The sequence below is a fragment of the Aulonocara stuartgranti genome, assembly GCF_965226115.1.
Source record: "Aulonocara stuartgranti genome assembly, chromosome: 14".
Taxonomy (NCBI): domain Eukaryota; kingdom Metazoa; phylum Chordata; class Actinopteri; order Cichliformes; family Cichlidae; genus Aulonocara; species Aulonocara stuartgranti.
In genome coordinates this window covers 2,300,853-2,372,941 of record NC_138950.1, presented here as the reverse complement: position 1 = coordinate 2,372,941, position 72,089 = coordinate 2,300,853, and the positions used below count along the sequence as shown (strand labels likewise).

The following is a 72,089-nucleotide window of genomic DNA, read 5'->3' as shown; positions in this document are numbered from 1 at the left end:
GTGGCCGGGCATCCAAGAGGGTTAACTGAATAAGTCAGCAGGAAGTTACCTGATAAGCCATGTTCTGGTTGAAGTCTAGTGCTGATCTTGAATCAAAGGCTTTCTTGCGATGTTTTAAAGTAGTCTTGAGCAACAGTTCTCCTTTTTCTTTTGACATTGGCTGCTTTTTCACTCCAGTCGTTGTATCTGACTGCTTTCAGAGGAGTCATTTGTTTGTTGAGCCACTTAATACTGACCTATGAATCATTCAGGCATGAAAAAGAGACTCACACATAACACATCATTTAACAAATTGCCTACATTTAGGCGCTTTGTTACTAATGGCCTGTCACATTTCCTTTATCGAGGATAAGACCGTTTGACAGACATAAAATAGCATTTCTGCACCATTCTTAAAGACTTGTTATCTGAAAACATATCTCAGCGCGGTGTGCAGGAGCTGAGGAAACTGGACGAGTGGAGGACCAAAGTGTAGGGCCTAAAAAACTATCCACAGCAGATAAACAGGATCTGAAAGTCACGTCGTTAAGAACCAGGAAAACATCCAGCAAAGACCTGACACAGGACCTGAGAGATGCATCTGATCCATCTACTGTTCACTCATCAGAAATGGTCTCGGGTATGCTCAGGTGGCAGTTTTCACAAGGTGATCACTATCAGTCATGAATCGGTGTCCCTGGAGCCTGAACCTCAACATTACTGGAGCGGTGTGGGATCATCCGGACAGGGACCAGAACAAGAAGAGACTTCAAGCTATGCTGAAGAATAGAGATGCTCACACCAAGCTTAGTGACATTGTACTGTTATTTTACCATAATAGTGGAAAATATGAAGGGATGAGGAAAATCCTCCATGTGAGTATCTGCTTATTGGCCTCCATAAATGCATCAGCTTGTGCTGTTGTAAGTAGAAGCAGAGAGCTGTTTATCTGTAACATCTCTAAATCCTGCAGACTGTAGGGAAAAGCTGAGGGGATGCCGTGAATCCTGGAATTCGGGTTTGTTCGCTCTATCATCTTTACAAAAAAACCCAAAGTTCAGTCCAGGTGGAGCTGAGATGAAAGGAGTAAGGAGCCACCAGCTGCTTGCTGGAGGCATCAAATAACCTCTACTTAAGCCTTAACCTGGATAAAGGAGTGAGTTTGAGATTAGTGTCACTTGATTCAACATCAAGTTTGCAGCTCAGCACAACGTTTGGCCTATTTTTACCAACTGACCCGAGCACAAGCACACCAATGGTGAACACACAAAGTTCAAAGTTTTACATACGTGTGTGTGTACTCATCACAAGAACATCGAATTTCGGCGTATCTCCCCAGATGTCAGTCAAATGTGGTATTATTTTGACCTTCTGAAACAAAGGCGAGGTTTGATCTTGATGTCTACTAAACATTTTTAAATCTCCTTTGGGTTTGTGTGAGGAAGAGCATCCAGCATAAAACTGCAAAATCAAATAAGTGAAACTACCAGCTGTGGCTGCAAAAGATTTCCAGTCCTATAGACGTGTGTGTGACAAACAACCATGAGCCGTGACGCCTGTCAACACCTCCCTGATGGGTTCATGGTCTCAGTCACGAGTTTCAGGTCTTACTGAATGAAACATGAAGCATTTTTTTAAAATACATTTTGGCCATTGTGTTAGAAAGGTGGATCATTGTGAATTCACTCACCAGTGGGTGATGTCAAAGTGGATTGGTCCATCTTTTATATGTTTATGAGTTGATGCCAACTTCTGAACAAACCATAGTTAAAAATTATTAGACAACTTTGTGAAAAATAAGTACTGACCAGGTAAGGTTTTACTTTAATAACTAGAACACGTTAAGGTGCAATTAAAGCCCAGCAGGAGCTTCCATGTGTGTAGAAGCAGCTGGTCGTGGTGGTTGGAGAGGATACCATCAGGAGGCTGCAGCTAAAAATCTTCTGCTGCTCACCAAATGCTTCGGCTCGTGGTGCTCAAACATTCCTGATACTCACAGAAAGGTATTTTACTATAACAGAAACCAGTCGAAAACAATCTAAAAATTCCACTATATCTGTTATCTCAGCCCCTTCTGTCAAAAATGTGATGAAAATTTCCAGAAGAAAAGTGTTTTCCCCACAAAGTCTACATTTCACAGAGCCCCATTCACGCTGGATTCTTTGACATCCTCATTTCTTGCTTCCACTGGCTGAAAAATGTTTTGTGATCTTTCTGTTTCCTCTCCGAAGCCAAGATGGTGAGCATCCAGCTTTTTGACCTGTCACATACTCTTAGAGCCCTTTATGAGGTAGTAGTCGATGGTGTGAAGACACGCATGCCCTCAGAATAGTTAGCATGTGAGTATGTACATGATTTTAGACACAGCTGTAGTTTGCTGTATCAGTGTGCTAATGAGCTCAATACCTGAAGCTGATGCCGATGTTTATGTCTTCAAAACATTTCACTTTTTAACCAAGTCCTGTGTCAGACTAGCAACCTGTTCAGGGCGAACCCTGCCTCTCAACCTGTGGCACGGGGGGTAGGCCCCCCCCAGGACCCTGAATTGGATAAGCGTAAGTATGGATGGATGCATGCATGGATGCATGTATTAAATGTATCGCAGTGTATGGCACTTTGTTTTCAGTTGGGAGTTTTCTGTAAAAAAATTGATGGTTGAATAGATGGATGGATGCATAATGGATGCATGGATGGATGGATGATGGTTGAATAGATGGGTGGATGGATGCATGATGGATGGATGAAAAGATGGATGATGGTTGAATAGATGGATGGATTTTTAAATAGAATTTGAACATGAAAATAAATCTTATAAAGGGTTAAATACCAGATTTGGTACAAAATTTACCCCCCATGAAGCTCTTGTGCTTAGTGGGCGGTAATTTTGCACATATTTAAGATAAAATGATGAAGTCGCTTAATTGATTTGTTTACATGCAGTATTTCCAGCTCTTCATCCGTTTGTCCTTCTCTGTGTCTCGGTGGCCTGTTTCCGTCTGTCTCTGTGTTGCTGATTCATGGCAGAGCTGCAGGGGCTGACATGACAGTCAGGCTGGTAGCACTCAAACACAAGTCCTACTGGCTGCTCAGCCCGTGTGTGTGTGTGTGTTATCTGTGCTGACTAGTGCTGTCTGCTGTCTTTCACCTCTTTGGGTCACATCCCCAAACAGCCCTGAAACCTCAGCAGCAGCAGGAGGACAAACAGGGTCAGGACGGCTGCAGACAGAAAATAAGAACTGAGTTTATTTAGTTTGCCCTTTTCTTGTTTTGTCTGGAAAATTCTTATGCTGCAAGCATAATAAAATAGCAGAAACTCATATTTGGGTTTTGTGCAGAATATTAAGAAACCTGGCAATCATTTTTATAGTGATGTGTTCTTGTCTTGGGTTTAATTTTGGTAGGAATGTGCTGCATTATCACTTTAATCTCATTACAGTTATGACTGCTTCACAGTTGGAGACTGGGTATATTATCCTGATAGAGAAGCATAATTTCAACAGAAAGGAAGAAAATAACTTCATATTTCATGTTTGTATGAAAGAAAAACAGCCATGAACATCATGTATGTGTGTTTGCTTAACTGCAGCAACATGACAAAGATCCACACCAAGACCTCAAGTCCGGGTTCCAGTTATTGTTTATGAATGTAGGTAATCTGCTGTAACTCAGTCCTTCGCTTGCTCTCCAAACTCAAACATGAAACCAAAGCCCACTCTGCTTTGGTGGACTTGGACTCCACTCAGACTACAAATGGAAATCAGAAGGCTACTACTACCAAAGATCTTGACCTTTGACCCGATGTGAAAGTGGGTCTAATAAGAAAAAAAGGACATTTAAGTCTACAGTTTCACTCCCTACCTTTGGTCATGAGCTGTGAATAAAGAAAGAAGACACGTCCCTTTTGATGGATGACTGAGCTCACCTTTAACCTGACCAACAGCCACCCAGGAAAGGTTCTGGATTGAACCAAGTTAAGCTCCTCCCCCTTTTAATATTATTTCTGCCTGTTTCAAACACTGAAATCTAAAGTCAACTGTAAGGCCAAAGTTAATGTGCGTGACTTTATTTAAATGGTCACATCTTCAGCTGTATAAAAACTGCCATTTCAGCATTTGGCTAACCCTGGACAGGTCAGAACCTGCCTGCTGTTAGCAGGTTAAAGGCACATCTGTACAGGTATTCAAGGCTCGCTCTATCTTAGAAATATAATACCATTCTTCATTAACCTTGTAAGACCCAACCCTAAACTAACACTGAGCACTCAGAATGTGTCATTTTATTCTTTATTAAATTCTTCTCCTGAATCTTGGCAGTCAGGAAACAAACAAACAAAAACAAACAAACAAAACAAAAAAACCCACTCATACTATTGTTGTTTTTGCCTGTTATAGTTAACGGTTGTGGTTAGCACCAATGATGAGTCGGGCTACAGAGGTTTATAAGCTGGAGGGAATGGCTTACACCAAAAGTGGGAAACTCCAGGCCCGGTGTCCTGCAGGTTTTAGATCCTGGGTCAAAATACCTGAATCAAATGATTAGTTCATTACCAGGCCTCTGGAGAACTTCAAGACATGTTGAGGAGGTCATTTGGCCATTTGAATCAGCTGTGTTGGATCAAGGACACGTCTAAAACCTGCAGGACACCGGCCCTCGAGGCCTGGAGCTCCACCACCCCTGGCTTAGACCAAGGAAGAACACGTTAACGTATTTAGCCTGATGCCACTGCGATTACACACAGTGAAGAAAATAGATGCCATATCCACCATGAAGTTACATGATGTTGGTGTTTTGAAAGCGGACGTGATGAGTGCAGGACACGTCTGACTGATGACATTTGTGTTCCCACATCGTAGAACAGTTCAGGGCTGCTGTGCATGTGTGAACCGCTGAGTTTATGAGCCAGGAGTGCTGCGGTTATTTCTGTTACTGGAGACACTTATTTAGCACTGTTACTATTGATTATGAGGTCAGCCTCATACGACTACTCCTTTGCTTCTTCTGTACACCTTGGCTCAGTTCTTGTTGGACTAAATGTCACAGGTTTGTCAGCCATCCTGTGTCAACCTTGTGTTTTACTCTTTTCTGAATAAAAATAACTGATTCCAACTTTGAATCATACAAAGCTACTGTAGCAGAGTCCAAGAATGAAGAAATGAAGCTGAATGAAGCTGTTTCTGCTGCCTTATATGTGAGTTACATTAACACAGTGATGTCGTGCCCTCGCTGGCCTTATGCTCTGGACTGACTGCTGTTTCTGACCTGTATCAGTTATTGAGGGTGGGAGGCTTTTTTTCAGGTGGGGGTCTGCTTTCCCGTCACTATGGCAACAAACCTTTGGGGCAGTCGTGTTCCTCTTTAGCTGTGATGCGAAAACGCTGGAGCACAGCAGATAAACTTTGGATCCAACGCACACCGACACAAACCCTGTCAGAGCAAAGAGGGGGAACAAAGCCTCCCTCTCACATCCCTCCACCCCTTGTCCCTCCATAATCCCATTATGTGTAGCAACGACCTGTCAGTGTCAATCAGTGTTCTCGTCATGCCAACCTCCCGCCATGAACCAGACTGGCCAATGGGAAGCCTCCCTGCTGATTAGCTGGCGTGATCTCATTATGTAGCCCAACCCACTCTGGGGGGAGGGGAGGAGGGCTAGCGGTGGGGGTGGGGGAAAGAACAGAAGGATTTTCAGGTGATGTAACGCACCTGCTGGCGGCCATATTGGATGTTTTTATCGGGCTGCAGCAGAAACGAGGATCCAGATTTGAGTTGTGCTGCTTCCAGGAGTTAGAAAAAAGGTTTTTGTGCTGCGTTGAACTGGCACCAAATTTATACGATCAGACTCTGTTTGGTGTTTGTTGCAGGAATGATGATGAACGCCTAGAAATGACATATAAAATTAAATCCACACAGGATAACAAGAGCATGGGAAACACGAGGGAACACAGAGGGAACTAATCAGACACGAGAGACAGACGGAAGCAAAACCTAACACACTGAACACAGGAGAGACTGTCAAAATAAAACAGGATGTACAATAACCATGGAGACAAAGACTAAGACACGTGGGAGCAGGCATACAAACATAACACAAGCAGAAAACAACTCAGAGACCCGGAACCAGATAAATACTCAGTCAAATAATAATAATTAAACCAGCATAGAAAAGAACAAATCCATAAACACAGAGCCAGGACGTTACCAGGACACACCCTGTTACCCTGTGACTGTCATGTCTGAGCAGTGCTTCTTGCCCATCTCGTCTGGTTTATGTTTGAGAATTCAAAAAACAGAATCTGACTGAAAGCAATGCTTCTGTGTCTTTTCCTGATAAAATATGTCGTCTAAATAAAATCGAATCACTGGTTCGTGTTCCTGTCGGGTCTCACAGGATTCATGTCTGTGTGCATGAAAAGAATGTTTTCTACTTCAAAAAGGTGAAAAAGTCCACATTTGAAGGTTGGAGGGTTTGGTGGTGGAGCAAATCGTTTCACCGCTCACATCAAACACAGACTTTCACACATCATTCAAAGTGCCTGACTCGAGATGTGTTATAAAGAGCTCAAATTTGAGTTCAAATAATAGCTGTCGCTTCTTTTAAAGCTCTGATTTCTTTTGTTTCTTTCTGCTCTTTCATGATTTCATGATTTACTGTGAGACCAGGCCTGACGCCTTGTGCAGAATGGAGAAACTAACTGAACGTGCTGGTTCTTCTTGAGATCGACTAAATCTTTCACAGCTGTGTAGGACCGGATGGTTTTCGCTGAAACACCACTGTCTATGGACGTAAACATCTGTCACAACTTCACCCACTGGATAAATAGATCCAAGATAAAGTTGCTCAACCAGGATTTGCTAATCCGGTTTATTCAGTTTATCAAAGTAGCCAGATTCAACCACCTGTGATGATGACTTGCTCATGTACTAGCTGAGCAGGGGAAACGTATCAGTATCAGAAATCATGATCAGCATCTCTATTGGAGGAATGATGAGAGATGCAAATGATTTTCCTGACAGGATTCACCAAAAATGAGAGAAACAAAAGGTGACTGAGGTTTGGGAAAGTAATAACGTGGCCTTTCCTTCTCCCTCTGATATTAGAAACTCTTTATAACATACTTTTCTACTGCACAGTGAATGTAAACATGAAAGAGAGAAACAAAAGTCTGTTACAGGAAGTCCAAGATAACAGAGGCGAACACAGAATAAAGGTCAGTCAGAAAACTCAGCGTGAAGGACAAGATAAGACGAGGAGGAGAAAGAGATTAAGAAAAGCAGAAAGAGGTGAAGAGGGACAAATGTTCACTCATCGACTGATCTTTCCTTTTATTGCTCTTTTTTATTCCTTAATATTCAGAGCGAGCAGCAGCAAACACCAGGTCGGAAATGTAAAATAATCTTCAAACAGGTATATTTGATTTTTCTGCTATTGCTCTGTGACCTATTAAAAGGTCACAGAGCAATTAATGTTTTCTGTTTTTAAATCAAATAGGAAAAACAAGATTTCTGCACATGCAGAGAAAATATTAATCAGCTGAGGGTTTCGAGCGGTCTGCAGGGGTTTGGCTCGCAGCGATTACGTTTAAACTTTGACGTTTAAGAGAAAGAAAAATAAAATATGTGCACTTTTATAGGGGAGTAAATTCTGTCTGGAGGATTTGAGCCAAATCATCCAAAACTTGATTGTTTTTTACATGGATTACTGTTTCAGCCAAACAAAAAGCACATCCATAATTCTTGAGAATTAAAATTTGGAAAATTTGGAAATGTAGGGCAGCATATGTGATACGCACAAAGTGGTCGGTGTTCACCTCACCTGTGACACACCTGATGGCTCCAGCAGGAAAGTTGTTGTTGTGCAGCGTAACCAGTCTGCTGGCTTGCCAACAATCAGCTGTACAGTCAGGCTAAAGGCTAATCTGGTGGCAGTAAACATGGTTTGAAACTGGCCAATGGGTGGACAACAGGGCAGATTTAAAAGTCAAACCAGGACAGTACGCTAAGCCCGGCAGCAGCTGTACAACACTGTAAGTGAAACAAAAACACGAACAGGCAGTGGTCAGCAGAAAAAAGACACTGGGAGTATTTACTGAGGTAAAAAGAGACATTTTTCATACAGCGAGGACGACAGGATATAAAACTAAATGGGTTAAAACATGAACTCTGGAGATTATTTCAAACAGATGGTTCAGGATCTTTGTTTTATTCTGTCGCTCACAGGCATCTTACCTTAAACTGAAACTGTACAGTCACTGACCTTATCAGGATAAAGAAAGACAGACAGGAGGTTATTTATAGCTCAGGATATATAGACCACCTCCATATTTAGATAGATGCTGTTTTTCTCACTGCTGTGTAAGAAATGTGTGTTTAGATGCGGCACAAAAATCTGATACAGCTGCTGAATGTGGACCTGTTCTATTGCTCTTTATTGTTGGACTCTATCAGAGTAGCTTTGCATCATTTCCGGTTCAAAATAAGCCTTGAAATTTTGGTCATGTTTAATATGAACACCCAGCCTTGATTGCTCCAGTTTGCCAAATATCCTCGGGCAAAATACTGAACCCCGAGTTCATGTGTGATGCACCCGTTGGGGTATACGTGTTAGACGGCACTAAGATGTAGAAGAAACTGGTGTGTGAATGAGGCATGTTACATAAATCACTTTGAATGAGCAGAAACATGCTTGATACAGACCAGGCCTTTCACAGATTTTAGGTCCCAGAGTCGTCGTTCATGCATCGCTTTAGCTCACAATAAGTAAGCATGTGAACTAAACTGTGCTCACCGTTAGACCACAAGTCACCAACCTGTGTTAAATTCCTCTGCTTCACCTGCTGTGGTCTGATTTGAGCTTCGTTTGTGTTGCACCCACTTCATGAATGGACGTCTGAATCTATCGGAAGCAGTTTCTGTCACGTACTCTGATAGAAGCCGCGACACAGAGCCCGGCTCACTGCTACCGATTTATTCTACACTGTTGCTCCAGCTCCTAGTGAGATCTGTCCCAGAGAGGCAGACCTACTGCTGAGTGTACCACACACACACACACACACACACACACACACACACACACACACACACACACAGTGTCAGCTCTATATTCTGGGACAGTCACATCTTAACCAGACTGCCCTAAAAACACAGTTTTTTCCTAATGTGGCCCTGAGGCTCCGTCGTAGGCTCCAAAGCCTCAGCATGGTGACAGTGAAAACGTTCAGTTCAAGGGGACTTCGCACACACCTGAACAAATGAAGGGAAACGGTGCACCAGTGAGTGAGCCTGTTATGCCTGCTGTGTGGTTGGTTGAACTAACAGATCATCTAAGAAGTACGAGGAGTTCATTAGTCTGACTGCAGGTTATCCGAGTCTCTGCAGTTCAGCTTTCTATGTGAGCTGGCTAACATTCGATGATAACACCGATGTAAATAATGCAGCTTCTAAATACAAAAACAACAACAGTAAAAAACCTACGTGGTGTTTCATTTTTCACAAACCCACCCGGTGATGTCATGGCGGCTTCGTCCAGCTTTTACAGACATATCGAGTCTTCAACAGCTCGCAGCGTGTCACCACTCTGTACTGAGGAAGAGGGCGTAGCTGTTTTCTGTCACTCAGATAGTCGAGCACAGACAACGCCCCATGTGTGAGGATGTTTTCACCTGATCGTGTGTGCGTGTGCGTGTGTGTGCGTGTGTTTAGCATCAATCCCCTGATGCATGTAGCACAGCGCACTTGTGTACATCTGCATGATTCAGTTGTGTGTGTAACTGCTCTGGGTCCACAGTCCCTGGAGTACACTCACCTAGTCAATAGAGAACATAATGTTGTGAGTTTACCCATAATGCCCCAGGGGAGCGGTGGTTGAGTGAACTCATAGCGGTTTGACTGGTGTACTGAGTGGACCCTCGGGACGAGAGACATGGAGAGAGGCAGATAGTGATGTGTTTCCACAGTGAACACACACACACACACACACACACACACACACAGTGAACACACACACACACACACAGCTCACCTCCATACAAAATCACTTAAATGTCAAGTCATTCAAAAATAAAAAGCCGGCAGCCTGCGAGGCATTGCTGCTCAGGTGGAGAACAAACGTCTTAGATCGCCTGAACGGAGCCGCACAGCTCGCCACAGCTCAGCTGTCTCAACCGTCTTTATTCTGACCTCAGAATTTTAACTGCTCACATAAAGAACACAAAACTAAAAATGAACATAACTGATGATTGCTGAAATAAACCTGAGTACTTGCACAGGTGAGCATGCAGCACTCCACTTGTCTCCTCTGGGGGGCTGGGCTCTAACAGGCGGACAGATGATTGGGCCTGAGGGAGCACTGACTCAGGTCAATACTAATCTACTGAGGCTCTAACCTCAGTGACCTTTAACCCTGAGACGCTGACTGAAGACCACCCACCGTGATGTTTAAACCTCTGAATATTTGGCTTTAAATAATAAAGACATGTGTAGTGTTACAAAAATCTGATTACAAATAAATGTTTGATTAATTTAATTCATTCAGCTCATTTTGCAGTTTCAAACTGCTCACAGACCTTTTTTGTAGCTCACCTGTATGGATGATAAAGTTTGAATTATTAGGGCCGTGGCCTCTTTGACTGACAGGTGGAGGTTGCTGCTAGCTGCCTGCTCAGCTTCACCGGTAGATTTTCTCTGATCAGTTGTATTAATTGTACTAATGGACCATCTGATGAAGCTCCAGCACAGACACAGGGAATATTCAGTGTAAACCTGGTTTAATTATTGTTTTTCTAAGACTTTTTGAGAAATTGAAGGTGTTTAAACAGCTACATGAAGCTTACAGCATCAACTTCTTAAATATTCCAGTCAGTCTGCTCTGGTGTCGATCGCTTCAGAGGCTCATTTTAAATAATTAAGTAGCAAAAACACCCCAACGTCTTCCCCTTTTCATGCTCCGGATCCAGCGTGTCACTTTCAATTTCCAAAAAGCATCAGCTTCCTGCCACACACACACACACACACACACACACACACACTTCCCACCATCAGCTTCCTGCCTCAGCTGGTGTGTGTGTTGAGTTGGCAGAGATCCAGATGTTTTCCCACAGCAGCCGGTTGGTCAGTCAGTCACTTCTGTCACTGTCAGGCTCTGATCCAAAGCGGTTAGCTGGAGGAACATCCTGACTTCATCCTGCGCTGCAGTACTAACACACACACACACACACACACCTGTCCTACAGATGGGTGCAGGTAATGCTGTGTTAATTGGTGTGTTTACAGGCTCAGGACTACGATTAACCTCCTTTGGATGCTTTTATCTGCATTAACGCTCGCAGCAGAGCGATGATGGTTAGCACTATTAGCGATCCGTACCCGTGACCTCGCCAACATTAGCAGCGCTTTAAACAGCCTGAGCTGGAGGTCAGGATGACGTCCTCCTACTTGATTTCATAGTTTTTTTGGGGTTTTTTAATTGAATTTCTTTCTCACACATTTTCATACCAAAAGATTTTTTCTGCTCACTTCCAGCTCCACACTGTAACTCTTGATGCAAAGCTACTCTACTCCAGTAGAGTAGCTTTGCATCAATCCTTTTCTTGTACAGGGCTCTGGTGCAGCTCCTCCCGTTGTCAGATACTCTGCTTCTCCTTTGCTGCGGGTTTGTCTTTACAGCTGCTCTGTTGACTTCAGATCAGGCGACTTGATTACTGAAGAATCTCACATTTCCGCTTCTTCATGTAGAAAAATTAAAAGATGATAAAAGTTTATATTTCTCACAGTCATGATAATATTGGCTGTTAGCCACTGCTGTTCCATACACTAAAAACAAACTGCGTCTGTGTGGATGTATTTGTGATGCTGAAATGCAGAGAATGTGTTTGGGACAGAAGTGATAAGAGAGTCTTAAGGATGCTGAAACCTCGAGAAGATGGCTGTCCAGGATGGTAATTTGGACGGTTCATTAGTTTTAGAGATCAGGGAGAGTGTGTGTCCAGCCTGGAGCCACACTGGGTTATCTGCGCGCGCACACACACACACACACACACACACACACACACACACACACACACACACACACACACACACACTAAAAAGAAAGCTGCATTTTTCTGGTTTTGTGTTTTTAAGCACTTAATAGACTAACTCCATTACATCTCCATTAAATCAGGAATGTTTCTCTCTGACATCAATTTTCTTTAAACGTCACTAAAACCTCAGTGTGTTTTAAATCTGATTAGCCACAGCAGCTAGCAGCTGGCGTACGCAGCACAAATTTAATCAAATCAGTGCAGGAATTTGTTTTTTTTTTCCTTTACATTTGCTCCGTTGGTGCTCCGAAGGAATGGCGTTTAAAATTCTTTAATGAGAAACGTTAGCATGGTAAAATGCTAAACTGTGGCCTCAGTGCGAGGAAGCAGCTGCGAACAGAGTTATCTATAGCCTGGAGGCTGAAGGAGGGTTTGTGGATGCAACAACATGGCCTGTGTGCTCTTCCTAAACATGCTCTGAAATATCTCACATTCCTGAACGCAGCTGCAATGCGACTGGAATCCATCGCAGACTTTTCCCTTTTCGTGGTTTGTTTCTGCAGTTCGGCTGAGTTAACTTTAGTGCAGTTTACAATGTTGTGCAAAAGTCTTGGGCCACCCTTCAATTCTTTATATTTTGCTAAGAAACTGTAAAATATGTGCAGGAATTATTGAAATTGGCAAGTATAGAAAGAAATACAGCATGGGTGGCTCAAGACTTTTGCACACTGCTGTTTATTTCTAGTTTAGATGAATGCCTGCACATTTCTAAGTCTTAATAAAGGCATCTCAGTTGTATTTGTTGAAAATTAGGGTGATTTTACACATGAACTCTGGATAAAGTGAGGATATTTCTCAGGTGTAGCACAAAGCAGGAGATATTCTGGTTCCAGTGACCATGAAATGCACTTTGCAGATAAAGAACTATGTAATATGTGCATATTTCACTGACTGCAGTAACTTTCAGGAAGAGTGGTGAAGTTTGCCAATGACTGCCTAATTTATTATTACAAATTAAAAATGTTGCAATCAGTCTGAGCCGGTCTGAACTGACGAGCGCAACTCATCTGCAACGCAACTCTCAAACAGCGGACAGCTGCTTTCCAGCTGTTTGCATTCTGGTTACATTCTTATACATATAATAAAATAAAAACTGTCATAGTCTGTGTATGTAGATGCCAACAGGTTTGTGATTTTGATGATTCCATGAAAATCCAAGAAAACAGGATTCATGAAATTTAACTGAGTTGGAAGTTAGCAGGGAGTTAGCTCGCTAGCTTCCATCTAAACATGATATAGCATGTTTTGACTGAGAGATTACTGACAAATGAAAACGTACAGCTCTGCTATCACTTCCAACATAAAGACAGAAAACTAAACAGCAGTGACGTTTGTAGGGTTACTGAAGTTGGGCTAGCTGGTATATACTGATGTGCTACGTGGTGGCTAGCTACACAGCTATGTTAGCATAGCATAAACACAGTGAAGCTGGAGGATGAACGCTAACTTTTTTCCACTCGATAAAAGTTAACGTGAGGGTTCCTGATGGTTAGAGACAAATGCAATCGCATGGCAGGATGCTGTAAACAGACCAAACTTCAGTCGGGAGAACAACTGAGATAATCCATCCACAATACGAGGTTAGTCATTAACATACTGCTGCATGGGCTGGGCTGTAGCTACATCGTAAGGTTTAAAAACTGAGCTTTAAAATGAACAGAGAGGCCGACAGTGATCACTGACTGTTTTTAGGGGCTTGTTCAGATTAAATAGAACAAGATACAAAGCATTAAAACATGTTAAAAACACAACAGCCTTAATAAACGCAGAGTAGTTTGGACCCAGAAGCAGGATTCATACATCATCACTGAAAGACCGGATCGTCACCAACAGATGACCAACTTGACCCCATTCAGTCGCAATCTGATAGCAGACTGACTCTATCATACTGCTGTTGATACACCAGCTTGGTTCATAAACAAGTTGGTCTGTGGTTAAAATCACAGTAATAAAATAAAATAAAATAAAATAAATAAATAAAAAACCTTGATCACTGATTTTAATTTTTTGTCTTCCTCTTAGTTACCATCCTGTTTTTTTTTTTTGTTTTTTTTTACTTTCAGTGTGAGCCATAATGTGGTCTCTGGTTTGTCATGTCCTCAAGACGGATTACAAAACTCTCATCTTACATATTTGTGTGTTCTGCAGTAAAAATGAGGACAGCCCAGTGAAAGATATCACTTAATTACAGCGGCATCTCAGGGGTTTCCAAGAACTTTGGTAGTCCATAAAACCGGAAGAACCTTTTCCTGAACTCGGATTGGATTTCAGTTGTTTTTGAGTAGGACTGCTTCCGAGAATTAACCCACTGCCATTTAATGCTCTTTGGAAGGGAAACATATAGACTTAAATATAAAAGAACTCCCTTTCCACAGTGACATATTTGGGGGGCAGAATCAGTCACAGTGAGCTTTAGTTTAAGAACTGCAAACCTGCACAACTCCAACATCATCAACACTTTTATGTTTGTGGTGAAAGTTTCACTCACATCATCTTTGGAACTCTTCAGTCTGCAACAAATGTTTTGCAGAATTATTGTGAAGCTTCCAGTTGTGATCTCCATTTTACACAAGCGTGTATGTAACACTATCCTCCCCACTCACCTCACCAGTCCGAGCCATGGTCTGAGTAACCCTCATCACTCGGGCCACTCACACACAGACTCTATACTCAGACCAAGTCCTTCGCACTGCTTCCAAACACTTTGCTCTTCAATGTGTGCCTTTCTCGTTTTGCATGTATCCATCTTCGTTGTAGATTTTGTGTTCCTCCTATTTATATTTGATTCCTGCGCTGTTGGTGTGGAGCACCCGTAATTTTGTTGTACATGTACAGTGGCAATAAAGGGCTATTATATTCTATTCTTTTATCTTCTCTTTCCATCTCTTTGTGTGCCACAACTGCCGGGTTAAAAGTCCACTGTTGAATTCCTCTGCTAATGTGAAATTATTTGCCCTCTAACTGAATTTGTGCCGATTTCTCAGCTGTTGGAAACAATCGTGTCCATTCATTTGCTCGCCGCCCTCGTACGCTTTCCTCCTCCCTGAACCTCTGTCCCGTTTCCACGCGCAGAGGCTGAAAAACAGGCTTTGTCCATCCAAACACACGCTATCTCTATCAGACAATGTGCAGATTTGAAATGGGAATCCAGCTTATTGATGTTTCAAAAAAAAAAAAAAAAAAAAAAAAAAAAAAAAAGGCTGCTGCTACTCGCAAAGAAGCTAAAGAAATGAGATTTGTGCGAGTGTGTAAAACCTCAACAGATCTTCCAGGAATATTTTGTTCTTAGTGTGAAGAAAAAATTCAGTCCCCCGTGCTTTTGGCTTCAATTTGAAACTTAACTACAGTGCAGTGGTTGTTTTGGTCGTCTTGTGGTTTCAGTGAATGAAGTTTAAACTTTTCTTCTCTTTTTCCCTCCTCTTAATGAGCGGATATCATAATCATCATTGTCTCAGCTGCAGGCCTGCCGGTGCTCCGAACAGATGGAGCACTTTCATTAACTGGATCACCAGCAAAGCGCACGCGCACACACACACACACACACACACACACACACACACACACACACGCACACACGCACACACACACACACACACAGAGAAGCTGGAAAGTCACGCAGATAAAAGTATATTATCAGTGGAGTCATTCATAAGAAACCACACACACACACACAGACGAAAATCCATCTCTGGAGGAAGAAACACTGGTGCAGGCAAAAACAGGCAGAGTGTGACAAAAATGTAGCTGAACACCCGAACATAACAGTGTTCAAATAGTTCCTGGTTTAAAAACATAATTTAAGGATGCCTTAATTGAAGCTATATCAGTAATCAGCCCCTCACAGAGTGATATCAATTAAAGATCAAATAAGGTTCTCTGTGAGTAATACTACTTCTAACCACAAGATGGTAAATGGCCTGTATTTGTATAGTGCTTTACTTGGTCCTAAGGACCCCAAAGCGCTTTACACATCCAGTCATCCACCCAGTGTCACACTGCTGATGGCAGCTACATTGTAGCCACAGCCACCCTGGGGCGCACTGACAGAGGCGAGGCTGCCGGACACTGGGCCCTCTGTCTTGCCCCAGGACACAATGACCGAGACTGTCGGAGCCGGGGCTCGAACCGGCAACCTTCCGATTACAAGACGAACGCCCAACTCTTGAGCCATGATCGCCCCATGATGCTACAGTGAGTCAGCGTAGCGTTCAACCTGCCCTCTCGAACCAATCTTTGCTCACTGTTTGTACAGAATTCACATTACTGTGATATTTGTCTGACCTGCCTGTGATTAAGCATCGAACAGTTTACACCAGAGGCGTGCGCACTTTTTCAGCATGCGAGCTAGTTATAAAAATGAAACTGAAAATGATCTACCTGCTATAAAAATGTAAAACATTTATAAAACATCGAGTATTCTTTGTTTGTACAATACATGTTGATGTACCTTGCATAACTGTATGAATCATTGCACAATACATTTTCGGTTATTACCTTACTCTGATGACTTGGACTGAATGGACTCAGCCAGGGATGCATAGTCCAGATATCTCGATGCACGCTCAATCATCCAGGTAAGTAAATCCCAAAAGATTGATTCTGCTCATCTGGATGTAGCGTTTCAACCTTGTGGGATAGTCCAGATAGCAGCTGCTGTCAGGCCCACTTCCAAATGATCACCATCATGGTGGAACGGTAGAATTTGATACAGTAGAATCTACTGGTGAAATTTCAGTGAGCAGTCCAAAATTGCCGCTCCACACGTCGCTTCTTTGGAATAGCAGTGGTAGACTGGCAGATGAGGGCAAACACACTTTGAATGTGACATTACGGGGGAAAAAAAAAAAAAAAAAAAAATCCTCCCATTCTGTATGGAGATGGGAGGTTTTTGGCTTCTTACTTGGCTGATGTCAATTTTTTATTAAATGCCATGCGATCTACCCACGCTACCTTTGCGATCGCTGGGTAGATCTTGATCGATGTCTTGGGCACCCCTGGTGTACACACATCAGACATCGAGGACTAGGAAATCCGTGGGCAGTCTGGCTTCTCATCACAACAACAGCTAGAGGTCACTGAGGTCTGGACTGGCACAGATTAATGATGTTAAAGACAGCTTTTACTTTGAAGGAGTCTACAGGAAATTAACAAAGTTATGGCCCACTGCGCAGTGCCCCTGACTGGGTTGTGTTTGAGCTTTAGGTTGAGGAATGATTATTGTTTGGTTTAGAAACTGATCCTAGTCAAGCTGAGCACTTCACCATACAGCCACTTTAGTTTATATTAGTAGAGCTCTGTATCTGACAGGAGAGGCGACCGCAACATCCTCTTGCTTGCTTACCTGGTCTCTCAGCACACACAGGTAACTTCCTTTATCTCGTCTGTGCTTTACTACACCTGAGAACATGAAGGAAAAGGAGGGGAGGAGGAGTGGCTGTCACACCTGTGTTCTCGTGCGACATCCAGTGGTGCCGAATGTCATGTACAGAGCTCCATGCACACACCTCGCCCTGCAGCATTGATCCCTTTTAAGTGTATTAGCAGTGTCACTGATCGCTGTGACTCGGCATTCTGCAGACACGTGAGTGCGGCATGAGAGCCAGCATGCAAATCTGGGCAACGCAAAATCTCTCACGCACGCACACACAGCTCTAGATTAGATGATGCCTCGAACATCTCACAGAAATTCAACCTGCAGACACACTGCAGTCAAACTTGACCTTCCAGTGTGGTTTGCACCAAACTGGCTGTTCAGCTGGGATTGTTAAAGCTTCCTGGAGTCTTCTGGTCCTTCTGGACATCCAGGTCCTGCTGAGCTGGTTTGTAGCTGACACCGCAAGGAGGAAAACTGGCTCCTCCAAGTCCCTGATTATTGGCTGGAAAATGATGGACTGTGCACTGTGGGTGTGAAGTTTTTCTTTACAGTCAACCCTTTAAAACCAGCACGTTTCAGGGCGTTTCAGGTCTGCAGCATGGATGTTGTCTGAATCCAAGAAAACAGATTATAAAATAAACTTTTCGTTTCTCCAAACCCAGTTTGCTGGTTGATTCCTTTCTAGTCTCACCTGTGGCAATGAGCTGAAGACAGGGACTGAAAGAATAAGCTCAAAGATACAATCAGAGTCCGTCAAAGGGTGTCTGAGTTCAATAAGATGAAGAGCTTATTCATTCAGGAGCTCAGAGGGGATCCACCGCTCATGATGATTGGGATGTTCTTTGGATGGAGACTGCAGGAAAGCCAGAGGAAAGACCGAGGTCTGTCGCGGAAACACCTCAGTATCGCCTTCAGAAGAACTCAAGAAGGTGGCTGTTAAGAGGGAAGTGTGGGCATCTCTGCTTCTAGTGATTTTCTCACAGCTCAGACGGACAAATAGACGTTTAACTGCCAACTAAAGTGACCAAAAGAGACATTTTCTTCATCACTTTAAAATCCTAAACTCCCACATTACAGTCCTCCCCCCCATTCTGAGAATTAGCAAATACCATTTCAAACACCACCTCAGTGAATATTTAAGATTAATTGTAATTCCACTGAAGCTTCTCAAAGGGGGAAGGAAATTCAGGAAAGCCCGTTTGGCTCTTTAGATTCAGTCAAAGCTAAACTGCAGACAGTAACGTGGACTTTGACCAGAAAATGATCAGGAATTACTGAGGTCATTGATCAAAGATCAGAAAATACCACTTTTTCATTTAATTATTTTATTAATGTTAACACATTTATATATATAAAAAAATGACATTTCATTGGACAAAAAGGCTTTTATCAAATATTCAACAACACATCAAGAATTATTCTTGTATAAAAAAAAAAAAAAGTGAAGTGTATGAGGTGGCAGGCGACCAATACAAACGTCAGTTTTACAGTTATTTTGCCAACACACTTTAAAAACACATGATCTCATAATTATGTAGCTCATGACAGCAACAGAAAATGACTTTTCCCTCAAACATTTAGGAAGCTGTGCTGAACTCAGACTCACACATGGCATCAAACAGCTCTTCATACTGAAAACATGTGTGAGTGCTTCACATACCTCTGCAGAACATGACTGCCGGTCAGTCAAAGCTCGTCTCTGTTTAAAAAGACGCCATGTTGACTTCCACAGGCCCTGTTTACACCTCTCATTAATGTGCATCCACAGCTCCAAGAACATGAGGGGACCAGTTCTTCCAGGATCTCTCCCTACATTTTCTTTATGTTTGCAAAGACCAGATGCCAGAGTCCTGCACGGGTCCTGGTTGGCAACCCGGCCCCCCATAGCTCGGTAGACTAGCAGAACTGTGAGCTGTGTAGGTGGTCCTTCAGTGTCGCCCAGACCACCTTAAAAAATGGTCTGAGTAACCAGGTTTTAGTGCGTGAGAACAGCTCTGAACTTGGAAATCAACAGAGATGCTGGATGTCAGGTACCAACAGGGCCAAAGATGGGCTCTACAGTTTGATTCTCACAGAAGTCTGAAACCTTAGAAATAATAAAACGTACTTTTTCTAAATTGTAATGAAAATATTCCACCACAAGGTGGCAGCACGTTGAGCAGAAGGTTTCATTGTTGCCGTCAAACTGTCATCTTTTCAATCGCATTTTCTTTTAACTATTCTGAAGGATGAACTCTAACGAATCCAGAATAAGTCGGATTAGCTCGACTATTTTTGGGACGTCTTTACCTCAGTGCGCCACCTTCTGGTTTAAAGTCTTATTACACACAAAAAATAGAACCCGGCCCCGTTTAAAGTCTTTAAAGACTGAAGTGGTTTAGAAAAATGTCAACGTCACTCTCGGTCATGAGCTTGGACACAAACGCTGATGTTCACTCAAAGTGAAGCATTTTCCTGTAAAACATGCAACACTGTACAAAGTGAATTAGGAAAGTACCGTCACAGGCAGACGTGGACTATGAAGTACAAAATACTACAAATATTTGATATAAATGACAAAATTATATACAGTCATGTAGTGAGGGGGGAGGTCAGTTTGTAAGCTGCATTTTAACATTAGCACAGTTTGAGGACATCACCGTGGATATATAAACCTCTCCCATATCATTTTTACAGTTTTTACAAAATGTGAGGTCCCTGCAAGTCAGACTTCAGAGTGAGAAGATCTCCAACATTAGGTGCATCCTGTGTATCATTGTATACAGACTTTCTTCCATCTTCTAGCAGAAGACCTGATTGTTTTTGTGGTCTTGTTTCAAGTTATTGCAGTTTGAACTGCTCACAGCGAGCTGCAAACCTCTGTCCTGAAGAGCCACAAGAAAGCGTTTCCACTGGCACTCAGGTAGGCGGGGGTCCGTTGACGTATCTCAGTGTCAGGTGGCAGGTACGGGCCATCGTGTTGCTGCGGTGACATGGCTGCTCCGCGAAGACCCAGGCCAGACAGGCCAGCAGAACCAGTGCTGCAGCCAGGAGGAGGCAGAGGAGGGTGGGGGAGAGCGAGGAAGCAGCCCTGCTGCTGCTGCTGGAGGTCACACAGGGAACACTGCAGGGGAAGGTGGAGGCGTTAGTGTTTGGTTTACCTGCCCGGGGAGTTTAAAGGAGCTCAGTGCAAACCATTAGGTTTTAAGGAGACCTGCTGATGTCAGATAAATTGAGTCAGGGCTGCGGTTTGCCATGTTTGATGTAATCTGATTTTGCCAACAATAACATTAGGAAGCAAGATGTAGATTCATTGGCCACTTTATTAGGTACCAATAACATGGCAGCAATTCTGCACATTTAGCCCTGCGGTTAAGACAGCCTGCTGAAGTTCAAACTCTGCATCAGAATGAGGAAGAAAGATGATTTTACACACTCAGGTTTACAGATAATGGTCAGAAAAAATTCTCCGGGAGAAAGTGTCAGACTGCTTTAAGCTGAAGCAACACCAACTCAAATACTCACTCATTACAACCAAACTATGTAGAAGAGCATCTCTGCATCTCAAACCTTAAAGCAGACGAGCCACAGCAGCAGAAGACCACCGGGTACCACTGCTGTCAGCTAAGAACAGAAAGCTGAGGCTACAGCTCACAGACCCACCAAAACTGGACAATAACAGATGGAAAAAAGTTTCCCGATGTGTCTCAATTTCTGCTGCGACATTTAGATGGTGATGCTGACAGGATGGATGCATGCACCAGTTCAGGCTGCTGGTGGTGTGGGGGAGGTTTTCTTGGCACACTTTGGGCCTCTTGTCTAAACTCCGTAGCCTGCCTGAGCGTTGTTGCCGATCACCTCCATCCCTCAGTGAGAACAGTATCCCATCGTCTGATGGGACTTCACTGTGCTCACAGTCTCCACAGTCACCAGATGTAAAAAGTTAAAGTCATCAGAAACTGCCCTGGGAATACTCCATTTAAATAAAACCTGCAGAAAATATAATTGAGGCACTAAATCAATAATTAAAACATGAAAAGTTGAATAATTAAAGCATTTTAAGAAATTTGCTTTGGGCATCTGAAGTTTGAGTAGAAAGGCAAGTACTCTCAAAGCTGTGCAAATGGAAACTGACTGTTTATGTAACAGTTTTCTTCTCTTCCTGACCTCTCAGAGCTTTACATCCACACAGTCACATCAATCAAGGCAGTTCGAGCGCTTCATCTCCTCTCAGTCACCAGCCTGAGATGCGCGTCTTTGTGGTTCGAGAAGAAACGCGAGCAGCCGGAGAAACCTCCTCACACTGAGGCGACACCACAAACCTCATCTGGTCTCAGCATTTCAGGGACTTAAGTTCACAGACAAAGGCCGTGCTGATGGGACACACGACGCACACAGATTCCATAAAAAGTGACAAAAACATTAGCGTCCATTGTGCGTGGGAAGAAAACTTATTTTTACAGGGGAAAAAAACAAAAAAACAAAACAAAAAAAAAAAAAACCCTAAACAAGCACCGAGTGCGCTGCTACGTAATGGGAAATTCACAGAGAAACTCTCACTGCGGCACACCTGCACCAGGGTAAACCTCCGCCTGCCTCACTCCTGCTCAACAGGTGAAAATAGAGCAACAGGACCGCTGAGTCTTTGATTTTATTTATTTTCTGCTGTGTTTTACTTGCATCTATTTGAAAGACTGAGTGTAAACACAAAAAATATTTTATCTTATGAGCTGGAATGTGCAGAAAAGAAGTTTAAATATTAAACAACTTTCTTTCAGTCAGAGAATGTTGCAGATAATTACATTTTTGCTTGATGCATAAAGTTAAAAGATTAAAACTAGTAAAACTAGTTTAAAAAGAGACTTTTCCATTTGATTACATTTTGTATGATGGATTATGCAGAAAAAGTAGAATTGGGCTGAAAGATCTATCACTTTATCAGCTACTCAGGTTGTAAATCATGTTTTTAAAAAGTAACTAAGTAACTAAGTAATTAATTACTTTTGAAAATAAGTAATCAGTAAAGTAATCATTAATTTTTTGGGGAAGTAATCGGTAATTAGTTACTGATTACTTTTTTCAAGTAACTTGACCAACACTGTATTCAACTGTCTAATCATATCCTAAATCTAGAGGTCAGATATTTATGTGACCAGCTTACCAACTTTGTTTCTATTCCCAGTTAAGTATTGAGTGATATTTAACCCTTTTATGGCTCCAAGCCTTTAAAAACAATACAGTCATCATCCTACTTTTGCATGTTTTCAGGTGTTTCTTTAAAAACACAGGCTTTGGGACACAGTGTCCCACATATTGAATATTTTAATACTTGAAAAATGAATCAGTTAAGCTTGGGCTGAGACTTAAGCATCATATCAGGCATATCTGCTCCACGTGACATCATACAGATCCGACAGTAGAAAAAACACTGATATAGTATTTACAGCAATCTGAACTCATAATTACTTTTGCATTTGCTGACCTGAACAAACTGTTAGAATGTTAGAACAGGACATGAGTTCCTCTGAGGGATTTCTGCGTTTCCTCACCTTTGTTCAGAGATGAGACGCTCTGGTTCCTCACAGCAGTACAGCTCCTCTTCCTCCTAAAAGAACAGAGAGCCTCCAATAATCCACACCAGTGTCAACAGCTTATAACTTTATAGATTTAAAACTATCTACCAACACGTCCAGATGCTTATTTTCTCCTTGAAGTAACAAAAACAAAGAGTTGTTATTGAAAACCCATCAGCTCACCGGTGCTTGTGACTGATAGTGGTTCCTCATCCTATCAGAGCTGGCCTTTAAATTCAGGTGATCTGATGGTGAAAGCCGCCGTGTGTCATCGTGGCAGCCATGGCTGCTGCTGGATGCATCAGCGTGGTTTTCATCCATGCAACCCTGCGACATCTGAACGTGGGGATTTTGGTAAACAATCGTAAATGTTAGAGTTTACTTCATCCTTCCTCAAATCACGGTGAATGTTTAAAGATGGACGACAACTCAGACACGGACGCTGTGTTTCTGAGCTTTGAGATTATATTTGCATTGTTATCCGTCAGATCGGAGAGCAGCAACATCGGGATTGAAGCATTAAGCAAATGTGGAAGTCCCAAAAACATGCAGCTCCTCAAATGTCCACTAGAAGCACCAGCAGTGAATCAGCCCACAGACGCCCAAGTTAACGTGGTTACAAACACCTGTTTGGTCTCTATGGCCAATGTCCTCCTTCATAACAGCTGTACGGGGATAGATTTTGTTTTATGACTCATTTTTCATCACGACGGTGTCCATCTTTTATATACAGTTTATATCCTGTCGCATGAACAAACGCCACACACTTCTGTTTTCATCACAAGTTTGCAGCTGCTGCAAAACATCGACAAACTTTGTGACTTTCTCCTTCGCTGCTCTCGATCTGGACTTGCAGCTAATTTCTCCTCCAATTTGTTTTGCACTCACTCGATAGTTTTTTCTGTAATGAACCTCCATTAGAAAGTCCCAGTGCTATTTCGCACAAACACGCGCTCAATCAAATTTGCATAATTCAAATTCAAGTACATAAAGAAATCTGATACAATAACACTTTGTCATATGAATTGACCCCTAAAAACGAATCCAAACTTTCTTCCCTCTCTTCCTCATCTTTATAGATTTCCTGCACACGGACAGTTATGTGGACTGGCTCTAAGTCAGACGGAGGAAGACGAGGGCAAGGAGAAACTAAAGAAGGAAGAAGAAAAGGAGGAAGTCTGCGTGCTTCTCTGTTTTTATGGTGACAGTTAAAGTGCAGTCAGACGATGCATAAATCAAGACTTTATGGATTCATTCGGCGGCCCGAGGAGCAGCAGACGGGACGGAGGAAGAGGAGGATAAATAGATGCTATTCCCCAGTAATGAGAGCGAGGGAGAGAAAATGAAGGCTGAGGCCAGTGAAGTCTAAATGGAGAGAGAAACATGAGGCCTGGAGAGGAGGGAGAGGACAGTTATTCAGGAGGATGAATCTGGGAGGAAAATAAAGGCTGATGGGATCTGTTGTGTGAGCTGCAACTTTAAACTGGAACATATAGACTGTGCGGCTGCGTCAGTGTAAAGCCTAAACCTGTATTAATGAGCTTCTGGGGACACTTCTGCCTCTTCACCCACACTTCGGGGACCCGACTACCATCTCAGGACAAACCAAGGTAAACAATAAGGACGTGAGTGAGCGCTAAACAAATCTGTGCTCTCCAAAGTCAGGCCGCAACTCGACATCTGTGAGCACGCAGGACAGATTTGTAAGAGCCGAATTGGATTTGTGTGTGTGATTGAGGACAAACTCATTAATGCAGCAGCTGTTTGGAGCCGTGCAAAATAAATTGTGTAACTAAATCTGAGAGATCAACAGAGCTTCTCTTGCTTACAATTATCAAATCTGCTCATGCTCACTTTTGGCAGTCAGCGAGGAGAGCGCAAACGGTTTAAAGCTGCGCGTCTGACATGTCGCTCACAGCTTCGATTTCTACAAACTTGCTTAAAAAGAACTTAAAAACTTTCTAACTCAATCAAAAAAAGATATTACAGATGTCCGTGTGATATCTGCGTAGATATCAACTAAAGTTGAACTAGACCTGAGCTGTACTAGTGTGTAATTCCGCTTTTAACCACAAGGCGGCGTTCGATTTACCCTCCAGCACAAGACCTCTTTTCAGGCCACTGCTAGCTCCAAATTTGTACAGAATTCATGTTAACGCCACACTTTGCTGATTTATTTTGGTAGCTTCAGGAGCTCAATCTGTGAAGTCGTCGTTTTTAAATAGAAAACAGTACAAACATTAAATTAGGCCAAACTTTGTGGTAAACTGCTGCCACCTTGTGGTGACGTTTGAGAAACCGACTGTCCTCAACTTTTTTTTTTTTTTTTAACTGAACCCGTTTTCCTGGAGTTGAGCATTAACATTCAGCACATGAATATCATCTGCGTGTAAAACCTCCTGACCTGAGTCTGCTGACATTCTGCTTCACTCTCCCACAAACAGACGCTCTCAAATGAAGGGCCGACCTCGAGGGCACCGGCTTCGTTTTGGAAGTGTTTAAATGGAAAATCAAACAGTTCTGAATGCACAGCTCCGCTCATGAACTTCTAATGACTTAAGATTTGTGAGAAGCGCAGCAGCACCAACTGTTTAAGCATCTCGGAGAATGTTATTTGTAAAGAATAAACTATAAAGATAACTTCAGTGATCGAGCGCGCTGTTCAGTTGTTTTTCATGGTTATATTTGGACCACAGAGGAAGTATAACCATGGATCTTGAACATTTTTTAAGACAGTACCTTCAGCCTCCCATCAGTCTGCACTTCTTTCGAACAGCACGTGCTCCTCTCTGGCAAAGCGGCGCTCTGGACTCTCAGCCACGCCTGCACGCGGCCTCCATCAAAGTCAACCGGTTCACCGTCCTGTCGGTCGGGAGTCGAGGTCTTCCACTGGTCCCTGCAGCCCAGAGCTTCTGCCTTTTGGTCTGCGACAGGCGAGAAGCCCAGCTGAGTGTGATCAAGCCATTCCTGCAGACAGAGTTCATTATAGAAAAGTTTAAAACCTCACTGAGATGATTTAACTTTTTTATTTTCCAAGTCAAACTCAGAACTCCATTATCCATCCAGGTTTGCAAAACTTCCAGTTATTCTGCTCATTCCCACCTCCGTGTTTTATTATCTGCTGGAGCAGCTTAGCAAGAGTTTGAGTAGAAGAAGCAAACAAACAGGAAGACAGCATGAAATAAAGAAAAGCAGAAGGTTAATTTTGTTCCACAAAAAGGGAAAAGTGCATCCAGGCCGCTCACCACTAACTCTGCTTTGTGCTTGTACATAAAAGCTAAATGAAAGATCCTGTGTGTCCTCATGCAGACAGGGTCTATGCTGGTGTGTGAGAGCCTACAGGTTTATATTAACTGGTAATTATGTGAAAATGTGTTTTTAGATCTTTAAGTACTGTAACGAGTCGTGTAATTATTTTATTCTGACAAGTAATTAAGTAACTTAATTTTGCCAAAAGTAGTTTAGTAACAAGTAATTAAGTTATCAGTTATTTTTGAGTAGTCACCTCATGAACTGTAAGGTTTAGTTTATATCGATATTTTTTATTTTAATCTTATAGCAGCTTGTGTGCATTTATTTCTTTTCTTAATTTTTTTTTAAAACATTGTGGGAAATGATGCAAAGATTATCTGTGCTGTAAACATGATGTTCATTAAGACGACGCCACCTTGTGGTGCAGGTCGTCATTACACTTTGCAGAGGGCTCTCACAAAATGTACCTTTAATGAGTTAACTGTATAAAAAGATGACCAGGAACATTTTCAGTCATGAAATCACAAGAAATGGAAAAAACAAATCTTTTTACAGGGAGCCAGCGGTGGTGACTGTAGTGGACATGATCACAAAACTCTGCAGGCACGTCTTTTGAGTAGCACTCAGAATTCATGCGGCGTGCGAGCACCCAGAGACAAGGTCACACAGTCGCAGATTTAATGAAGTACGACCACACGAGTCCTCGGGGCAGGCGGTGCCGAGCCCGTGGGGATGGCACGCTGACATCACGTCTTCGCCAGCCCAGTAAATAATGAGGCTGGGCTTATAAGAAAGCAGAGTGAGATGACACAAACTTTGATGTCTTTGTTGTGATCCTGCAGCTGTAATCAGATGCTAATTCAGTTTTACATGCGCCTCTCGTTTGTTTCTTTCCTGTTGGGCTTTGGGTTTCACCGACAGTGCGACACAGTGCGTTTGTCTGAAAGAGACAGAAATACACAAAAACGAGGAAGCTACAGGCTGCCAGAGGAGGACATTCAAATTACCTCAGACTCTGACAACGTCTGTCCTCGCCTTTGTTTCCCATCTTATTTTCCCCTTTTCCCCTCCTCTGCCTGTCTCATACAGCAGCTTTTTCAGCACACTGCAGCGTCTCGCCACAATAAAGCTAAAAAAGGAAACCCGACAACATGCAGAGGTGCCACGTTCTGCAGGCATCATCAATAAATCAGCAGAAGAGGAGGTGAACTGCTGTAACCAGCTCATACAGCCGACAGCCGCTGATGGGGAACGTTTTTAGAGAGCCGCTGTATCTGAACATCAATGACTGTGTGAGAGAGACAGAGGCAGGCAGACAGGCCTCTGGGCCATGCAGCATCTGGGTCAGAGCAGAACAACCAAGAGGAGAGAGCAAACAACACAATTAGGAGGCCAAACGCCACAAAGACTGGCTTTAATTTCATCCAGAGGTTTTTGCAAGAAAAGGTTTTCCAACATCAGTGTTTTGCTGGTTTATATCATCACGGTGTGCTCCAGACTACAGTTTGGTGGATGCTGTGATGGAGGTAGAGATGGGAGGTTTTGTAGCCATTTCATTGACTAAAATAACCAAATTATGTATTTTTTCAGAACCTCAAGAGAAATAAATGACTTTATCCATTCAAAAAACAAACACAAAAAACAATGTGGTTCATATCGATCGAGCTAAGGCGTTAAACCGGAGAACAAATCAAACACTGCTGGATGGTTTGACAATCACCTGTCATACAGATGTGAGTGTGCGCAGGCAGAAGGAATCACTTCTACCATAATGGAACTAAAGGTGTTCCCCAGGGTTCAATTCCAGGACCACTCATTGTGAGAATCTTGGTGGTATCGTAACAGCAAACGTTTTTTTTTTAGAGTGAAACAATCTCTGCGATTTAAAACTCGTTAACTGGTGACAAAAACGACAAATGATGATTTCAAACAAGAAAACTACTCATCACTGCAGTCCAGGGCTCGGAAACTGGAACCAGATTTTTACTTCAGAATCCAGTCCTGTCCGTCCTTAGAGGCCGGTAACGGACGAGCTGCTTCCACTTTTGTGCCACTTTGGGCGTGTCAAATCAGAAAACTGGAGTTTACGGTTTGTTTGAGGGAATAGAATAAATGTATCACAGTATCCTCCATCACCAAAATATAGATGAACTATTGACTCTGTAACAGTTTGATCAATAACAAATTACAGTGAAGTCACCGCAGTCGGGCGATTCCCATCCTTTGAAAGAGAAGCACGGAGTAACAAAGTAAATTAAAGGACATAAATGACAAATGGGCGGCAGAAGTGGAATATTTCCAAGAGTTTGTGCAGCAGGAAGTCTGCGGGGTTCACTGCAGATCACAATCAAGATTTCTTTCTACTAACCTGTGGAAATGGCTCAATGTTAGACTTTAACTCACCAAGTCTCCCTCCTGGTTCCCGATGTCGGCGCTGATGTCAGACCGAGAGTCAAAGGAACTCAGGTAGCTCCACCTCTTCAAACCTGCAGAAGAAAAAAAATCCTGTTGAGAGAACAAATCTGCATTCTCACGGTGCCACCTTAGATTTCTTAAGGCGGTATTCCCGTGTAAGGTGAGGCATCTTCTTACCTGTGCTGGCACTGAAATACGATGAGTCGGCGTCGTCACGGGAGACAGAGCGTCCAATGTCAACTGACGGGTCCCACTCCAGCCCCAGGTGCTCATGGGTAGGAGAGGATGGAGGAGGAGGATGGTGAATGGGTGAGGGAGGGTCTGAGGAGGAGGCAGATGAGGTTTATGGTTCGTTTTGATCTTAATCCTTTTGTGAGTAACTGATCAAATCGACTCCTTCAGGTCAGAGATGTTGGTTTACCTTTAGGATGGTTTGACGATGCGGGGAGGTCCACATTTTGCTTTTCAGCTGTTCCCTCATCTTCTAAAAGACTCTCCGAAGGACAACCAGAGTCTGTAGCCTGGGACAGGATGCAGTCGTCCTCAAACACCTGGAGGAAGAGGATGGGGAGGAGGAAGAGGATATTTATGAGTGCTGGGGTTTGGTTGATGTGCATGTTTTTGAAGCTTGACTTCAGACTTTAATCACAGTACTCCGTTACTGGAGCACTCATGTCAGCCCACAACATTAAGTCCTTAATACGCCCGAGTTACTGTTACGCATCTCTATGACTGGAATATCTGGATAGTCCATTCAGGATTCCTGAATCTGGGAGCTACTGCCTGCAGACACGGCTTCTGGGAAAGATGGCCAATGTTTCAGATGCAGCCAGTAAATCTGAGCCAAAGAAACAAAGAGGGGCCTGATATAAGAAAGTCCAAAACACGGAGGCTTAGATGATGACAAAGAAACCTTGCTCACAAACAATAGGAAGCTAAAATAAAAAACGACAACTGATGCCAGTATATTCAGTCTATTCCTCAGAGACCTGTTACCTGCATGCAAACTAACCCTGAATTGTCAGCATGATGAAAATAGTAACCAGGAAGCTTCTTGGAACCAATCAGAGGGTTAAGTGGGCGTCCGGTTCAGTGGTCTCAGGATCTCGTCTCTGCTTCTTGGGGATGATGGTTTTATTGGCTTCGTCAGGTGGCGGCCAAGGTTGGAGCAGATTGAATGAAAATTAGCGCCTCAAAGTCTGAGGGCATAGTTCTCAGGTGGAAAGAGGGGAGTGTCAGGAATGAGTTGCTCCCACAGAGAGACGTATTCTGAGTTCTTCTCTGCAAGTGAAGCAAGAGATTGAAGAGCAAAGCCAGTCTACTGGGAAATGGCCACAAACCTTCAGTGGTGATAGAAAGAATGAGGTGGTGGATAAAAGCAAGAGAAATGAGATTCTGCCCAAGGGTGTCTGGGCTCAGCCTCGGGGATGGGATGAGGAACTCTGGGAGGGGCAAAGAGGCGGCCCACTAATCCTCATCATCGAAAGGAACCAGTTGAAGTAGTTCGGGTATCTGACCAGGATGAATCCTGTGTAAAATGTTCTGGGCATCATCCAATGGGAGAAGACCCTGGGACAGACCTAGGACACGGAGAAGGGGTAGACTGGGAATGCCTTGGCATCATCCCAAGGAAGGAAGGAAGGAAGGAAGGAAGGAAGGAGTACAAAAAACCTCATCCCTCAAGTTCTGAATATTCCCACTAACCTGAACGTCCCTTCAAACAAACTCATCCTGGACTTCATGAGGCACAGACGGCTCCAGGTGCCTCACAGGTGCTGATCTCACCTGTGAGGTCGTCTTTTCTTTGCACTACCTCAGAGCACTTTGCATCTGGTTCTCTGATGTGTGGCTTTATCATTTTCAAACATATTCCTGTTGATTGTACACAATTCTCCTGCATGTTATTTATTCCTGATGTCTACTATTTATATTTTATTCCAGCACAGTTTGTGTGGTGCTATCGTTGTACATGTAGAATGACAATAAAGAGCTATTCTATTCTGTTCTATTTTATTGGGAGCTGCAGAGAAGTTCAATTTTACTTTCAAGAGTTTAAAATCAACATTTCAAACAGGTATTTGTGGGACACACTGTTAGTCTGTTTTGTGCCCTCAGGTTACCAGACTCCTGCTGACACGATGCACAAACACCAAATGAATGATAAGTGTGATTACTTCAGATCCTGACATGTTTTTAAATGTCTAAAAGCACAAAAATCAAACACTATACCAATTACCTGAGACACGCTTTGATTACTGTGTGTGTGTGTGTGTGTGTGTACCAGTCTCATGCTGAGCAGCCGCGTGTGTGTTCGTCCAATGTTGTTGTAGACGTGGCTGCAATGCTGCAGCAGCTCCAGCAGCTGGCTCTCGACGTGCTGAGCGTCAGAAGGCACACTGTGCTGGATCAACGCTTCGCCGCGCTGCAGCAGGGCGTTCACACGCCCCGAATTCTCGCACACGCACTCCTGAAACGACTACGCATAAAAAAAATTAAAAAAAGACGAAATAAAATGAATAGCAAAGTAAAAACATGCAGAAAGAAACTGATGTGTCACTTCAAAACAAGCCCACACCTGCAGCTGTCTCAGTTTTTCACAGGCGTTTCCTGTCAGCTGCTCAACCTCGATCAGGCGGACATCCATGTCAGCCAACCAAACTGCAAGCTCCTCCCTTTGTGCATCAAACGCCTCCCACTCTGAGACAAAGAGCTGAGAGAGAGGGAAGAGTCAACTATAAAGAAGAGAGAGAAGTGAAATCCTCCTCAGAAGGTCTGACTCGCGTACCTGCAGTTGGCCTGTGATGGACTGCAGTTTGGCGCTCACGTCATCCCAGCGGCGGCCGCACTCCCTCGCCGATGACAGCAGCCGAGCCTGCATGGTACCCTGGAAGAGCCGAGTTAGTGTTCGATTCCTCCGTGTCAGGCTGTCCAGCTGGATGAGGCGAGGCCCCGCCTCTCGCCGCAGCCTCTGAACACACAAACACAAAGTGCATCTGAAGCAGATGTTTTTTGGTTTCCCAAATCCAGGCTTGATCAGGTGGAGATATTCTTATATTTGGAAAACTTGGACGAGCCTGCGACTGTTGTCTTCCAGAAAGAATGAAACCCGAATCAAATCTATGCGATATGCAATCAGTTCAGAAGAACACACTCTAAAAGCCCCGTTTCTGCCCGATTTCAACTAAATTGTGCATCAAAACAGGCTGAAAGAATTAAAACGAGTGTTTGTAGCTACAAATGTGGCTACACATCTACAATGTGAGCACAAAGCCTCACTTTGTACATGCCTGCTATGAAAGTTCTCCTCTATGCAGACGACTTTCCTGTTCTCAGGCACAACTTAGATCTGTTGTAGAAATCTTATAGACACACACACTTAAAACTACAGTGTGCACGACTCCAGATCCTGATCCCTCGTCCTAATATGTGGCTCACAAAAACCAACATAGCAATAAAGCAAATGCTAAAGCTTCAAAATGCAAAGTCCATAAACCAAAGGCTGACATGGGTTTATCACAAGGATGATAAATATACAACATATGGTCTTAGGACTAAAAGTATAAACAGATTTTAATCCGTTTTAGAGATTTGATGTTCATTTACCTGCAGATGCAAACCTGATCAGAACATTTTGCAAGCCAGTATTTAACCTCTGAGGACCTGGCGTCCATATATGTGGACATCACATTTTGGATTGTCTAGACCAGGGGTGTCAAACTCAAACACACAGTGGGCCAAAATTCAAAACTGGAACAAAGTCGCGGGCTAACGTTAATATTTATTGAAATATATTTATTCCTCCAGATATAAGAACGAATCTTTTCTTATGGACTCAAACACGTTTTGCTGAAAAACTGAATATGGAACAAGCAAAGCTTAATACTAAACAATATATATATTAGCTGTATAATACCAGTAGGCCAGCTCTGATAGTCATTTGGTATGGCTTCGCGGGCCAAATGTAATTAGGCTGCGGGCCAAATTTGGCCCGCGGGCCAGAGTTTGACACCTATGGTCTAGACCAAAATACAAAATTTTGCTCTACATGGGCCTGATGTCCACTTACGAGGACGATATACTGCCAAGGTCATATCATCATATGTGGACCTCAATTTTCTCAGAAACAAAAATCAGATTAAAAAAAAAAATAATAAAATCATGCAATTCTTTGTTTTTACATTCATCAGGTCCCAGTCAGTCCAAATAGCAAAGAGAAATTAAAAATGCCATGAGAGTTCGGGTCTTAGGAGGTTAATGCAGGAAGTAGGTGAACTACATTGGGGGCGTCTTTCTTTGTGAGAGGATCGTATTAATGACAGGAAACCTCAGTGACATCATAGAGATGCATAAAGACGCTCAGTCTCCCGATTCTCTTCCTTCTCCTCCTTTTCCATCAAATTCTAATTCAGTCTAATTGTGTTTCTCCTCTTCCTCATTTTGTTGGAGCTGCAGACACAATCAGTGTGAACCTGAATGAATTTGTGCAAACAAGAAGAATCTACAGCTTTTCGGTCAGAGGTGGTCTTGTTATTTAAGCCGGCAGCACGAGTAGATTTATGTGTTGATGCTGCCTGCTTCAGCTTTACGACTGGCTGCTGAGTGATATTTACACCCTGGCTGGGTGACAACTTTAACCATGTGCTGAACTTTGGCCCAGCTTTGCTCTGACCCAGGTTTTAATTTGTGCGAGTGCCTGAACACAAACACAGAGCTCAAACATCAATTCTGTCACAGAGAGACAACAAAAGAGATTCAGTGCACAACAGAAATACAGATGAGTCCAAGGTGAAAGATGGTTGCTGGAATCCCTGTGAGGTTAAAACACCTGAAGCCAAGTTTAGATTTCAGTTTCTGTTTAAGTTATTTCTTTTTCCCCACCTCAAACTTCTTCATTTCCTCCTTGGCGGTCTGGTAGGTAACGTGGACGGAGTTTGGGGAAGAGACGGCCTCCTCGGCCAATCTCAGCCAAGCATCCAAGTGGTCGTACTCCTTCATAAACTCGTGCCAGAGCAGCCATCTCCTCTCCAACCTGGCAGAAATACGCACAAAGTGAGAAGTTTTCAAGCTGAACAAGAAACCTGAGAAAAGTGTAACTGTGCTGTTATTAGTCTGCAGTGCAAATTCATCGTTCAAAATTGACCTCAGCTGAAAAAATGCTGCAGAGTAGCTGCACAGCAACTCTTAAAGATCTATCATCTGTTTTACTGATTACTCAGGTCTGATTATCAGCTGAAGGACACTCACTGTCCACAGTCCTGCAGGTCTCCATCTTGGCTCCAGCTGCTGTCGACTCGCTGCATTTCCTCCTTTAGCTCCACTGGAGACGACTGGACAGGAAGCCGGCACTGGTACAGATCCAGGAGGTGCTCCGTGTCACTCACTTCATCTCCGGGTACAACATCACTTCCTGCAGGGTTTGGGGTGATGCTGCTGTGGCGTTCCGAGGTGGGCAGGTCTATGCCAGGCATTTCAACATCATGTGACCTTTACCTGATGGAGAAGACGCCACTGATTAGAATTCACATTAATTCAGAGACCTATGCCTAACGCAACACGCCAACAATATTGGTTACACTAACCACTGCCAACCACCCCTCCGTGCTCTGCTGATCCAACTCTGGGTCAGTTTCTGTTTTTCTGAATTTTTGGTTGATATTCTGTCCATGTCCATTAATATTCAAACAAAGTGAATTCATTTTATTCTGAGAAAACTTAAATTCAGCAGGGGATCAAATAATTTCCTCACTCTATAGCCAAATATGGAGTTACTGCATTCAACGACTAAACGAAAGTCCCAGTTTTGCCAAGTGTTTGTGGGCAATAAGGAGAATCTTTTTATTCCCACAATCTTTAGTTGTTCCTGAAGTTGATGCGACTGCTTTAACAAGGTGACACGAACACGTTTGAGACGGCGCTCCTGGAGAAGAGCAAACAACAAGAAATCAGGCTGCCAGTCAGTGGTTTAAATCCTCCGAGCCAGGAGGACGACCACACAGCCATGAGTCACCATTATCGCTTCCACTAGGGGACACACACACACACACACACACACACACACACACACACACACAATGAGTCACTCGGGTTCTTTATTGAGATTGAGCCAGAACTGTTCTCCATGAGTGGAGACAGAGCGGGTCTGATTTATGAAAAGCAGGACAAATTTACACTGCACCTTTCATTCAGTTGGTGCTCACAGTCTGTGTGTAATTATCTCCCGATTTACAGACGCAGCAGGTGATTACACACTCAGGACCTGTGACCGACATCCAGGCGCTCTGTGCACAATAAAACGCCATTTTCCCCTCCAAACGTCTCAAAATTAAGATGATCACAAACATTTTCAGACAGCATTCAGGGGATTTGGCAATGTGGAAGTTAAAGTAGACGATAATGTAATAAAAAGGTGCGTAAATAGGAGATTTTATAATTTAGCCCAGTTACTTGTGCTGCTGACTAACCTGCCAGCTGTTCTTCCCCAGATGATGGTGAGAGACGGGCTGTAACAGCTTTTACAGACAATTTAAACACGTTTAAATACGCTGCTCTTCTCAAAGAAAAAACACTTTCATATCTTAGTGAGGACGTTAATTAACATAATGCTCACCATAACTGTAACCCTGACTCTAAAAACCACTTGTGTACACACACACACACACACACACACACACACACACACACACACACAAACTCAAAACACTTCCTGTCATAAATCATACCCATCTATTGTGCGTTTAGTGGAGGAGCAGGAGTGTACTCTGAGATAAAATGAACACAGAGGAAACAGTGATGGCAGATCTGCCAGTCTCAGCTCAGTAAATTCAGACAAATGCAAACTGTAGAGTCTCATCAGAAAGTGTGCTGCAGGGATTTCACAGTTCAGTGAAGCTGAAGTTCAAGCTCAAGTTTAATGAAGAGAAAACTGCTCGTCCTCTGTGTTTGAAGACAGTCTGCTTGGTTTCCCTTTCCAACACTCGTAGTTTTCTGTGCACCTTTAGTTAACCTCTTAAGCCCCAAGCCTACCTGATCTCCTGCTTTCAGGGGGCAAAAAGCAGGAGATCAGGTAGGCTTGGGGCTTAAGAGGTTAATTAACTCTTATGATAAGGAAATAAATAGGAGAAAATATCATTTATGGTCACGTATCGGTCAACATCTTTACTAGCTGATCTGTTTTTGTCCACCAGGGGGAAGAACAACATCATCATCAAGCTGACAGAGACCGTCTGTCCTCCTGCCAGTGAGCCATAAATCAGCGAGCCATCCCGAAAGATGTTTTCCTGAATTCCCAAGATGCACGGAGGCGGTGTAGTGTAGTAAGAGTAGTAATGCACAGCTGTTTTATACAAGCCACATCTGGAGAGACTCTACGTAGCAGCCCCCTTATATTCAAATGCTTTGGCAACCTGTCCACGGTGTACCCCGCCTCTCGCCCTATGATAGCTGGGACAAGTTCCAGTAAACAGTTTCCTGATGAGTTTATGGTCTCAGATGTTGGATTGCAAACTCTCAGCACTGGCTTGTTTTTAGAGGGTTTTTTTTCTTTTCAGCCCCTCAGGCTGCTGCTCAGTGATGCTATGATGGCCATCTTTTATATACAGTCTATAACTAACAGATTTCACCGTGTCGTCCGTTTGCTCCTCGTCCTTCCCTCTCCAGTCAGACAGCCACCTCAGGTGCTCGCACACACCTTTGTGTTTCCACCTGAGCACTTTAGTATCCCAGACTCATAGATCAGGCGCTGCCTGTCCTATCAGGCCGAGGCCGCCTCCTCCAGACTCCCACCTGGGGACTGAGTGTGTAACAGAGTTATGAGGCCAAGGCGTCAGACCTGGACCACTGAGGCTGCATAGATCCTGCTCACCTGTCTGCCTGCTACAGCAGAGCGTGTGCACCTCTCCAGTCTGCGTCCAGTTATATTTTAACCATTACACACCATTTATTTCTTACACAGCGAAAGCATGTGTGTGTGTCTGACCTGGACTTTACCTTCACACCAGTTTTATGGCTTCAGGCCTTTAAAAGCTTTAATCAGGTTTGATTGTCAGATGGTAAACGGAGAGCAGCTTTGTAATGTCACATCTACTGACCAATCATGTTTGAGCAGCAGGTTTTAGTTGCCTGCAGGTAATTCACTGCACAGGACTGATTAAAGAGGAACTCCCTGAACCGAACCACTGGTGGTGGGGAGGGAGCCGACACGGCATCTAGATCCATGTTTTGTGTAGGATAGAATAAAACAGCTGTTCATTGCCATTGTACGTGTACATCGACGCTGTGGTGCAGTCTGTGCCTGAAGTGGGCGATCGTGGCTCAAGAGTTGGGCGTTCGCCTTGTAATCGGAAGGTTGCCGGTTCGAGCCCCGGCTCGGACAGTCTCGGTCGTTGTGTCCTTGGGCAAGACACTTCACCCGTTGCCTACTGGTGGTGGTCAGAGGGCCCGGTGGCGCCAGTGTCCGGCAGCCTCGCCTCTGTCAGTGCGCCCCAGGGCGGCTGTGGCTACAATGTAGCTGCCATCACCAATGGGTGGATGACAGGTTGTGTAAAGCGCTTTTGGTTCCACAGGGACTAATAAAGCGCTACACAAATGCTGGACATTTACCATTTGAAGTATGAAAGCGGCAGACAGGCAGGTTCATCTCAGTTCATTTAGTGACATTTATCACCTCAGTCTCCACAGAACAGACGCGAACATCTGCTTAACATCTGAACACACACACGGCTGTTTTCCCACTGAGCTCAAAGAGTGAATGAAGCTTCAGTATGTAGATTTACCAGACAGAGAGCAAGCGAGCATCTTTAACTGCTGATGAGTCGCCAGCTGCCTGCAGTACACACACACACACACACACACACACACACACACACACACGATTTAATGACTGCATCAACCTCACCCCCCACTCATTGAGTCTTATCAGAGACACGAGTGAACCCTCAGTCCCGAGCTGTCCTCTTAGTGCTGTCAGTGCAGTTTCAGACCCTGGAGGAAGTCAACATTAGTCTATTTTAGACCCAGCAGGTGTAAGACGTCGGCGTGACAGAGGAGGAAGCTGGGACAGGAGGCAGATGATCTGCTGTGATGCCCCTTAAAGGGAACAGCCAAGAACAAGATGAAGAAAACAGACTGAGCAGATCTAACTTTGACTCTTGCACGTCTTCATTCATAACAGCGTTTGGAATTGAACCAGTGAACAACATCCAACTCCACAGATAAAATAGACTCATTAACCTTTGTTGCATCTAAAGGAAAGTGCAATAAGAACAATAAAACATTTCCAGATATGCAGAATGCTTAAAATGAAGATTAAGGGGAAACAAAACTCTTTTCCATTACTCTGCTGATCCCTGCTGCAATTCTCTCAGTAAAAACAAATGTAAGTTACGTCATGCAGCAGAAATTAAGAGTTTGAATAACAACACAATGTTACTAAGAGACTCTGGAAATTTGACAGGGTGGGAAAAAAAAAAGTGTTGAATTTCCTGTCAGACTGAACAAACGTGCCATCTTCAGTTTCCCTCGTTATGCAGCAGCCTGGTGTGTAACAGACTCACAGCACGAGGCTGAAACCATTTCCTGCAACCAACCGAGGACAAGCTCATTACATATTCATTATATTTATACATTATATTTATGCTTGAGAGAAGAGCTCGAGACAAAAGGATTACTTATTATTTGAAACATCAATATGAACACGAGACATGACAGGAAATAAGAACAGAACAGGTCCACTTTAACCCCAGTTTCCTGTCTGTGTGCTAAGCTCGGCTAACCGTTTGTGGCATTCGTTTCATGGACATCTAAACATATTTGCTTATTGCCGAGAACGATGAGTGCACTTCCCCCGAACTGCTGAACCAGTCCTTCAAATGTGGACAGAGCGCAGAGCCCAGGACAACAGCAGGCAGGTGTCTGGAAATTTTCCATGAGAGGGAAAAATTTGAATATGAGATACACCCACCCAGCTGAATTACAGGAAGAACTGCTCAAACATTAGAGTCACAACACACACACACACACACACACACACACAATATAAGTCTACTACCTGACATACTGATGACATCACTTATGATGTCAATCACCAGCAGGAACAGGGAGGCAAAAAATAAATCAATAAAAATCTTGTGATCGTATTGGACGAGAATACAAGCAGTGAAGTCTGATTGGCTGTAATGATTGATGCTTCGTCATCCAATATGATTCCCCGACAGCTGTGCGTGTCTGTGCGCACGTCTTCCATGACTTTGACGCCAGTAACACCTGTCTGCAGGGACAAACAGCCGGGCTGAGGCTCAGCAGGGCGTAAAACCAGCTGTCCTTATTCTCCTCTCTTTTTCAGCTGGATCCAGAAATCCACCTCTTCTGCCTTTATTTCATTTTATTGGCCCACTTTTCATCATTTTAACACCTGAACTTGCATTTTCAGACGTTACCAGCCTCTAGCAGAATCTAATTTCATCAGATAGGAAACAACATCAGGGCAATCTGTTGCAGAAAGAGAGCAATGTTCGCTCCCGGAGCCGAGAAATCTGTAACCAATCAGTTTGGGGAGATCTGGATTCATTTAAACTTTTATTAACCATGAAATCTGACTCTTGGGACATTTAGGAGCTCTGTGGGGGTTACTACACGATGTTTGCCCTTTCAGCTAAAATCTTTCCTTTTCCTCATCCCTTCCATGACGAGTGAGCTTTAATAGGGCTTGCTTAATGTCATGTGACTTTGACTGATGGACCCGTCCTCCCTTCATTCAAAGGAGAATAAAAGAAGTTGACAGTGTGAACCCACAAGCGTCTTGCTGTGTGTCGTTTTCTGGCACCGTTCTCACTTTCACACACCCCGATTAGGTTAATGCAGTGGTTAAAAATGTCTTTGTTCACATCATTTTCTTTCTGAGGAAGTGAAACTGAATTAAAATCTTTCACAAACCAGACCTGGCAGAAACAGCAGCCATATTATTGGCCAGATATTTGCATTAAAAAGGTCCAACAGCACAAACGTGGTACAAAGGTCCAGTTCAGGGACTCCAGGTAGCTGAGGCGACACCTAGCTGACAGCTAGCAGCTACAGCCGCCTCTGTCTCCATCCGTCAAACAGGCCACGCCCCAATGATGCAAACTTGATGCCTTAATAGAATTTAACCAGAGTTACACAGTTATTACGAAGTATTAAACTATTCATAGAAAGCGCATCAGTAGCCGCCTGTAAACATGTTTATTCTCCCCTTGAAGGGCGCCAGGATGTAATCAGCTGACTGCATTTTTGGTGGAAACCAGGTCAAGGTCATTAGGTGACACCAAATGTGAAAACCAGTAAATGGATCATCTTCAGGTTTAACCTTCGTTGTTTGCAGCCAAAGTTAAACTTAAAATAAAAATCTATCAGTAAATACAGTTTCTTGAATATCGAGTGAAAGGGCAGGCAGAGAGCTGTGCAGCACACTTCATTTTTTCAACACTACGCCATATGATGTCACAATGACATCACAGGCTGACACCACATACTGACACACAAAAAATAAAAAATAAAACACCAGTTGTAGTTTTACCTTTGACCTTCTGGTGTTTCTGCTGTACAGTTTTAACATCGAGCCTGACGTGAATGACTCGCTGCTGGAGCCTCGAGTGGACATCAGAGGAACTGCAGTTTTTCAGAGTACTCTTTAGTTTGCACTGCGAGTCAAATAATCTTCATCTTATAACCTCAGTTTACCTGAAACGGACTGTTTTAGCTCCTCCCCCTTTAAACCCCTTCCGATTTGCTGCCCCTGCATCTGCAAGAGTAGGAAACACCGATGGTCTGAGAGCAGCCACTGACCATTACTGGAAGTTTTTAACTTTAACGTTGAACGTGAACGCCCACGGATGGAGCAGGAGATGTACCACGAGACGTAAGGAGAAGCAGAACCCACTTTATTTCCATGTTCCTGAAACACAGGATGATTGTGGTCGCACTGCTTCTGAATAATGCTTCATTTACATCATCTTATTAAAGTTGTGTTTTTTTTTAAGGTTAACTACTCTGACAACCCGACCAGAGTCGAGGGAGAGGATGGCGTTATCAGATCTTCCTCTGAGCTACAATTTTAATTGAGCGAATTAAGAAAATCCAGTTTCAGGAACCTTTATCTCCCTTTCTGCCGTTTCCAGCAAGCTTCTCTCTGTCCCTGCTCTTTAAGGTCAGACAGCACGCAGTAGTGGATCTTATCCGCTAACTTTTCTAACCCTGTTGGCAGATCTTCTGTTGGATACCAGCAGATTTCTCTTAGATTACGTAAGATTTTATTCACCGTGCCATTCTGTTCTGTCTGCATGAAACCACAAGCAGGCAGACGGAGCAGCGTGAGGGAACGAGGGGAGGCAGCTCATCACTACTATTAAGACCCGTCCCTGCTGGGATGAGGAGGCTATCACCTCTGCTGTAAACCGCGCTGCAGCAGAGATAGGAAATGAATTCGAGTTATTAAGATTAAGGAAATGGCTCTGGTTGAGGCTGATATTGATATCGAACTGAGGGAGAGATTAAGATGAAGAGGAGGAGGAGAGGGGAAGAGGCGATTCTGCTTCCTCTGTGCCCTGAACCACACTTTATTATAGCAAGATAAAGGGGCGGGGCTTAACTTCTACATAGCTTTATTAGCACGGCACTCTGAGGTGGTTTTATCCAATTAGATGTGCAGAATGTGCAGCTGTGAAGGTGACAGGAGGCGAGTTTACAGCTTCAGAGCAGGATGACACTCCCACAGTGCCCCACACTGTCCTGAGACTACAGAGCAGAGCACCAGCAATACGCAGGATGTGTCTGAGGTAGAAGGGGCTTGCATGCAGCCGGATTTACACTTTAACTGTGTGGCATTCCCTAAAAAAAAAAAGTTAAACACGTTTCTAGAATATTTAATAAGAATTGGCAGAATTAGCAGACAGGCCACAAACAGAGGGGTCTGCGGGGGCCTTCCTCCAAGAGGGCCATAGCTGCTAGCTGTCTGATGGGCTTCACTGAACTGGACCTCTGGACTGCGTTTGTGATGTTGGAGCCTTTTTAATGACATTATCTGACCAGTAATATGGCTGCTGTGAGGTTACTGTACTAAGATACCATCCAAGAAGGCGGAGCTACAGATTTGATGAAATTCTGGGATTTCGTGCAGATGTTGGTCAGCTGTGATTAGCACGTATCTGTGGGTATAGCTGAACACTCCAAAAATCATCTGATCACTGTGTCTCAGTCTTTTTAAACAATGTTGAGCTCACGCAGTGATGGATAATTCATAACGACCACCGCTCCAGACGTTTGTTTTTACGCGTTTGCCCCTGAACGCAGCGGCTTCGTTGGAAAATTGGATTTTATTCACGTCAAAAGCTCCAAATACAGAAACAAATTCATGCGGGGTTTTCAAATCTAACCCACTTGTATCCTGTGCAATTATATCATTAAAGAATAAAGTGCAGCTCAGCTTTTTAAAGTTAACTGCATTACCTAGAAACGCAGCCCTGAAATGCATCACTCGCTGAAGCTTCGGCGGCGGGGAGAAGAGACGAATGGCTCCTATTAGAGCTCGGCCGCTTTAGAGGGAAAGCGATATTCAGCTGAGGAGATGATGAAGGTGAGAGGAAATCAGGACTATTAGAACCAAGACTGATTAAAATAACGTCTGTGTCCTGAGACAAAGTTAAACATCCCCCCTGCTCCTCAGCAGAGAACACAAGCACCTCAAACCTGAGCTTCTGTGGCCTCTCGGCGACCACATTGAGCATCGTTTGTTGTATCGACAGTTTTACATCATCTCAGCAGGAAATCGCCGATTCAGAAACATGTCTGAGAACAGCCGGGCTAGACCCGAAAGCAGCTTTGCATGAGTCACAGCTCAAAATAATCCTTCTTTATCTTATAAAGAAGAGCCTCAGTTGATCGTCTGACACAAGCTGGTTTAGCCCTTTCCCCGTAAGGCCTTTCAACATTATCCACTTTGGCAAAACACTGAAATGACTAAACACAGGCATTCATGAATATTTCAATCCTTTAAAGTCTGTGTTCACACCATTATTAACAAAGATCTATTAGGGCAGGGGTGGAGAACTCCAGGCCTCGAGGGCCGGTGTCCTGCAGGTGTTAGATCTCACCCTGGGTCAGCACACCCGAATCAGATCATTACCAGGCCTCTGGAGAACTTCAAGACATGTTGAGGAGGTCATTTAAATGAGCTGTGTTGGACACATCTAAGACCTGCAGGACACCGGCCCTCGAGGCCTGGAGTTCCCCTACACCTGTATTAGGGCCACTGAGGGTTGAAGAAAAATTCAATAATTTCTTTTAAAATTCCTGTTAAAGTTGGAAAAAGTGGTGAAACTGGATTTTTATTAATTAAAGACTTAAGTTGAATTTAAAAAGGAAATAAATTTCCAATAAGCTCAGTATAGCAGGCGACAAACTACGAGCTCGGCTTTGTTAGACCGCGTTGAAAAGTGTTTGCGATGTCGTGCTGCAGTTTGCTGAAAGAAGATTGTTTATAAATTGAGTAATAACTCAATTTATAAACAGACGACATTTTCTGGTTTGGGCTTTTCAGTCACCTTACACGAGACGAGCGTCCACTCTGACCTCAGGAGCACTTTGGTCGATCTGCTCATCAAACATAAAAATTAGGAGACACCAAGTCTCAATCACATACTGATTAAAAAAAAAAAAAAAAAAAAAAGAAAAAAAAAGAGAATAATGACCCAGGAATCACTGTAAGCAGAAGGCCTCTGCTTAGTTTTTACAAGGCTGCCAATCAGAGGAAAGAAGAATTTAAAGGGGGAGGAGCTAAAAAGGGCTCCATTCAGATATTTTCTGGACTGGGGGGTTTCCTCGAGGCCCAGTAAGACAAAGATGAAGCCTTTTATTTGTCACATGCAAAGTTTACACCTGCAGTGAACCCCCAACCATACATGCATACACATCACGTGGAAAGGCAGGTCGGAGACAGGTTGGAAAAACAATGAAGTGTACAATGAATTATTATGAACTGAATCACGCAGAGCTACTCCAGACGACTCCAATAATAAACACATGGAGTTTGCAATGAGCAGATCTGCATATATAAATGTAATAAACTATAAACAGGAAGGAACTTGCTGCTGATTTTGTGTTTTTTGTGATGTTCCTAAATTTCATACACTAGAAAAAAAAAAAAAAAAAAAAAAAAAAACACTAACTTGATATAGACACTCATGTTTTTCACAGGCATGGGTAAAATTAGTCTCTTTTCCTATTGTCACCTTTTTCTCCGCCTAACTCACTTTTGCCTCCTCCCCCCCCTCTTCGTCCCCTGGAGTCACTGCATTGTCTGTTCTGGACAAAGGCAGGCAGGCTGGGAACAAGCAGCCTTTGTGTCGCCCTCGCAGAGAAGAGACAGATTACGTAGAAGTAGACGAGGATGCGAGATGATGGAAAGTGAGACTGTGAGAATAGGTGGAAGGTGTAGAGTTTACCGATCATCTCCAAAATAACTGACCGAGAAAATACAGTCAGAGCCACGTGGGACAAAACACTGATGTGTTGTGGGTTTCTGGACAGCTAACAACGGGCTCATCTTTGTGACTCTCAGCAAACAAAGTGCATTTGTTATTGGCTCTTTGGCAGCAGATTAATCTCATTTAAAGCCGTCTGAGTCAAAACAAACTTCAGTGTGTGGGTTTGTGGTTATGCAGCGCTGACGTGTTATCCAAATATTCAAATCAAGCTCCTCTGAAAAGCTTTCGCACCAGAGGAAGTGATGGGCAGAGCCCAAGAAGGAAGCTGTTGTTCCTCTAATGTCCACACGAGGCTCCAGCAGCGAGTCAAACAGTCCCGCGTTAAAATGTCCGACTTTACAGCAGAAATAAACACGTTTACAGCCTGATACGAACACAGCTGTGCAGGGGATCATTTATTTTATGACTCATCGAGTTGGACACTACTGAGGATAAAACGCCAACGCCAGATAAAAGCCTGAACTGGTCCTCTGGACTGTTTGTGATGCTGGAGCAGCTTTAATAAAACTACCTGACAAATAATACACCTGCTGTTCATCAAGAAGAATCAAAGGTGCAGTCCTCAGACCTGGGAGCTACATTTGGCTTTACCGAGTCTGACTCATCGTGTTTTGTTATTATTGTACAGAAACTTGTCCTGAGGCTCGGGCGCCGTCTTAGGAGCTCAGCTGCAGTTCAACAGGAGCCAGAGGATTACAGAGCGAGGCCTGCAGAATGGAAACGGCTTCAATGTCACGGTTTCTGTTCGACACCTTCACATGCACCCGGGTTCGTCCTGCTGTGGCAGCAACACTGTTTAAATGGATGGTAAAGTAATTCAGATGGAAGGTAATATGAGCCTCTGCTCCTGCTGAAGCAGGAAAACGCCGCTTCAGTGAAACGCGAGATGGTTTCGTCCTCCGTTTGCCAAATTTAAGAAGGAGAAAAAACAAAAGTGCACATCACAAAGCTAAGAGCAAGAGCTCTTCTCTGGAGATTTGCTTAATTTAAAGTTTTAAATTTCTCCCCGTTTTTTCCCTCTCATGTTCTCAACCCAGATTGTGGCCGAAGCTGTTAACAACAGATCAAAGTCTTCAGATAAACTTTCAAGAAACACATTTTGGGCTCACACTGAGCACCGACAGCTTCCAGAGACCATTTCAAGCTTTACTTTGTGACTCCGCTGAATCTTGAATGTTTTAAGAAATGAACAGAGCTCCTCAGGAGGAAACTCAAAGCAAACAGATGTTTCCGTGAGCACGACTGTGGTGAACGTGCAGTGATGCAGAGACACGTGGGTTTGAAGAAAAATAAAAATCCAGTTTATAAGAGCTTTAAGTCTCAATCACTTTAATTCTAGTTTTGACTGCCAGACAGAGCAAATGTACGACTTAAAACCTTCTTCAGAGCTTTTTTGTGTAATTTTCAAACTGTCAAACTGTTCAGACAAAAGCAGATAATGGAGTTTAAAACAACCAAAATGTTTTATATTAAATGTGGAGCGACTCGTATGGATTTAAAGTCTTTAAGAGAAAGAAAATTCAGCCCCACAAATACAAAAAGGATGCACTCGCCTGCTGTGAAGGACGGAAACAATGATCCTTTTAAATGAAATTTGCCGAATACTGACGAGTTCGATTCCTCTTAGAAACTGCACAAAGCCAGAAGAACAGCAGGCAGCAGCCACCCATGGCCCGTTCAAACAGGAATTGGACCACCCAGGCCTCCACTGGCGGCTCTGGTCCTGGAGGCCTCTTAGGTGACGGTGTTGTGGCGTGTCCTACCAGGAGAAGAGCCCACGACTGCGAGACTGTGTCTCGGGAATGTCTCGTTTAGACGCATTTGATCCAACCCGAGTGACTCATGTGGATAGAAGACTAGAAAGAACCATGAAGTAAAACTTGTGGTCTGTTCAGTCCAATCATCAGACCAATGACATCTCCATTATAGTCTTCTGCAAGGCTTAATTAAAAGGAAGCCCCTCCCCTCCACATCCACACACAAACTCTTCTTCCTGCAGATTTCGCTCTGCGGAGGCCACAGGAGGCTGAAAGGCACATTTCTTAGTGATCATTTTGGCCGGTTCTTAAAAATTAACGAGGCTCTGACATGTTGATTTTACAAACCAGCATCTAACACCTTTAATGGAGCACAGAGGAAGGCGGAGCCGCGATAAACACACGTTTATAAATAAAGATAATTACATTTGCCCCGGAGAGCGTCTCAGTCGAGGCCAGCGAGTCGTTAGCGTCCTGCTTTTATTTGGCACTCTGACGCCAGCTGCTGTACTGCAAAGACACCGAGGCGTCATTTCTCACACCGTGGCATTAAAACAGAACGACTCGAACCCCAGATTATTTTTCCTAAAATGCAAAAACAGCAGTCTCAGTTTTCTCAGAGCACATCGGACAGATGTGAGTTCATAACTCCGGCTCAGTGATTATGTCCCGTTTGGTTTCAGGACAGAAAAAAGGACTTTCTAAAGGTGTCGGAGGACTCTCTTTTTACTGCATAGATCTTTATCTCGTGACCCAAATACACCAATGCCGCTCTGGAGATTTGAATGTTAAACCAACTCATCTGGAAGTGGTGTCACGAGGCGGCGGATTGCGATGAATTAAAGGCAGAGGAAGGAGCGAGCGTTTGAGACGAGAGGATCACAGAGCGGAGTAGCGTCTTTCCACACGTGAACCTAAAAACGACCGTTGTTACTGCCATGTTATCTGCAGGCAGCAGGTCTCTACATGTCTCATTATAATACTTTTTATACACATCAGGAGACTTCTGGATCAGACTTTTACGACCCCGTGACCTTTCTTCAAACTTCACCTTCATAATGAAGAGATCAGGTGTCTCTAAATGGCTTTTCTATGAGGTGTAAGACTGCATGTCAGTATTTCCCAGTAAAGGCGTAAAGAGAGATGAGCTAAAACATCTTGTTTCAGGCAGAGGATGGACTAAGTGGCTGCACGAAGGCCCAGGTAAGATGAATGAGGATCAATGTGAACTCATGCAAAGCTACTCTAATGTCAAACATCTGGCTGTAAACTTGCATTACAGTCTCTTTAAGCAGGTCATGGAACTCTGGAGGCCGAGTGCATAAGCACAGGTGTTGGCACCTTAAATCCAGCTTTCCAAGGTGTGTGTAACACTTTTATTTGGCTGTACTTCAACCCCAAAAGCTTTTTCCAAGCAGCACACATTTAAACTGATAGTTAAAGAAGGCAATAAAGTTTTTAAGCAGTTCTTAAATACAAACGTTTTACTTCAACTATTAGATTGTGCTCAGCTTTCTGGTTTCCAATATACCAACTATTAAATCAGCTTTGCAAACATCCTGATTAAACTATTTATTCAAAGAGGCTTCTGTGTTTGCACAGCAGGGAAACAGCAGTTACAATAAATAAAAGTCTGGACCTGGCTCGACTTTTGATGCAACCTCATCCGGTAACGTGGAGCACCGAGGCTCGCACACACATCCCTCCAGGCGGCACTTAGCTGCAGATGCACTGCTGTTATTCAGGCATTTGCCTCACTGAACTATCAGTGCAATTTTCAGCCACATCCTGACAGTAAACACTGCAAAGGAAGCTCGTGTGGGTCTGCAGGCTGCCCGAGTGTGTTTGTGTGAGAGGGCTGCAGGTAACAGCAGCCATAAAGCTGAAGGAAACAGGCTGTTTAATGGTGTAAAAACATTATGTGTTGTTATGGCCATCAGAGGGGACATTAGCCTGCAGATGTTAGCTAGCTGAGAGTCAGAGCGGCCCGCCGCCTCGGGGTGGGCGGAGCCTTGGGACACTGTGAAGATCATCTGAGTCATAATGAATCCCAGCAGCCTCGGCTGCTCTAACGAAACACATTAGAAAACGCTCATCAACTCGGAGCCTGCTCCGCTTACCCTTCCTGTGGTTTTCCTCTCCTTCAGGTTCAGTATTTTGGCTTTTCCTAAGCAGGTTGATCTCAGGGCTCAAAGAAATGCACCAACTGTTCCAGACAGCAAACATCGGTAATCAGCATCATCATCCACACACATTTCTTCCAAACAAAACACTCGACTCGAAGACTCAGAAGTGTTTGTTTGGAGCTGAAACCATGAGATGATTGTTTGGTGAATGATTTCATAAAGACAAATCTGCTGTTTGCTGCAGCTTCACAAAGAGGAAAAATGCTGCTTTTTGTCTTAAATATCAAAGTGACTCCCTCCTCTTAAATCCAGACCTCTGGATTAAAATGACAGAGCAGCTCTGCAGCAGTAAGAAGTCACTCGGGGCGTTTTCACGCCTGTAGGTCATTTACTCTGAGTTTGCAAACTTTTCTCATGATTTGAGAAAAATTCAAGAAAACTCCAAGCGAACCAAAATGTCACTGAAACCACGTGACAATGTTCAGTCTGCTTATTGGCCAGATGTGTCTGGGGCGGAGCAACAAAAGTAAATACAGGAAGAAGATGCTGTGTTCTGGAGAATTCACGTCAGCTTCACAGCTAGCTGCTAGCTCGTACAGACCGTTACACGTCTATAGTACTTCGTCCAACAAAGCCACTCTCCTCTGCAAGTCCACGTTTCAGCCGTACCTCTTTAACTTTGTCTCCAAACCACTCAACCTGAGCTTCATCTCTGCCCCCTCCAGCTCAGCCTCCAGCACCTCAGACACTACCCACCATATCGTCTTTGTTTCGTCTTCACCCACTCCACCCTGCCTGGAATCTCTTCACCTCTCACGTGCATTGTTAATCCAGGTATTTAAACTAGTCTTCCTTCACTATCACACTGCACGTCTCCATCTCACTCACACGTGTTCTATCTTCCATTCTTCTCTCCAAAGCATTCCTTCACCTCTCCAGGCTCTTTCCCACCTGCTCCCCACTCTCACTACGGCTCGCCAGCTCCACAGACACTCCTGCCTGACCCCATCTGTCAGTCTGTCACCACTGCAAACAAGAAGGGGATCAGAGCAGATCCCTGATGTAGTCCCACCACGAATCCATCTGTCACTCCTCCTGCACACATCACCACTGTCCTCGTACCTGTCCCGCACCAGCCTTGCACATTTCTCTGCCACACCTGACTCATGCAGGAAGTCAGGTGTGGCCTTTAATAGAACAGCGGTGTAAATAAAAAAGGTCTTCTAAAATGACCTGCCAGGTCTTTGGCCCATGTTTAGTACAAAAAAGTACTTCAGTAGAACTGCGGTCAACACAGCCCAGACCCAGCAAACATCTCAGCACTGACCAGCTGCCGTCTGACTCCTCTCACAGGTTTTTATTCAGAATGATGTTGGAGGTGAGAGACAGCAGCTTCGTTTCAAATGTGCTTGCTGGGACGTTTTTGGAGATAAAGTCAAAAATGTCTCTTCAAATTCTGCTGACAGTCACATTTGCAAGCTTTCAAAATTATCTTAAATACAAGAAGTTTCCTTTAAAGATCAAATAACTTCACTTTTAAATTTCAAAGCGACAAACACTGGAGCTTCAGGGTCAGGCGGATCTCTCCAGTAACTCCATCAGGTCCAATCACCGTTGAACACCTCAGGCTGAAGTGAAACTGTAGACAGTCATGTGATCTGTCACACAATTAAAAGCTGCAGGTGACCTCACCTGTGCTCTGCGACACAGTCACCTTCCCCTCAGAGTTCATACAGGAGCCAACCGAGTACATTTAACAGCTAATTTAAGCCTGCACAGTCAGATCTAGCTCCTCATCTAATAAGGTGAGGGATTGGTTAGTTATCCACAGTGACATCAATGACATCGTACATGGGACAGCCGTATAACGCAAGTCTGCAGCCATCAGGTTTAAACTACAGAAAGACGAGAAAAGCCGACAGTCTGAATGTTCCTCTGACAAACATCCAGACCAGCCAGAGCTCTTCAGTAAGAATCAGCGGCACTAACATGTGACCAAAACATACAACCTGAGAATCTTAAACCTGACACAGCTGCACGCGCTCAGGCTCGAGGTTGCATAAGGACGCAGTATCGACCCGATGCCCGCTCCGGCAGCACATTAGCAGAGCAGGTGGCGCCTCACTTCTTCCAGGTATTTGTTTAATGTCGGACTTTAAACCGATCAAATTGACTCAAAGTAATTGCCAAACAGACACCCGGGCATCATCGGAGCCGTGAAGGGTTTAGCTCGTGGTGACGGAGTCTGAGCTCGCAGCTCAGCTGACGCTCGCCAGACTTTACCGAACAGGAAAACCTCAGGTCAAACATTTTTAACTCTGCAAGGTGAAAGAAAACCGTAGCGCACACCTGGAGAACAGCGAATCTTTGTTTTGTGAGCATCCACCAACAATCAGAAAGGGAGAAATTAGTCATGCTGTAGCAGTCACAGTGCTCGGCCTTTGACCTGGAGTTGGTGCTTCGTGCATTTCTTTAGTGTACTGAGTTTAGAGTTCTGTTCCTGGTTGTATTAGCGTTTAGTTTATACTTTAGAGTTTCTTGTTCCATCCTCTCGAGTCCCTGATCTCAAGTAAATGTCTTTGTGTTTCGCCGTTTAGTTATCATTTCTTACTTCCTGTTTTATTCTGGTGGTTATTTATCTCTAGAGCAGGGTGAGGAACTCCAGGCCTCGAGGGCCGGTGTCCTGCAGGTTTTAGATCTCACCCTGGGTCTACACACCCGAATCACATGATTAGTTCATTACCAGGCCTCTGGAGAACTTCAAGACATGTTGAGGAGGTCATTTAGTCATTTAAATCAGCTGTGATGGATCAAGGACACATCTAAACCTGCAGGACACCGGCCCTCGAGGCCTGGAGTTGCCCACCCTGCTGTAGTATCATCCAGCAGTGTGTCTGGTTGCTTTTCTGTGCAGTCGTTGGCCTTTGTCAGAGTGTCTGCACGTACAACTTGTGGTTCATTAGTTTGGACTTTGTTTTGTCCCTTGTAAATAAGCAGCTCACCTATTATTGAATCCTGCCTGCTGTCCATGTCTACGATTTGGGCCGTCAACATCCCAGCTGCCGTAAGGCGAGAGGCAGGGTACACTCTGGACGGGTCACCAGTCTTTTACACGACTTGTTGATTAAACATTTAAACAATGAAATGTTCGAAAACTTAGAAAATAAAGATGCTGTAATCTGACAAAACCTGGAAGAAAAAAAATGAACCAGGCAAAGGAGGAAAACCTAGAAAAGCCAACTTTTAGATCTGAGATGGGTTGAAGTCATCAAGCTGACCCTAAACTCATGTCTAAGACCAGCTGGCACGCTCAGTGTTGAGGCATAATGTCAGGTCTTAAATCCGGACTGCAAGATTAAATCTTTAATCACAAAGCAAACCTCCTTTAACTGATTATTCATTTTGGGTAGATAAACTCTAGTGTTTGCTGCCCTGTGGTGTCAGACGGGCTTTTGTTTGTTCGGTTGGTGGAAAAATTCAGAGACCGACAAACGTGCATCTAATTGTTTCTTAGCTCAGGCGTGGCGGAGGATCAGCCTGCTGTCGGACGCCCACAGTAGGTATGAGTATTTTTCTGCTGTCGCTGGGTGGAGAAGCTGTTCAACCACAGCCACACATTCCTGCAGCGAACCAGTCAACACAGACCGGAGGAGCCGAGGGTGCGCCTGAACGTACACTTATGTTTGGAGTGGATCAAGACCTGTTGATAATACTTTACTGTGCAAAACATGGGAGAGAGAAGACAACTTATCGAAATTTATAGAAAGCTTAATGTTTGGATTTAAAGCTGGAGTCCAGGGTGCTTTGGTCAGCTAAAGATAACAAGTTCAAAGTGATATAAAACTATAAAATGTAGTAAATCTTCTGATTTGGGAGGTTTTTAAATCAGTTTGACTTTTTTAGATTAAGAAGATGATAACATTAAACTCATTAATCTGAATATTTTCAGTCATCACGTGTCAGGAGTAACAGTGGTAAGTTCTTTAAGATTGTTTTGCAGTATGTCACAGTGCTGCAGACGCTCGTTTATGGCCCTTTTTAGAGATAGCATGAAAGAGCTGGGGCGGGGGCTTCAAAGTGGCTTCCAAAGGCAGCAGCAACTGAATTCGATCATATTATTGCAATAAAGTAAGCAAATTCATGCTCTTTGTACTTTCAGTGCAACATTTAAATGACAATGTACTTGGTTAATGAATGGTTGGCAGAACAAGAGTAACCATCTATCACAGCGTTTCCATTTTATGTTCTTCCTCCTTTATGTTTGCTCAAACTCATAAAAGCGTGCAGCACAAAAAACTTCCAATAGCCAAACTTTCCTTTGATCTAAAGTCCAGGAAGCGTGAAACAGAGCCGAGCTAACGGCACCAAAACCTCCAGTTTGGATCCAGTTTTGGTTAAAACGGCGCAGAAACAGACTGTGAGCGGCTGTTCGACATGCTGCTGCGGCCCGACGCTCACAAACTTCTTACCATCCACTAAATATAACATACGTATAGTTCATATGTAATGTTTTTACAAGTTTTAAGGATTTGTAGAGTTTGTTTTCAAAATCCCGTATCGGTGTTGGTTTTGTCCTCAGGTGGTTTGCACAGGTTGGTGTTAGTTTAAGTCAATATTAGGTTAAGTGACGCAAACATGACGGCGCTGCTGGATCATGAAGCGGACTCCGCAGACGCCGCCAATAACAAAGCATTTACTAGATTTAAATTAAGTGCGTGTGAAGCTGAAGTGACCCCAGCAGCATGCGTGATGTCACTGTAACCAAGGCAACAGGACCATTTGCACACCAAACACTCACGCACGCACCTCCGCAAACTCGTGTCGGGAGAGCACACCGGACACCGGATACACCCCCAGCAGCCCTGCATCCAACAACACGCGCGTGCACAAAACCAGTTCTTACGCAGGTATGAATTACACGTCACAGTCTCGCATTAAAACCGCATGTTTCCTGAAAACAACACGAGTTTCGCTGGAAGTGATTACTGAAGTCTGCTCTCACGCGACACACAGCCAGAAACCAACCAGCCAACAAACAGCAGAATAAAAAAAAGCAGCAGCTCAGGCTGTGAGGAGACGCTGTGCAGAGGCCGCAGGTGCGAGTAATGACCGACTCACCTGCGGGTGGATGATCTCCGCTCTGCGACTCTGGGCTTCTGACCGGCTGAGCGATAAGTGAACAAACTCATCAGCAAACACTGAATTATGTTCTTCCAAAGCGGAGCAGAGACTGGAGCGCTGCAGGTAACCCGAACCTTACCTGCTGCAGGTAGTTTATAAGCCACGCCCCCTCCACAGACCTGTCTGCACGCACGCACACAAAAACACCTGCTGCAGGTCACCTACATCACGCTGCAATAGCTCTTCCTATTTTGGTTTCCTGCGTCCTATTTCTGTGCCAAACCTTCCTCTGATCTGTCCTCGTTCGCCTCCTTACTCAGAAAACCACGACCTTTCACGTCCTCGTGAAGCTTTTGTGCTCTTCGTTCTTTATTTCACTCGTGTTTAGTCTGTCTGATGATTGCCTCGGTCCACAGGTGTCTGTCAAGGACGCATAGACGTGCTCCGAGTTCGGAATGGGACGTGGCAACGTCAGCCTGGCCTGCTTTCAATTTGTAATCAAACCATAAAGCAATAAAACTCAGAAACCATCTAGCTCACAACTGTAAACACGCAGCTTAATTTTTAATGAGCAGACACACTTTCCAAGGCCTCACATGTGATGATGCAGCATTTATAATCGCAGCGTTAATTATAAACCTTATTCAGGTATTGTTGTGCTCACCTGAGCTGCCAAAGCACCGACACTGAACCGCATTTAGTCTTTAAGCAAAACCTGAAACACGTTCACACACAGCAACACGTTTATGATGAAAACAACACAACACTTGTGCTTACGGGCACCTGCTCCTCTCCAGCTCAGCCACAACACTTCACGTGTGTTTTAAAACACATCCATGTACACAATGTTTAGTTTTTGCACTGTTAGTGGATGAAAAAGTCGACCTTTGAACCCTGGAGAGCTCAGTTCGACTTCCTCACACAGCTGACTGCTACAGACTATTTTAATCTTGCTATTAATTATATAAAGTTAAAGTCAAGCCCTAAAAACTTTGTAAGTTTTAACCAGCAGAAAGCTCAGAAAACATTTGTGTTTTCGGTTCAAAGAGTTTTTTAAAGCCCTGTTTTCTCGGTTGCCGTGGTAACAGATCCCTACTGAAGACAAATCAGCTGTTATTAAAATCCATGAATATTTGTGACTGTGAGGAAAACTCGAGCACAAACACGTGCTGCTTTCTGAAGTGTTGGTTTTATGTTTTGTGGTGTTTGTGTCTCATGAAGCTGCTTCATGATCAGGATTGAAACGTTCCGGGATGGAGACGTGAGCGTCCACCTGAACCAGCAGTTTCACCAGATTTGAGGCTGTTTTCAGATAATTATTCATTTTTCAGTGTTTTGTGTAGTTTAATTATAGCTTTTGGTCTTTTTGTACATAACTGTTGAAATTAAAAACATTCAAAGGCCACAAAAGGAAAAGTGAAGCCCGTGTTGCCGGCCTCGCCTCGTTTCCCGGCGCCGTCCTGACCCCTGTGTGAAAACATGCCCAGGCGGAGGCTTCGTCAGGCAGCCCACACAACACCTTTGTGCGTTTTATGTGCAGAGGGGAAGGTGTTTGTTCAGCACTCGCGCAGTGACAACATCACCATGGAAAAAACTCGCAGTCCTTTATGAACTGATGTTTTCTTTCCTTTCTTTTGTCCGTGTGATATACGTCTTCATGTCACTCTCTGAGTTTGCACAGTAACTACAGTCGTAATGAGCTGCCTGCACATACGGCCTTTTCCTCAGCAGTGAGGACAAAAAAAGGCAGACATTTCAAAACCTGACAAAAAAAATTTCTTTATATTTGCAAGATAATGTTTTGGTGCCAGTGTTCAGATGTTTGTTGAGATGAACAAAAACGTGCTTATTTTAAAACTTTCTTCTTGTATATTTTCTTCTTTTTTTTGCTGTTTTCTTTCCTAAAACTGACCCAGATATCCATCGTGCGTCTGAACCAGCCTGAAACGAGCCTGGTGTAAGTCCAGAAAACCATTATGAGTGACCGTGGAGGCCCTTACATTGTAAATGAAACACATCTGACAGCTAACAGAGCCTGCATGTGACGTACCTCAGACTGTGCTCTTCGAGTCTCTGCAGGCTGATGTCACAGCGCTCTGTGAAACAGTCACGACCTTCAAACATCTGATTCGTGTTTCTGAAAGCAAATTTTCATCTCTCTGGTCTCACGTGTTCATAATTCGTGTCAGTGTATACAAGATGAACATTTTCTACTTGTAAAGAGCTGAAAAGTCCACATTTGAAGTTTGAAGGTGTGGGTGATGGAGATGAGATGTGATGTTCATGTCTAAGAAGACAGATTACCGTTAGGTGACCATGTCATGTGAGGCTTTGATATCAGGCTGGAGAGATGAGTTAGCATCATGGATCGTGTTAACTGCTGGTTTGGCAAGCTAACAAACTATTTCCTGTCTGATTTTGTTATCAGTGAGATTACAAAGGGAGATACAGTTAGCCGTGCAAAAGTCTTGAGTCAAACCTTCCAAGGAGCCAAATGTCTGGTAATGTCTTAAAGCAGCGGTCTCCAACCTTTTTTGCGCCACGGACCGGTTTATGCCCGACAATATTTTCACGGACCGGCCTTTAAGATAAATACAACAAAATAAAACTAGTACTGGTATCGAAAAAAAAGAAGATTTATTCACAACACACGTGGAAACTCACGGACCGGTACTGGTCTGAGACCCGGGGGTTGGGGACCGCTGTCTTAAAGTGCTCCTGAGCAACAGTTTTCCTTCTGGAGACCTGTCAGAGTTTTCCTTTGGACACCAGCTGCTTTTTCACAGGAACGATAACGCAGACGTATGAATCGTTCAAGCATGAAGGGCTCCCAACGAACAACGTTGTCTAAACATCGCAGAGGACTGAGCAAAGAACCAGGTCTAAAAAGTATCTTTAGACACCTTGTTACCAGCAGCCTGTCACACAACACATTTTTGAACAATTTCTTTAGTTGAATCTATAAAAAATCTCAAAGAAAACACAGTTTGACAGCATGAAAGAATATTTCTGCGCAAACAAAAGAGCTGTTAGAAATTCTGAGGAAGCTGGGCAAAAGAAGTGTAACGTCTAAAAAACTGTCTGCAACAAATGAACAGCGTCTGAAAGAAACAGGAAAACAATCCAGCAAAGAGCTGAGACGAGAGCAGAGAGACGATCGGGACCTTCGGCTGATCGTCTGCTGTTCTCTGGAGTCTCAGCAGAAATGGTCTCAGTGAAGGACGGCCGTCAGGAAGCCGTGCTTAACGAAGGGAGAGGTATGAAACTGGACTGAAGACCAGAGGAACCGGTCTGATGGAGAGATGGACCCACGGTCAGGAGGAGGTCAGCAGTCGGAGTCTGCAGCCATCTGTGAACACGCTGGAGGCTCTGCCATGTTTGGCTTTTTAATCGGTGATGTTGGAGATCCTTCGAAACTGCTGGAATTACGAACGCAGACGACACCATCAGATTTATCTGGAAAGCATCTGACTGATAACCGCGTCACTGTTTTCCTTTTCTTTCTTTTTTCTTTTGCTTTGTTTTAGTTTATGTTTTCATACATTTCAATAAACATATTGTCTGTAATATAAAGAGAAGGGGGGTGGCGTGAGACTTGCCCAACACTGCATTCACTTTTCATTTGTAACGTAGCATCTCTGGACCATAACGTGAACGACATGTTGGATGATTAACCATCCATGATCATCATCGTCCAAAATCACAGATTTATAACACAGAGCTGAATCTGACAGCTGAAGTTTATCTGTTGTGCGGGCAGACAGCAGAACAAAACTGAGCCTCAAAAATACTTTTGAACTTGTGGGGACCAGGATTTTGGTCCCCACAAACATATGAATACATGCTCACATACACACATTAAAAAAACAGGCAGAAGAAATCAAAGTCCTGCCATATTTTGAGGAATTGTAGACACGTGAGGCTCATTTGCATATATGTAAATGAGGGGACACACTCTGGGCCATAGATTAGCGCAATGAGTTTATCGCTATACAATTATGTAAATGAGGCCCGGTGTTGTAGGACAGTTACGTAAGGCGGCGTATTTCAAAGAGAGGTTTAGTAGGAAATTACATAAGATGCTGGTTCTGAGGCTATTTACAGCCACGGCGAACGGCGTGCTGCCAACACAATCCCACCAGGACAATGAGCTGTATTTATGGCTACGAGTAAAAGGGAATTTAACGGCCGACACGAGCCAGGGAGCTGGTAAATTTAGGTTGTAGCTGCTTGGTTTGTCACATCTGCCAGTCATGGGAAGCTCTTTTTGTTCAAAAGTTTTAACCACCAGAGCCACCCATGAGTTTTTAAAGTTCCCTGTTTGATAAATTCATATTTAATGGTCTCCTGCTGGGTGGTTGCTCTCAGCCACACTCTGATCAGCTGATTTTCAGACTCAAAACTAAGCAGATTTGAATTTGGACCAAGGAAAGAATCCACATCACCTCCCTCTGCTCTGTTTTGTCATTTTTGGCCCAAAACAACTGTTTACACAAAAATCTTGCCAAGTTCAGTTTTTGGTGCCACTGAGCCGAATGGATGACCTTGTCATGGCCCCATCTGTCGCCTTCACGCTGATTCTGGCTCTCTCAGCTCACCATGATAATAATTCATGGACTGATCACTGCTCTTATTATGTTGGACTTGCTTTTTCTTATGGTTAAGTGCATAAACATATTTTTGTACTTTCAATAATTATATCTGAACTATCCATCCTGCTTGGTGCCTTTATGAGGCTTAGACGCTGCTTTAAAGCCCGTATCCACCTCTTTTTTCTTTAATGATGTTTCTTTACCTGCAGAGGGTGTGAAGGGAACAGAAAATGAAAGAAATGGGTGGTTATGAGGAGTTTGGGGTGGGTAGTTGGGCAGACAAAATACTGGACTGGACTTGAAGTTGTTGTTTATTTCCAGTTTCACACAAAGAGTCAGTGTTGCTTGTTTTTGTCCGTTTATAACCTTTAATCACATGACTGTTACTGTAGCAGTGATGCTGAAGGTGCTTGAACCTCAACAAAACTCACCTGACGTGCAAAACAAAACAAAAATCTTGATTGACTGAATATTTTCTTCAAACTGAGCCGAGGCCTGAGTGGCAGCTGAAACTAACTTTCATCCAATAAACATGAACGACTGTAGAAAAGTTCGGGTTCTGTTCTCCAGTATTTCCTTTAATCGATAAAACCTTTTTATTTTTGTTTCTCATTTTAACCTTTTGAAGCCTGAACCATAAAATAATCCCCAGAAAATTATATTTTCTTGAAAACGACAAATTAAAAAACAATAATAATAATAATAATAATAATAATAATAATAATACATTTTATTTGAAAGCACCTTTCAGAACACTCAAGTACACTGTACACAGTAGAATAATAAAAGCAACATAAAAGCCAGCAGTTTACAGAATCATAAAAGCATAAGACATAAAACAAATTTAAAATAGCAGATTTAAGAGGTTATGTGGGATAAGCTATTTTGAACAAGTGAGTTTTGAGTTGGGACTTAAAGAGAAAGAAGGAAGAGATATTTCTCAAATCAGGAGGTAGGGAATTCCAGAGTCGAGGAGCAGAGCAGCTGAAGGCCCTGCTCCCCATGGTGGAAAGACGGGGGGAGGGGACGGAGAGAGAAAGGGAAGAAGAAGATCTGAGACATCGAGATGGGGCGGTGATCTGAACCAGATCAGAGAGATATGGAGGAGAGAGATGATGAATAGCCTTAAATGTGTACAATTGATGCTGCTGCAGGACAGGAGTGATGTGGTGGGCAGAAGGGGTCCTGGTGGTGATACGGGCAGCGGAGTTCTGGACGCGTTGGAGCTTGTGGATGGATTTTTGAGTAAGACCCAAAAGAAGTGAATTACAATAATCGATCTGGGAAGTAACAAGGCTGTGGACAAGAATGGCAGCGGCATGTGGGGAGAGAAAAGGACGGAGACGATTAATGTTGCGCAACTGAAAATATGCAGACCGAGTGACGTTATTAATGTGTGAATTGAAAGATCGAGTGCTGTCGAGGATGAGACCCAAGCTTTTCACAGAGGAAGAAACGGAGACCGGCGAGTTATTGATAGTAACAGAGAAACTGTTGGTTCTGGATAATGTTGATTTAGTGCCGACCAAGAGGAGCTCGGATTTATTACTATTGAGTTTGAGAAAATTAGAAGAGAACCATGAATTTAGTTCAGCTAAGCAGAGGGTGAGGGAGGATGGGGGGAGAGCAGAATCAGGTAAAAGGTAAATATTAATTTGTATTATGAGTTTTCATTTGTTTACATTGGCTACATTCTGCTGTTTTTCTTTTTTTATTCACTAAAATGTACTGTACAATTTATTTTGGCTTTTCAGGGGCTGATGTAGACGTCTACGAACTCATGTATTAAATATGATACACTCCATGTTAAAGGGTTACGCATTAGGACAGGCGGTTTCTCTGTAGCATTGCTGCCCAGTACTGAAGTGAAGTGGACTATGAAGTTTGAGTAATCTTATCTTGCATTGCATTGGATCCGGGTCAGGACACAACGGTCTGAGCAGAGCTGCTCCGGCTAGCTAGCTATCCTCCAGCTAGCTAGCTAGCTAAAACTTCTTTCTGTAAAGTTTCAAACACATCTGTGACAAAGGATCGCTCTGAAAGCCCACAGTCAGGTGCTGCTGGGCACTAACCTGACTTACTGTCAGGAATGCAAACCAACCTGTTGCTGTGGTTGTACAGGAACTACATCCAACCATTGTGCAGTATGGGAATGGGGAAGATTGTCTTCTTAGAGAAGTATGGGGTACGGGCCATATGGCGTTAATAAAATAAAAGCTTCCGAATTACTGTATCCATGGTTACCCTTGAGTAAAACATTAGTTTCATCAGAATCAAACAAACACCTTCCCCCCACCCCTGCCCACCCACCTCACCAATCTGAGTCTCGGTCTGAGTAACCCTCATCACTCACATACAGACTCTATTCAGACGAGTCTTTTCTTTGCACCTTCGAGCACTTTGCTCTCCAGTGTGTGCCTTTCTATCGTTTTGTATATATTTCTCTAGTTTGTATAAAACTCTTCTGTTTACTATTTATTCCTGATGTCTTTACTATTTATATAGTTTTTACTCCTGCACGGTTGGCGTGGAGCACCCATAATTTCGTTGTACCAGGACAATAAAGGGTTTTTCTTCTTCTTCTTAAAACAGAAAACGCTGGATACAAAACCCAGGATCATGACGTGCGCTCCTGTCCATGAATATTCATGTGTGGTTTTCAGTGATTGATTAGCCTCACTTGGGTCTAAGAGCAACTTAAACCGGTGGATAGGGATGACGCCGTTACTGAGCTGAGTGCATCCCTCTGATGGAGAGAAGATGCTACAGAGCGGCTGTGGAGGATTAGCTGATGGCAGTTTGATGGGGGCTGCATCTCTTGGCTTCAGTGAGCTAAGGCTCCTAGGGCAGAGAATGGGAGTATCTATGATAGCGTTAGCATCAGGGCCTGCTTCAGAGGCAGAGATAGCACTGATTAAACTTCAGGCAGTGTGGCGACAGAACAGTCTTTCTGTGCCAGGGTTTCTATGACCTAAGAGATTCATCTAAATCCAAAAGATTCAGTTTTCAGGTTTAAAGGAAACTTGAGATCATTGTACAGACACTCAAGATATCAGTCAGTTATTTCAATTCTGCCCAGAGTGCAGGAGGGGCCATAAAAACAGAGCGTAGGACAAACATCTACTGCGTGTGCACCAAGTCTGCACTTGGAGGCAGGAGGGCTCAGCAGTGGTGTAAATAACGTCATCGCTCCCTGTGGTTAGAGTATTTTTACATATTCCTAATAAAACTCCTTGTTTGGAGGCGGCTGTAGATCGTGATTTTAAAATAAAACTTGTGACGCGTCTCTGCAAAGTCACTACAACAAGAAACATGTTTACTACTGAAATAAATCGATTTCACAATCAAGTGATTTAACATTTGTTTCCTGACATGCAGCTAGTGTTTTACACTCGGATGATGAGGCGAGTGGATTTGTGTGAACAGGTTGAAGAATGAGCTGCTAGTGACTGCGATCTGTTTGCAGTTCATTCTAATCTTCGGGTCTGTCTTGCCTTTGATGCGTCACACTCCCATAACCCCCCCCTATCTGACAGCTGCATGGACAGACAGAGGTTCCCTTTAATGGTACTTACTGTTAAAAATAAATAAATTCAAGTTTTCACCACACGGTGGCAGCATTTTCAGTATAGTTGTCCACCCCGACTGGTATATCATTTTTTACACATGTTGGAAGTTATTTTGTATTGCTGCTTAAAAGACGTCTTCTAATCTAATGTTTCTATTCTACTGAAATAAGTCGGCTGAGTATGACAGTTACATGAATTCATGTTGTGCATGTTGCGCTAACATTAGCTAGTTATCTGTATGTCATGTTGGGTTCAGGCCAGGCTGGACGTCAGCTCCTGGATCAAAGGGATATTCCATGAGAGTTCAGCTATTTCAGCTTCAACAGAATACAGTTACATTACCCAAAACAGCCCAGTGGGAATCAAACCTGCCTGAACCTAAGACGACGAACACAACACAAACTAAAACCACCAGGTATGATGATAACGCCGAGGTTTCGTTTTCTCTTAGAAACAGTTTTTGCGTGCTTCTCTCAAGTCTTTTATATTTAACACGTGTCATATTAACAGGACAGCACAGTGGTGCAGTGGTTAGCACGTTCTGTGTTCGTCTGGAGCCGTGGCGTGGAGTTTGCACGTTCTCAGTGCGGGCTCTCTCCAGGTACTCCGGCTTCCTCGCACAGTCCAAAAACGTGCATGGCGTTTCTAAATTGGCTGGTTGTCTGGCTCTCTGGGTGGCCCCGCCTCTCGCCCTGTGACAGCTGGGATAAGCTCCAGGCCCCCGTGACCATGAATCAGATAAGTGGAAGACAATGAGTGGTAATGTTAACGTATGGATTTTCATGGTGCTTAGCTTGAAATCCAAGAACATACCAGTGTTACTGATGGATGTGTGAGTAAAATTGCAGCTTGTATATTTGGTATAAAAGCCTTCAGGCTCACATTTCCTGGAGATGATTTGTGTGCGATTCATTCGAGAGCAGAGGGAACATGTGGGCTTCAGCACACTCTCCGACCTCCTCACCTTTCCGCCTCGATGCCCAAACAGCCTTTTGTTCTCTAAACTGACCAATGGCACGGCCGCCTGTCAGGCCGTCAGCCAGTAACAGCTCCTGTTATGATGCAAATGAGCCAATCAGGACTCCATATGTGCCCCCAAAACCGACCAATGAGAAGGCAGACTACCCAGTCTGGACCCAACTCCACCCGTGAACACACGCTGAACTCCACTCAGCCGTTCTTTGTGTTGTTCACTGTACACTTGTGCTCTGTGTGTGCGCGTCTCCTGACCTTTACAGCTACATCGGCTGCGACCTTTTTAGCTGCATTTTATCTGACACGCTAAGAGGAGAAAAATGACAAAAAAGGGTCAAATGTCTTGTTTTTGTTGTCCTTGTTGTTAATCGCTGACATTTTCTCACATTTTCACCAGGCGACCACGACGCATCGTGCACTGGAGCTGAATTTGCATTTTAATCGCACCTGAAGAGCCGAGACGGCTCCACAGACCTGAGAATAAAGAAACTGATGCAACAGCTTGGAGTCACTTCATGATTGTCTGTTTGTCTCATTTGTGCAAACTAAATGATTCAAACATCAAAACTGCTTCATGGTGGGACAGTTTTCAGGTCTGCATTTTTACACACCGTCTGATCTTTGAGAAATGAACATTTGTTTCTGTCATTTTCAAATACTGACTAACACTCGTCCCTGGAAGGCTGACACAGTCAGTCTGTGCCCCTCGGAGCAGTGACAAACATATTTGAACAACCACACACAGTAAAAATGGCCATACAGCCTTTTTAACGCCCACCAGGGGGCGATACCTGTGGCTGCAAAAAGACAGGAAAACGCCCCTCTGTGACCAAAAATGGGAATGTTGCTATACTTGTGGGGACCAAAAGTCACTTGCCCGTCCTCACGAGTTTTGGTCTTAGTGTCAGGGTTAGAATTAGGTTATGGTTAGGTTTAGGCCTATCCTTCAGCATCAATGAGATGTCCTCTCTAAGATATCAAAACGAGCATGTGTGTGTGTGTGTGTGTAATCCTGTCTTTATCCTTTTCTTTATTTCACCAGCTGATCGGTGTCCTCGCCTGCTGTTCGACATGCTGTTGTTCTTTTGGAGGACTGTGTGGAAGAACATCACTGTTAAGTTAGAGCAGTGATTCTTGAGATAAGGGACAAAACCCAATTTTGTGGTTAAAAATATGCATACAAGTGTTACCCAACTGCGTAAAAGACAAACCAAGGCAATGTTTATACAACAAAAGTATGATTTTGCATTTTTTATACATATTTATTTATTTTAAATGGTACAATACATTACCAGTACCTTAAAAATCCACTGTCCAGAAGCAGTTGTGATAATATTAAAATACAGAAAAAGAAAATCAAAAGTAATATAAAATTAAACATCATGGCTCTCTTCACTAAGTATTTAAGTCAATACCTTATATAATATCAAAATATGCAATTGAAAATTTATTTTTACATATTTTTTAAGTGATTAAAATCGTGTCCAGAGTTTTTGTCAACACCATCAGATTTTTTTAAAAGTACAAAAAAATCAGGAATTATTGTGGGCAGCTTACACTCTGAGGACCCCTTCACCACTTCCTGTTTGAGACACATGCCATGAGGTCACTGCTGTGATAATTTGTTTGTTTTTATTTCATTTATTGCACACCTTTCTGATAAAACTCTGTGTCACAGCCATAGTGCGTCGTAATCCAAGATTTAATTATTTTTTCTTGTAAAAACAGCCTCATTTAGGTAGATTGTTGAGGCCATAAGCAGCTGATGAAAAACAAGATGGCTTCTGTCAGAAAAACACGTGTTATGAGAGAAAGTCGGGTATTGTGTCAACACCATCAGGATTTTTGTCTGACGGTGTTGACAAATGTCACAAATGTGTGCTATTCACCACTTATATTAAGTTATTTTTACTAATATTTCAGTCATATTACTTCTTGTGTATTTTACTGATATTTCTGCTTCACAGGTGTGTCAAATATTATCACATTTGCCTTATCTTGAATCTCATTGTTTATGTTTACATTATTAATCCTGTAGGAACATGCTTAGTCCTCTGCATTTGACCCATTCACTCAGTGATGCAGTGGGCAACTACCAATCCAGGATAGCCTCTGTTCGTTGGATTTAAACACCCAACCTTCCGATCATGTGGCATCTGCTGAGCTAGCTGTGCCCCGACTGCTGTGATGATGTATGAATCCTGCTTCCGGGCCAAACTACTCTGTATTTATTAAGCCTGTTGTGCTGTTAAAATGTTTTAATGCTTTTTATCTTGTTCTATTTAATCTGAACAAGCCCCTAAAAAGTGCCAGTGATCACTGTCAGCCTAACCATCGGGAACCCTCACGTTAACTTTTATCAAGTGGAAAAAAGTTAGCGTTCATCCTCCAGCTTCACTGTGTTTATGTTATGCTAATATGGAAGAAATAAAAATTCAGTGTCATAAATTCAATGTCTAAAAATACTTGAATTCTGATGATACTATATTTCTTCCATATGCTAACATAGCTGTGTCGCTAGCGATCACGTAGCACATCATTATAAACCAGCTAGCCCAACTTCAGTAACCTGACAAACGTCACTGCTGTTTAGTTTTCTGTCTCCATTTATGTTGGAAGTGATAGCAGAGCTGGTGTATCATGTTCAGGTGGAACATGATAATCTGTGAAAAAGCATAAGGTTCAGAAAAATTATAGTAATTACAAAATGGTACATTTCAGGCTAGAATAGCAAAGGGGAAGCTGTCAGAGGAACGAAAGAGAAGGAACTGGGATGATCAAAAAAGAAGGAGAGAAAACATTAACAGCCAGCCTGAGTTGAAGAAAGAGTTTCTCATAAAGGGAAAGATGGAGAAATAGAGTGAAAGAGGGAAAAATAAAGAACATCAGTGATCTGAAAGGAAGAGAAAAAAGTCAGAAGAGAAGGTTTTGGAAACAAGCAGAGACAAAAGGAGAGAAAGTCCAGCAGCGTCTAAACACAACCACAGAGAACTTTAGGAATCAGGAGCAGGCAGCTACTGGCTGGCGAACTATTAAGATGTAGAACTTGCCATGTGCAAAAACAGAGTTGTTATGATGCGTCTTGTGATATTACAAAGGTTGCTAAGGTTTAATGGTCATTTTGAAAGAAATAATATCTTGTTTTATATCTTGTCGCCTCTGTCAGTGCAGCCCAGGGTGGCTGTGGCTACAATGTAGCTTTTACCAGTGTGTGGATGTGTGTGTGGATGTGTGTGTGGATGTGTGTGTGACTGGATGTGTAAAGCGCTTTGGGGTCCTATAAAGGCTATATAAATAGAGGCCATTTACCATTTTCTACTCGTGTGTCACCACCGTCAGCACCTTGTCAACTCCATAATATGGAGTTTTGGTTTATTTTTCTCTTTTGGAGAACCGAGACATATATTTTCCTCCCTCATGATCTTCCAATAAAAATAAGCAATTTCCTCAATAAATGTGTAATTTGCATTCTGCTTAATATGATTGTTTCTTATAGAGATTAAATACAAGCTTCTGAAAATATGTATGACTGTAACTCTAATAATAAAAAGCCAAAACAATCTTACTTTTAAATGTGGTAATTACTTTGAAAACACATGTGCATAAACAGAATAGAGAAGCTGCTAATAGTCAAAATAGCTGAAACAACCTAATTTAAAATATATATTTTTGCATTTCTTTGAAAAAACCTTGCACTTCTCCAGCAAAAACACAAATGATTAAAAAATGTTACACCTGGGAGACCAAAACATGGTGAGACAGCCACAACTTTGTGTAACAATTATATATAAATATGTTTTTGAAAAATCACAAAATATATTTTAGAAAATTAAAACCTGTTTTGTCCCTGATCTCAGGAATCACTGAGAGACGAGTAACACAAACAACCCTGGGACCACAGATCCAGAGTAAAACTGTTTCTGCACGTTAGCTGAAATCTAGGCTACATTCACGCTCTCAATTTCTGATGGGTGTAAAACAGGAATTATTAGTCCACTGGTCTCTGCTTGGGTCCCAGTGATGTTAATCTGTGTTATCAGACCTTTAGCCTGAGGATCTGTGCAGACACCAGCGTGCCTTTATTTGTTTTACCATGAGGAATCATCTCCATAGAGAGCAGCAGCCACACGTGGTTGATTGATGACCTGATGCTGCAGAGGTGAGAAGTAGCATGTCCAGGTCTAAGACCTTTGTTCTCAGTAGGAAAATGATGGAGTCCTAACTCCAGATTAAGAATGTGGAAGAGTTTAAGTATCTCAGCGTCTTATTCAAGAGGGAGGGAAGGAGGGAGACTGACAGACTGCATTAGTGAGAGGGCAGTCAACCCGCATTTCACTGCTCACCTTTGATCATCACTTTGAGTGACTAAAAGAATGTGGCAGAAATCAGCTTCCACTAAAGGACTTCCTGTTACAGATAGCTCCCTCATTCAGGAGGACTTGAGAGTAAACCCACTCCTCCACCTTCCAATGGTTCATGGTTCACCTCAGGGACGTTCAACTCAGAGGGCACACGCTAAACATTGACCAGAACCAGGATGTGCAGCCCTTTTAGATGGCTTGGAACAGCTGAAGCAGCTGGTTGGGAGAGGGAGGTCTGGAGGTCTTTACTTAGACTGCTGGCCCTGGAACCTGAACCTGGATGGATGGATGGATGGATGGATGGATGGATGGACCAACATCAGAGTCTAGGCCCTCTTCCAGTTTGGCCCTGAGGGCAGTCAGACCTGATCCAGGCTCCACGGTGCCGTTAGAGGTCAACGTCTTTGAAAGTTCAGGAAGTGTCAGAGCTTTGAAATCTGACGATTATTTTACAGTCATGTCAGACTGAAAAGACTTATTCACAACCAGCACTGTCCCATCCAGCCCCTGTGTTTCTTTCTTCTTCATCCTTGCTAGAAGCAGAGTTCAGCGCTCAGCTCCGTGGAAAGCTGGGGGCACATTTCATTCATTAGACGGAGTAAAGACGGGCGGATCTCTCTGAGGTCTCTGCAGAAGAAAGAGCTGAGTTAAATCAAGCGCGCCTGAAGAGAGATCACATTATTCAGAGAAAGACTTCTGTACCGCCTCAGGTGTGTGTGTGTGTGTGTGTGTGTGTGTGTGTGTGTGTGTGTGTGTGTGTGTGTGTGTCCTGTGGGGTATGCAGCACTGTGCTGTGAAGGTCGGACAGTTGTCTAATGACTGTCTAGCGAGTGTGTGTCTGTGAGACAAAGAGAAGAGAGCCAGAAGTCTCTCGAGGGTTATTTTAAATCATATACGTTACATTTAAGGCGGAAACAGGTGTAAGGTGGCAGCAGAGAGAAAGGGGAAAGACTGGTGTGCTGAGAGGGAGAGAGAGATGGATGCTGAATGACAGATAAGTCGGTGAAAACATAAAAGAGGAAAACACAGACGTTACATAATGGTTTTTACCAGCCGTCTGTCTGCGCCGCCGCCTGCTGGTCACAACGGTGAACTGCAGCGTCTGTGAACAATCACTCAGAGTCGTCATGATGTAAGTACGCTGAAAAATAACAGAGAGAGACCCTCTGTTGGTGCAACATCCATGAAATCAAATGCAAACAGGAGGAAGAATAAAACTTTTGAGCTGCACAGTTTCCTTTTGTTCCAAAGAGTCAAATCACAGTTTAAAACAACTAAACTCAGGCTTGATTTTAAAGTGCCAAGCAGAAAGTAACACAGTAAGCTAACACCACATGAACACGTCGAGCCAGCTAGTTTAACAGTTTAACAGGTACTTTAAACTTCAGCTCCACCCTCTTGGATGGGACAGTTTGTTGTTCTCTTATTTAAGGACAATTTAATCCAAATTCCATTTTAACTCATTTTTCAGAAATTTGCTGCAGTTTCGTTGGAGGTAAACGTCATACATTTACGATAAAAGGTTTTATTTGAAAATGTAAAAAATGTTTCCTTGTTTTTGATTTGCTCTAAGTTCTCATGACAGACCGGTTGTGCTACTTGCAGTACCTCCATGAGCCACCAGGGGGGCACATTTATAATTCATTAATTAGAAATGTTTTCTACGTTGATAAAAATGTCATCACTGCAGTTACAAATAATAGGACGTTAAAGACGGGGTCCAGGTAACTGTGTGAACACGCTAAAGCAGCACAGAAGTCTTTTACTGTGATTTCCTTCCAGAGTTTCTTCTAAAAATGAAAAAAGGCGCTTACATGTAAACGTCAGACACACAGACTCAGTATTTCCAAACTCTCTATGATGAGTCATCCACGGAGCAGAGACTCAGACAGCAGCAGAACAACAGACTGAGCTCTGAACAGTTTCTGATAACGATCCCAAACGCCCTCACTACGATCAGCTGATCCGAGCAGACAGACAGAGGGGAGCGATCCTCTGCTGTCCTCATCAATAAATAACCAGCGTCACTCTTACCCCCCCTCGTTCTGTCTCCTGTCCTCAGATGATTCGGGTCGTCGCCGGGTTACAGGCCGAGGCTCTCATCCTTTTATGCCTCATCACAGCATCTTTAAAGAAGGTGAACAGCTCGTGGACACATTTTCTGAAACTTTCCTGGGCATTTCCTCTCCGCCTTCACCTGTTTCCTCTGTCCAGCTGTTCATACTCCACTGCTGATTATTTTTATTTAACCTTTATTAACACAGCTCCTCCCCCCGAAACTCCAGGTCTTATTTGTTTAATAAAATGTAACATGTACATGTCAGGACGTTGTATTCTTCTTTCCCCGGGCTGATCGCAGATGGCTGCCCCTCGCTTCTCCTGGATAGTTCTTCCTGTTAAACGGGAGTTTTTCCTTCCCGCTGTCACCCAGCGCTGCGGAGAGGGCATCGTCTGATTGCTGGACTCTTTAACACTGTAGCGTCTAACAACATAAAGCACACGGACGTTGTTGGGATTTGGTGCTACATGAATAAAACTGAAGCTGCACACACAGCCCACTGTGATCTTATGCGGAGTCAGAATGGTGGAACTATTCAAAGATGTCCCTTTGGGCTTAAACTATAAGAAATGAAGTTATAGAAATCTTTCACGTCATTCTTTGGTGCGGTATGAATCGCCACTGCGTCTTATTCTTTATCTGGGAATTATTTTTATTTCATTAAAGTGCAGCAGCAGGTCACCGTGGGTTCAAAGATGGTACTATGCCCCCCTGCCAGTACCCGGGCCTGCAGCCCGACCGAGCTCCGCTCTCTGTCTGTGACTCGTGGAGAAGATGCCAAGAGGAACTTTGCAATGAGCTTTGCTGTCTCGTTGCTGTTTGCCTTTTACTGCTGACCAGTGAGGCGTCGTAAAACTGTGCTGCTGAGGCAACAACGCAGTTAAAAAGCAGCCCAAACACAGACTGAAGGAACCCTGAAAGCAGCTGATAAAAAGACGCAGCCAGTGAACCTGTGCAGAGCTGCAGAGTGCTGACACACATCCCCAAAACATGAACAGATCCAGCCCAGAGGAGCACTGGGCAGCAGCACTGCAGGCGCAGGGAGGAGACGACAGATGAGGAATGAAACGTGCCCAGAAAGCCCTGCGAGTGAACCCCCGCCGCGCTCACTGACCAGCAGCCAGAACCAGACAGCGAAGCGGGGAGGGAGGGGCTGGGTGTCTGGAGCCCAGCTCGGAGAGCAGTCTGGGCATCACCACGATTTGCTGATTCACGCTGAGAGCGACGAGGCAGACGTAAAGCAGTCAGCAGGCACAGAGGGGAAAGGAAGCTGCAAGGCAAATTAAAACCCGCACGACAAAATAAGATCAGGTCCACGACCGCGGGGCCTGCGCACCCACTATCATTCATCTGCACGCGCTGAATCACGAGAAACGCCAGTTGTTGGGGCGGATGCTGCCTAAACCCTGTGTGACCTCTGCCGTTCTCCTGATGCTTCAGACCAAGCTCGTTCCTTTCTCCAGCTTTTACCATCAGAGATGAACAAACACGATGCAAATGTCACAGTAAAGGTAGCACGTCGTCCAGCACAACTGGAGCCCTGACTTCGTTAGGGTCGTGTTATCCCTCTGCCTGCCTCCAGTGGACATTAGAGGAACTGCACGTTGCTGCTCAGGCTTGTGTCTTCACAGCTTGAGTTTCACGTCCAAAGCCACGCGAGGGTCATCTGCAGAACTTTATCTGCTCACTTAATGAAGAAAACACAGAGGAGCCAACAAATCCAGCTTTCTGTGAACGGACCAATTAAATCTGCTCCCCTGATATAAACACAAGCTGCATATTAAAGCTATATTTCTAACCTTCCTCCAGTTGAAATACCAGAGCCCTTATTATTTTATAGCATTTTGTCGTCCTCTATAATATTCAGACTTTACACAGACGGTGAGCACTTTTTGTATTGTTCCTTTAATGAGCTACTTTATTTGATCATATTTTATTTGATCAAACTCCTCTTTTTTGTGTTTTGGGCTGTGATTACTGTTCTGGATGTTACAGTAACCCTTTAAATGTGATTTAAAACACAGTTTTAAAAAGCTCAGCTTCTAGACTCTAATCCAGGCTTTTCTGACTTGGTTTTTGTCTCTATCTTATCAAATCTCTGTAGAAACTCTGCACAGGTTTAAATGTTCCCTTTGATCTTTGAGAAGTTGCTCTTTAACTGTCAGTTTCTCCTTTTCATTTCTTAACGATCCCTCAGATTTGAGGAGGAGACTTCAAAGAGAGGAAAGTCATTGATCTGCTGTTGATTACTGATTGATCTTCCTTCACTGTCCTGTTCATGCAGGGGTCTTATTAGCCTGTATGTAAGATGAGATTGACGTGATGAGGCCAATAAAACGCTGCTTTCTACCTGTGATTAAAACTGTAAAATGTTCTGAACTGTATATACAAACATGACAGCTCCTCTAAACCTCTGATGGAAACTTTTATCAGACTAATGTCTGAGAGCAGTTTGAGGCGCTGAACCTTATTTTTATGGTTGTGTTCAGTGTTGGATCCCTGCTGGGTTTCATGCTGGACTTAAGATGATCAAACCAGAAAAAAAGTGAGAAAAGCTCATCGAGCTTTTGATGCTTTGATGTCTCCAGTTTGTGAAATCTCCACATGATGAAAGCAGCGATGCACAAACACGCTGGTTTCACTCCAGAGCTTTCATGCTCTCGGAACCACGTGACCGTTTTTATTTCTTATTAAACTTTTCTTTAAAAAAAAAAACCTAAAAGCTTTAACAGTGCAGGAGGCCCATCTGCCTGTTAGCAGATTTGTATATGTAACTAAAACTGGACTGCGGCGACATCTGGTGGTCACCAGCACACACTGCAAGAAATAAATACATAAAAAAATAAAGAATGAAATAAATATACAACATATGAAATTCATGAAATAAATAATTTTAAATAAATCGTTCCTTATTAAATACAACAAAAATATCTATCTAAATATCATCTACATTGTCAAGAATGTTCATTTAAGTAGATAAAAAAATAAATAATTATCTGGTTGCTTGTGTGACGGAAGATAAATACAATAAAAATAAACATAAATAAACGAATTTTATTAGAGTGTTTAATAAAAATAAAATGGATAAAAAACCATTTAAAGTTTTTTTCCAGTATTATTCGCTCTGCCTGCTTTCATAAACGATGATCCTCTCTCCTGTATTTTAAAATGTTTGTCAAAATACGGATAATTTACGGTAAAAGACCCGTTTTAAATTTACTTACTAAACATATCTCGAATATTTAAGTCATATTCGAAGCTAAAGAATAAAGAGGAGTTTTGGTCTTTCAAACGGAACTAAAGGGATTTAAATGTAAAACGTCGTGAGATGAAAAGTAAATCTCGTATGTATCAAACTATTCTGTTCT

The 72,089-nt window shown here is 43.4% G+C and overlaps 1 protein-coding gene and 1 long non-coding RNA gene across 4 annotated transcripts; both read right to left on the bottom strand.

Annotated features, from left to right (window-relative positions):
- Positions 1-18,762: 18,762 nt before the first annotated feature.
- Positions 18,763-53,497, bottom strand: LOC309688086 (uncharacterized protein). 3 transcript variants are annotated; one of them, XM_082503519.1, is made up of 14 exons: positions 53,305-53,497; positions 53,163-53,208; positions 33,894-34,139; positions 33,528-33,678; positions 31,435-31,617; positions 31,225-31,359; positions 30,931-31,125; positions 29,071-29,200; positions 28,827-28,970; positions 28,638-28,720; positions 25,722-25,949; positions 23,166-23,318; positions 22,959-23,014; positions 18,763-20,533 (listed from the first exon to the last, which is right to left on the bottom strand). In XM_082503519.1, the coding sequence occupies exons 3-14, from the start codon at positions 34,115-34,117 to the stop codon at positions 20,329-20,331; spliced, it is 1,887 nt and encodes a 628-aa protein (XP_082359645.1). In that variant the 5' UTR covers positions 34,118-34,139; positions 53,163-53,208; positions 53,305-53,497; the 3' UTR covers positions 18,763-20,328. The 3 variants fall into 3 exon arrangements, with proteins under 3 accessions (XP_082359645.1, XP_082359644.1, XP_082359646.1); XM_082503518.1 differs by having other exon boundaries at positions 53,163-53,496; XM_082503520.1 differs by having other exon boundaries at positions 31,435-31,533; positions 53,163-53,494.
- Positions 53,498-64,049: 10,552 nt separating this feature from the next.
- On the bottom strand, positions 64,050-68,735 carry LOC309688085. Its single transcript, XR_014270961.1, has 3 exons — positions 68,697-68,735; positions 67,713-67,803; positions 64,050-67,289 (listed from the first exon to the last, which is right to left on the bottom strand). It is a non-coding gene; the product is annotated as an uncharacterized lncRNA (long non-coding RNA).
- Positions 68,736-72,089: the final 3,354 nt, after the last annotated feature.

What these genes read in the sequence shown, in the direction of transcription:
- LOC309688086 (XM_082503519.1), bottom strand. Translation starts at nt 34,117, where the DNA reads ATGCCTGGCATAGACCTGCCCACCTCGGAACGCCACAGCAGCATCACC. An exon ending in GACCTGCAGGACTGTGGACA is followed by an intron (nt 33,679 to 33,893) that starts GTGAGTGTCCTT and finishes TATTTCTGCCAG; the next exon opens with GTTGGAGAGGAGATGGCTGC. An exon ending in GGCTGCTCAGCATGAGACTG is followed by an intron (nt 29,201 to 30,930) that starts GTACACACACAC and finishes CTCTTCCTCCAG; the next exon opens with GTGTTTGAGGACGACTGCAT.